At 30.9% G+C, this 60,948-nt stretch overlaps 4 protein-coding genes and 1 long non-coding RNA gene across 7 annotated transcripts in view; 1 reads left to right on the top strand and 4 right to left on the bottom strand.

The window, feature by feature from the left end:
- Positions 1 to 213: 213 nt before the first annotated feature.
- Positions 214 to 2,143, bottom strand: LOC136998534 (uncharacterized). The gene is made up of 3 exons (XR_010889110.1): positions 1,848 to 2,143; positions 1,100 to 1,538; positions 214 to 939 (listed from the first exon to the last, which is right to left on the bottom strand). It is a non-coding gene; the product is annotated as an uncharacterized lncRNA (long non-coding RNA).
- A 10-nt stretch (positions 2,144 to 2,153) lies between these two features.
- On the bottom strand, positions 2,154 to 6,020 carry LOC105679435 (leucine-rich repeat protein 1-like). The gene is made up of 4 exons (XM_012379467.2): positions 5,685 to 6,020; positions 5,319 to 5,546; positions 4,916 to 5,193; positions 2,154 to 4,801 (listed from the first exon to the last, which is right to left on the bottom strand). Exons 1-4 carry the CDS (start codon positions 6,018 to 6,020, stop codon positions 4,570 to 4,572), a joined length of 1,074 nt encoding a protein of 357 aa, XP_012234890.1. The 3' UTR covers positions 2,154 to 4,569.
- Positions 6,021 to 6,759: 739 nt separating this feature from the next.
- On the top strand, positions 6,760 to 10,539 carry LOC136998533 (uncharacterized). Of its 2 annotated transcripts, XM_067351289.1 has the most exons (7): positions 6,760 to 6,912; positions 7,056 to 7,290; positions 7,353 to 7,550; positions 7,623 to 7,811; positions 8,005 to 8,277; positions 8,361 to 8,538; positions 8,625 to 10,539. In XM_067351289.1, exons 2-6 carry the CDS (start codon positions 7,278 to 7,280, stop codon positions 8,372 to 8,374), a joined length of 687 nt encoding a protein of 228 aa, XP_067207390.1. In that variant the 5' UTR covers positions 6,760 to 6,912; positions 7,056 to 7,277; the 3' UTR covers positions 8,375 to 8,538; positions 8,625 to 10,539. The 2 variants fall into 2 exon arrangements, with proteins under 2 accessions (XP_067207390.1, XP_067207389.1); XM_067351288.1 differs by having other exon boundaries at positions 6,760 to 7,290.
- An 8,331-nt stretch (positions 10,540 to 18,870) lies between these two features.
- On the bottom strand, positions 18,871 to 23,950 carry LOC136998548 (leucine-rich repeat-containing protein 18-like). 2 transcript variants are annotated; one of them, XM_067351342.1, is made up of 6 exons: positions 21,386 to 23,950; positions 20,655 to 21,067; positions 20,293 to 20,514; positions 19,897 to 20,124; positions 19,477 to 19,772; positions 18,871 to 19,386 (listed from the first exon to the last, which is right to left on the bottom strand). In XM_067351342.1, the coding sequence occupies exons 3-6, from the start codon at positions 20,344 to 20,346 to the stop codon at positions 19,107 to 19,109; spliced, it is 858 nt and encodes a 285-aa protein (XP_067207443.1). In that variant the 5' UTR covers positions 20,347 to 20,514; positions 20,655 to 21,067; positions 21,386 to 23,950; the 3' UTR covers positions 18,871 to 19,106. The 2 variants fall into 2 exon arrangements, with proteins under 2 accessions (XP_067207443.1, XP_067207442.1); XM_067351341.1 differs by having other exon boundaries at positions 20,655 to 23,950.
- Positions 23,951 to 58,471: 34,521 nt separating this feature from the next.
- LOC136998703 (uncharacterized) overlaps positions 58,472 to 60,948 on the bottom strand; it is a 5,229-nt gene continuing 2,752 nt past the window's right edge. The window contains exon 1 of the mRNA XM_067351784.1: positions 58,472 to 60,948. This exon is cut by the window's right edge and continues 2,752 nt beyond it. Within this exon, the coding sequence (XP_067207885.1) occupies positions 58,472 to 60,948 (2,477 nt within the window).

The raw sequence follows: 60,948 nt of genomic DNA, 5'->3' as shown, positions 1-60,948 counted from the left end.
TGTGAAAACATTGTTTGTCACATATAGAATTTATAGCAGTAATGTTCTAGCAATAGCTTCTGAAAAATTTAGGTACCATTGCTAAATGTTATTCATTGCATGATCTAACACGTGATTGATCTTATATAGATAGGCGCTTTAGAGAAACTTTCTTTTTAAAGTTCACAAACAATACAGATATATATTCTGTTTCTGTCATCTAAACTGATTAAGTAATTACATATGCAATATCACAACAGTTGCTAATCATTTATCTGTTTTAGTTAATTTTTTACACCTAGAAAATTTTAGCTATTATTGCAAGATCATTTTTTTGAGTGTAAGTTTTCCATACAATTAATTTGTAATGGTAATGCAGTGATCTACACGGAGAAAATTTTATATCAAAAATTACTATATACGGTAGTAGCCGCGGACCATGAAGGAATTATAAAAATTTTTACTATGTTTTTCACATGTGAAACATAGCAAAAATTTTCGGTCTGCGGCTTTATGGTCCGCGGTTACTGTCGTACATAGTAATTTTTGATATAAAATTTTCTGCGTGTATAAGTAAGGTTAATTTATTAATATAATGGATGACTTTTTATATGCATTGTCAATAAAAAGTAATTGTAATTTAAATGTCTCATTTTTAAGAAAATTTTTTAAGAAATAATTTTATTTTTGTTAGTTAATATCATGATATTTTAGTAATTCGATATTACAACTTACATAATTATGACTTATGTCAAGTTTTTTTAAAGTTTATCTAATGGGAGTTTGCATTAACCATTCCCACGCAGATTCTTTAGAGCTTTCAAGATTATTATACGATAGATCCAGATCAGAAAGAAGCAAATTGCCAAACTCTTTTGGTAAAGAACTGATTCTGTTCCCTCTCATGTTTAATGTTGTGAGACGATTCAAACATGTGATTTGCAAAGGTAATTTAGGTAGCTATAAATAGCAATGATTCATAAATATAACGGTAAATGGTAAAAACGTAAAGTAACTTTTTATTTTTTAAACAAAAATTTTATTCTTTTAAATAGTAGTTAATATCACAATTAATTTATATTACATTATAATATCTGTGTAAGTAGATAATGGATCTTACGTCATTATAATTTATTTTCAATGATTGTAAATTCCTTCTAACAGGAGCTTGCTCTAACCATTCCCACGCAGATTGAGTAGTATACATGATATAATTTTTGGATAATGTAATCTTTTGAAGATGATGTAATGTACCAAACTCTTTTGGCAAGAAATTAAACTTACATTCTTGTAAAGTTACATTTCCTAGATCCCGAAAAGGTGTATGCATTGTCAAAGAATGGTACAAAGAATAGTACAAAGATTCTTTTCCAATTCTCGATTTTATTATCTTCTTCAAAACTTTTTGAAACTTCAATTTTCTTGATCTTTTCTGAACAATACCTTTATTTTGCAGCATTGTAAAAATCTATGCAATTTAATGCAATTCAAGATTGAAATGGGTAGGATATTGTATGCATTTTAAAATATCCAAGTTGTGTAATACTAGAACAATCCTTCTGAAAAGCGTAGTTATAAATTTTATTCGATCGAACAAAGTTATGTACTTTGAATTTTTCTTAAAGAAATTCTATTATTCTTGACAAATAAATAATATATGTACATTTCTACCTTGTCTATTCATAATTTCAAAAGAATTATAAAGCAAATGTTACTTTAATATGTTTTTTCAAGATAAAAAGATCTTCAAAGTATAAATGTTGTTATGATATAGAAAATGTTACAAAATGTTGAAATTAATTTAACTCATAAATTTGGTATTTTATTCGATAAAAATAATTTTGAGTTAAACGTATGGTGAATATTACCTCGTTTCTTCTCCTACGGAGAAAGCGGCTTGTGAACGATAAAAATGCGAATTGTAAAACGTGGTTATCTGTGTTATATGACAACTGCTAAACGTATTGCTCTGTACATACGTCCAAACTGCTATGCATAAAGTCATTGATGTTTATTATTTCTTGTCGATGTGGGGAAAATCATACGTGCTTTTGCCGAATGTTATATAAAATTGTGATCCATCACAGTAAACAATTTTTATATTGCAGGATTGATATATAATTAGTGAATTAAAAAGAATTATTATTTAATTAAAAAAAATTATTTTATGATAGCGAATAAAAGAGTTTACCTTGTTATGCGTTGTGACGTGTTTCTATTTTGATATTTCAACAGAAAAATCTATAAGAGTATCAAGCTGGTAATATAGAAATCATGTATCAAGGAAGTCATTTTCGTATATTATAATAATACTCTATCTATGTTGCACAAATCGTAACAGTCTTGTATAGCTTAATTGTATGTCATAACGTTGATCATTCAATGCGTGATTCGAAATCATATTACAATAATTTGACTTTTTCACATAAATGGTATTTAATAATTGACGAAATAAGTTATTTACTTAAATTAATAAATAATTATTAAAAATGAAGTACGTTGAATTGAATTGAATCTAAATAGAATAAAAGTTAATTTGCCAAATATTTCACATAATTTATGAATTATAATATTCCAGTACATTTTTCTGCTGACAAAATGGTGATTTACAAGAATCACGCTGATGAAACGTTTTATTCTTTCAGATAATAATGTTATTATACTTAGTAAATATTACAATTTTTTAATATTGCATTGTTTAACTTACAAAATTGTGATTCATGTTTAAGCATAATAAATTATTTCCAATAGAAGATAGTTTAAGCCATTTCTATGTAGATCGAGTGGATTTTGCACGACAATTGTGCAAAAATAAAAGATACGGAAGGAGAGATAACGTACTCAGCTCCTTTGACCAAAAAAGAAATGTTATTTCTCTCCGATGTTAATATTATTAAATTTTGATAAAGTGCAACGATTGTGTAGCAATCGTAAATAGATTTTCTTACAGTTAGCATTCTTATTTCTTTTTTTAAAAACTGACTAAATTTTTTATTTTTAATATTTTTATAATCATACCTTTATCTCGTATCATTGTGCTGCTAATTTCAAAAAAAGTTATAAAATCTGTTTGTGTTCAATATATGTTTAATACCTTTCTTCCTACAAAAAAAAAATATTAATTTTTGCGAAGATAACAGAAAATATTAAAGATTGTTGATATTAATGTACTTTGTATAAAAATAATGTCTTATTTAATTGCTAATGTATTAAAGAAAAATCTTATTTTACGTTATTTTAAATATATGTGCGTATCACCTCGTTTCTTCTGTTATATTTATAAAAAAATGTAGAGCTTTATTGGCAATAAACTACTATCGAACTAATACAAAACACATTCATGTGTTGAAAAGAAGTTTCAAAAATTTTAAAAGTACTCTTCCATTGTCAACGTTAAAGCTACAGTATAATGTTAATTATATGTTTATTTGTTTCGCATGATATTATTGACACACGAATATACGATTTGATGAAAAGCAACTTTAAAAATTTTATCAAAGTAATAACGATATTATGAAAAATATTTTTCTTCTTATAAAAATATATTAGAGTAAGAATAGATTGCAAAAAAAGAAGAGAGAAGAGAGAGAGAGAGAGAGAGAGAGAGAGAGAGAGAGAGAAAGAGAGAGAGAGAAAGAGAAAGAGATTGAAAAAACTGTAAATATAAATCTTATGTAATTAAAGAACATATTTGTATTTATAAAAGAAAAAAAGTTAATTAACTTTTTCCATTAGCACACTTGACTTTGTTGAAATGCAAAAATTAAAATAACAAAATTATTATTCAGTTTTCTAAGAAATATATTCTTAATGTCACAAAACGTTGCATATCATATGTATTTTAACTTCATAAAAACATTGTAGTTAATATTAAGCTTTAGAGATATGTCGATTAAACGTATTAACATTTTATTTTTACTAATAATAAATGTTATAAAAAAATGATACATAAACTTAGTGATAAAGTATAAAAATCATGCAAAAATATCTTGAATTAAAAGCTTGAGTTAAGGAAATCAAAAAATTTCAATACATTTTGTAAGACTGTTATGATAGAAAAATCTTGAGAATCTTAAAATTTTGCAAGTCAAAGAATTAAATGCCTTCAATAATATAAATGTGTGAACTATTATACATAATTTAACACATATACATATACACAGGCACATGTATGTATACAATATACATATGCATACAATATACAAGTATATACACAAACATATATATATATATATACACACGTATATATATATACAAATTCAAGACTTTAAAACTTTTAAGATTTGCCCAAATTCTCTATTAAAACAGTCTGCAAGATGTTTAATGATTATTGATTTTCAGTTAATCTTGATTTGTTTAAAAATTTGCATGTAAGAATCTATTTGTCGAATCTTATCACTAAATATATATGTAATTTTGAGTTTTAAAATATATACAAAAATAATAATATCGACGAATATCGATAAATTATATGTATACTCGTCAAAGAATATATGAAATTCAAAAGTCTTAAAATTGGTCATATCAGATATTTTTATACAAATTACATTCTGTTGTAAATTTTAAGTCTAATAAATTAATTATGTCTTCTTAAAACAATAATATGTTAGCACACTCTGATGAACAAGCATAACATTCAAAACTTGCATTCATAATATTTGGTGATCCACGGAATTGAACATACAGTCTTTCATAATACTGAGTGAAATTTACGAAGCGCTTTTCATAATAACGAAAACATGGAGTTCCACAGAAGTTGCAATATTTTTCATTATCCAAATATCTGATCAATGATCCTGGTAATTTGTTCTTGTATTTCATCCTATAATATCGGTAAAATTAATACAAATATTAAAACAATTTTGATTTATACATATAATATTTTTCAAAATTCAAGTTCAATATAATTAAAAACATCAAAATAATAGCGACAAACCGAGATTTCTCGATAACATCAGCTGAACAATTGAAAAGACTTGGCACTTCATAGTCTTCATTGTCATTCCAATTAAATGGATTCTCATCAACATCTATATACACCGATAAATGTGCCATATTTCCTGGCAAATATAACAAATCATTATTATACACATCAAGCTCTTTTAAATTTTTTAGAAATGCCAAACTTTGTGGTAAACATGTTAACTTATTTGTGTCAAGCTTTAAAATAGTTAAAGCATTCAGCTTTCCAATTTGTGGTGATAATTCTGTTAACTAGAAATAATTAATAACTTTATCATTTATTAGTGGATAACAAATAGAAATAAATCTTTTAATTTTTTTATAATAATTTCAGTTCTATTTATGATGTTTTGATAAATAAATAGTGCAAGTCTTACCTGATTGTTTGACAAATGTAATTGTGTCATTTTATTTCTAACCGCAGCTTGCTCTAGCCATTCCCATGTATTGCAACGAGATCTCCCAAGATGATTAGAAGAGAGATTAAGAAATACAAGGTGAGACAAGGTACCTAACTCCTTTGGTAAGAATTCAATTTTGTTGTCACTTATGTCTAACAACTGTAGATTTTTCAAACATGTGATTTGTAAAGGTAATTCAGGTAGCTGTAAATAACAAAATAATTCAATAATATAACGATAAATGGTGAAAATGTTAAGCAACTTTTTTATTTTTTAAAAACTTTATTCTGTTAATTAGTTGTTAATATCATAATATCTGAGTAAGTAGATAGTGCAACTTACGCCATAATGCATTATTTTCAAAGATTTTAAGTTATTTCTCATAGAAGCTTGCTCTAACCATTCCCATGCAAATTGAGTAGTATTCACGTCATAAGGTGTGGATAATGTAATCTCTTGAAGATGATGTAATGTACCGAACTCTTTTGGCAAAAGAATATACTTATATTCTTTTAAAATTACATTTACTAGATTCCGAAAAAGTGTATGCATTGTCAAAGAATAGTACAAAAAGCAGTACAAAGATTCGTCTTCAATCTTCGATCTTATCTCATTCAAATCTTCATGAAGTTCTATATTACTTAATGCTTTCTGAACGATACCTTTATTTTGCATCATTGTAAAAATCTAACGCAATTCAAAATTGGTAGGATATTATATGAATTTTACAATATCAAGTGTTATGTGATATCAGAACAATCCTTCTGGAAAGTGAAATTATAGATATTATTCAATCAAAGTTGTGTACTTTGAATTTTACTTAAACAAATTCTATTATTCTTGACAAATAAATAATTTCTATACATTTCTACTGTTTCTATTCATAATCTCAAAGAATTATAAAGAAAATGTTACCTTAATATGTCTTTTCAATATGAAAAAGATCTGCAAAGTATAAATGTGATATAGAATGATAGCTATGATAGCTATGATATAGAAGCTGTAATAAAATGTATGTTGAAATTCATTTAAATCATATAAATTTTTGAAAATAAACAACATAATATTTGATGCAATAAAGATGATGCTGAATTAAATGTAAGGTGAATATTACCTTGTTTCTTCTCCTATGTTAAAAGCGTCTTGTAAACGATAAGAATGTGAATTGTAAACCGTGGCTATCTGTTTTATATGACAACTGCTACACGTACTGCTCTGTAACATATGTCAAAACTGCTATACATAAAGTCATTGATGTTTATTATTTTGTGTCGATGTGGGGGAAATCATACGTGCTTTTGCCAAACGTTATAAGAAATTGTAATCCATCGAAGTACACGATTTTTATATTGCAGGATTGACATATAATTAGTGAATTAGAAAAAATTATTATTTATTTAAAGAAAAATTCTCTTATGATAGCAAATAAAGAATTCATAACTGTATATTTTTCTTGTATATTTTAATTTACGTGACAAAAAGTGAAACTATATTTTAGTCCAGTGTATTACTAAGGCTAGTGCAGTGCAGTGCTATAATTCGCATCAACCATGAATGATTTTTCATATTTGTGAGTACACGTATTTTTTCAATTTATTGGTAATTATGTTATTGTTAATTTTCAAAATAAAATACGTAATATTATTGACTTAAAAGTTTTTTTTACCAATAAAGAAAAATAATCGTAATTTATTATTCGTGTAATTTATATAGAACTGAACTAAGTGATAATGTTACGCACGTAGTCGTCTGCTTTACTAGTATTCGGCGTCAAGATAAAAAATTATGTATAGATCTTGTACCAAAAGAATGGTTATTAAAACTTAAACGCACATGGTTTTGCAAATATCCGCCAAAATTAGAGTACGATAAAGTGAATGGAGTAAAGAAAATAAAACTCCAGAATTAACATAGAAGAAATATCCTGTTAAATTAATGAAAAATGCTAGTAAGTACAAGTTAAAAAAAGTAAAATAAAAAATGCATTGAATTATTTACGTTATATTATAGATAATTTCGATCAGGGACTACGTCGTATGACACGCATTTCAGAAGACACTGTTGTACTTTCAAGTGAAGTATCTGATATAGATGCTGAAGAATTGTTAGATACAGCATCAGATAAATCAAGTAAAATCAGTGATTTTGAATTTCAATCATTTTCAAGTCAAAAAATTGTAAAAGAAAAAATTACGGAAATAGAAGAAGGTATTTATTGTTTGTAAACATGTTTGAAATTCGTAAATTTATACATTTATAATTGATATTTTTATTTCGTAGATAATGACGTTCCAAGCAGTTCATCAGAATCCGTTACTTTTAAAAATAACAAAAGTTTATTTGCAATGCAAGATTTGACAACCAAAAAAAGTAACAAGCGTAAAGCGACTCTCTCTCTCTTTGACAAAGCCGAAAATTTAAATCCATTGCAAAGAACAAAATTACACAATAATTGTATAGAAAATAATGGTGTAGTATTATTTAACAATTAAGATTACTTAAAAAACTTTTACAATAATATAACTTAGATTTTCTTATAATAAATAACTAAATAAATAAATAATAAATAAATAAATAAATAAATAAATAAATAAATAAGTTAATAAATAAATAAATTAATAAATTAAGAATTAATAAATACTTATTTGTTTTCCTATTTTAGAATGCACTCAAGTCATTGCTAATGCTTGCTATGAACAAGTAAAAGTACTTATACAAAAAAAGATGGATAACATAAAAAAAAGTATTTTATACGATATACGGAAAGGATTTGAAGAATTACAAAACAATTTATTATTAAATTTATCACACAAAGATGAAATGAATCCAGTTTCTGCTTTAAAACAAATTATTGGTTTTACATTACCGATATCTATATTAGATGATTTTGATACTTTGGATGCCTCAATGGACGTTAACGAAAAAAAATGCCTTGGTAATTAATTTTTTTAGATTATTTTAATATTTTATTTAATATATATATAAATAAAATATTTTATAGGTTTATATTTTTTACAGCGTACGTTATTTGAGAAATATGTTGATGTAGCTTCAACATACAGAAAAGCTATACATAATGCTTTATCAGCTGTAATGACTAAAGATGTCCAGATATTATTTACTGCTTTTGGTCGACAAAAAAATGAAACAAAAAAATTAAACTTCAGCAAAACGAAAATTTATAGTTTACTTATGGGTATGCGTTATTTCAGCTTCTATTAAATTAATATTAATTATCAATTGATATATTTTATAATGTAAGAATAAAAAATTATTTGATAGATATTCTCGTAAGTAAATTTGGAACTAAGGAAGAAAGAGAAATAAATTCTTCCATGAGTCGATGGTTTTCGGGAGCAGTAGATCGGTGCGGAGGTCGCAAAGAAAGAGAAAATGTTGGAAAAAAATGTGAATTAATTAATTAATTATGTTATAACTATAATTATTCATATATTTAATTAATGTCAATTAATTGATTTTATATGTGTATAATAAATAATTCTAATAATAATACTGTAATTTAATTTGTGAATATCGCGCACAAAATTGATAATAATTATTGGAAATTGATACTGATCTTAAATATTGTTACAGTATTAAGAATCAGTATTGATTTTTGATACTATAATAGTATTTGAAATCGGTACAGATATTTAATACTGTTACTGTATTGGGGATTGGTACTGATTTTTAGTACTGTTATGTTGAGAATCGGTACTGATTTAATACCGTAACAATAATGGAAATTGGTACCGTAACAATAATGGAAATCGGTACTGCAGCAATACTGGAATTCTGTACCAAAGTAGTACTGTAATTCGAGTCTTGACCCAATTCTATCATCCCAGTATTTCTCCAGTATCACATCAGTACTGGCATCTAGTAACGCGCCAATACTCAGTACCAGAAATCGATACTGGGCCATTATCTCGCCGGTAGTCATTTCCCACATGGGATATTTCAACAGAAAAATTTATAAGATTATCAAGCTGGCAATATAGAAATCATGTATCAAAGAAATCATTTTCGTATATTATAATAATACTCTATCTATGTTGCACAAATCGTAAACTGTCTTGTATAGCTTTTGTATGTCATAACGTTGATCATTCAATGCGTGATTCGAAATCATATTACAATAATTTGACTTTTTCACATAAATGGTATTTAATAATTGACGAAATAAGTTATTTACTTAAATTAATAAATAATTATTAAAAATGAAGTACGTTGAATTGAATTGAATCTAAATAGAATAAAAGTTAATTTGCCAAATATCCCACATAATTTATGAATTATAATATTCCAGTACATTTTTCTGCTGACAAAACGATGATTTATAAGAATCACGCTGACGAAATGTTTTATTCTTTCAGATAATAATGTTATTATACTTAGTAAATATCACATTTTTTTAATATTGCATTGTTTAACTTACAAAATTGTGATTCATGTTTAAGCATAATAAATTATTTCCAATAGAAGATAGCTTAAACCATTTCTATGTAGATCGAATGGATTTTGCACGACAATTGTGCAAAAATAAAAGATACGGAAAGAGAGATAACGTACTTAGCTCCTTTGACCAAAAAAAAATGTTATTTCTCTCCGATGTTAAATTTATTAAATTTTGATAAAGTGCAACGATTGTGTAGCAATCGTAAATAGATGTTCTTACAGTTAAAACATTCTTATTTCTTTTTTTAGTTATAACTAAATTTTTTATTTTTAATATTCTTATAATCATATTTTTATCTCGTACCTGTGCTGCTAATTTCAAGAAAAGTTATAAAATCTGTTTGTTCAATATATGTTTGATATCTTTCTTCCTACAATAAAAAAATATTAATTTTTGCGAAGATAACAGAAAATATTAAAGATTGTTGGTATTAATGTACTTTGTATAAAAATAATGTCTTATTTAATTGCTAATGTATTAAAGAAAAATCTTATTTTACGTTATTTTAAATATATGTGCGTATCACCTCGTTTCTTCTGTTATATTTATAAAAAAATGTAGAGCTTTATTGCCAATAAACTACTATCGAACTAACACAAAACACATTCATGTGTTGAAAAGAAGTTTCAAAAATTTTAAAAGTACTCTTCCATTGTCAACGTCAAAGCTACAGTATAATGTTAATTATATGTTTATTTGTTTCGCATATTATTGACACAAGAATATACGAGTGTATGAAAAGCAACTTTAAAAATTTTATCAAAGTAATAACGATATTATGAAAAATATTTTTCTTCTTATAAAAATATATTAGAGTAAGAATAGATTGCAAAAAAAGAAGAGAGAGGGGAGAGAGAGAGAGAGAGAGAGAGAGAGAGAAAGAGAAAGAGAAAGAGATTGAAAAAACTGTAAATATAAATCTTATGTAATTAAAGAACATATTTGTATTTATAAAAGAAAAAAAGTTAATTAACTTTTCCCATTAGCACACTTGACTTTGTTGAAATGCAAAAATTAAAATAACAAAATTATTATTCAGTTTTCTAAGAAATATATTCTTAATGTCACAAAACGTTGCATATCATATGTATTTTAACTTCATGAAAAACATTGTAGTTAATATTAAGCTTTAGAGATATGTCGATTAAACGTATTAACATTTTATTTTTACTAATAATAAATGTTATAAAAAAATGATACATAAACTTAGTGATAAAGTATAAAAATTATGCAAAAATATCTTGAATTAAAAGCTTGAGTTAAGGAAATCAAAAAATTTCAATACATTTTGTAAGACTGTTATGATAGAAAAATCTTGAGAATCTTAAAATTTTGCAAGTCTTAAAGTGTATTAAATGCCTTCAATGATATAAATGTGTGAACTATTATACATAATTTAACACATATACATATACACAGGCACATGTATGTATACAATATACATATATGTATATACAATATACAAGTATATACACAAACATATATATATATATATACACACGTATATATATATACAAATTCAAGACTTTAAAACTTTTAAGATTTGCCAAAATTCTCTATTAAAACAGTCTGCAAGATGTTTAATGATTATTGATTTTCAGTTAATCTTGATTTGTTTAAAAATTTGCATGTAAGAATTTATTTGTCGAATCTTATCACTAAATATATATGTAATTTTGAGTTTTAAAATATATATAAAAATAAAAATATCGACGAATATCGATAAATTATATGTATACTCGTCAAAGAATATATGAAATTCAAAAGTCTTAAAATTGGTCATATCAGATATTTTTATACAAGTTACATTCTGTTGTAAATTTTATGTCTAATAAATTAATTATGTCTTCTTAAAACAATAATATGTTAGCACACTCTGATGAACAAGCATAACATTCAAAACTTGCATTCATAATATTTGGTGATCCACGGAATTGAACATACAGTCTTTCATGATACTGAGTGAAATTTACGAAGCGCTTTTCATAATAACGAAAACATGGAGTTCCACAGAAGTTGCAATATCTTTTATTCCAAATATCTGATCAATGGTCCTGGTAATTTGATAAATGGTGAAAATGTTAAGTAACTTTTTTATTTTTTAAAAACTTTATTCTGTTAATTAGTTGTTAATATCATAATATCTGATTAAGTAGATAGTGCAACTTACGCCATAATGCATTATTTTCAAAGATTTTAAGTTATTTCTCATAGAAGCTTGCTCTAACCATTTCCATGCAAATTGAGTAGTATTCACGTCATAAGGTGTGGATAATGTAATCTCTTGAAGATGATGTAATGTACCGAACTCTTTTGGCAATAGAATATACTTATATTCTTTTAAAGTTACATTTACTTGATTCTGAAAAAGTGTATGCATTGTCAAAGAATAGTACAAAAAGCAGTACAAAGATTCTTCTTCAATCTTCGATCTTACTATCTCCTTAAAAACTTCATGAAATTTTATTTTACTTGATGCTTTCTGAACGATACCGTTAGTTTGCATCATTGTAAACATCTAATGCAATTCAAAATTGGTAGGATATTATATGGATTTTACAATATCAAGTGTTATGTGATACTAAAACAATCCTTCTGGAAAGTAAAATTATAGATATTATTCGATCTAAGTTGTGTACTTTGAATTTTACTTAAAGAAATTTTACTATTTTTGACAAATAAATAATTTCTATACATTTTTACTGTTTCTATTCATAATTTCAAAAGAATTATAAAAAAAATGTTACCTTGATATGTCTTTTCAATATGAAAAAGATCTGCAAAGTATAAATGTGATATAGTAGTATAAGTATAAGTGTTGCTATGATATAAAAGATATTATAAAATGTATGTTGAAATTAATTTAACTCATATAAATTTATAATTTTAAGCAATAAAGATAATTCTAAATGAAACGTAAGGTGAATATTACTTCGTTTTTTTTCCTATGTTAAAAGCGTCTTGTAAACAATAAGAATGTGAATTGTAAAACGTGGTTATCTGTGTTATATGACAACTGCTAAACGTACTGCTCTGTACATACGTCCAAACTGCTATGCATAAAGTCATTGATGTTTATTATTTCTTGTCGATGTGGGGAAAATCATACGTGTTTTTGCCGAATGTTATATAAAATTGTGATCCATCGAAGTAAACGATTTTTATATTGCAGGATTGACATAATATTACTGAATTATGATAAATTATAATTTAATTAAAAAAAATTATTTTATGATAGCGAATAAAAGAGTTTATCTTGTTATGCATTGCGACGTGTTTCTATTTTGATATTTCAACAGAAAAATTTATAAGAGTATCAAGCTGGCAATATAGAAATCATGTATCAAGGAAGTCATTTTCGTATATTATAATAACTTTATCTATGTTGCACAAATCGTAAACAGTCTTGTATAACTTAATTGTATGTCATAACGTTGATCATTCAATGCATGGTTCAAAAACATATTACAATAATTTGACTTCTTAACGTAAATAATATTTAATAATTGACAAAATGTGTCAAATTTTTAAATCAATAAATAACTAATAACAAATAAAGTATGTTGGTATGTATAGAATCCAAACAGAATAAAAGTTAATTTGCCAAATATCCTACATAATTTAAGGATTATAATATTCTAGTGCACTTTTCTGATGTGAAAAGAATGATTTACAACTATCACGCTGACGAAATGTTTTATTTTCTCAGATAATAATATTATTATGCTTAGTAAATATCGCAATTTTTTAATATTGCATTGTTTAACTTATAAAATTGTTATTTATGTTTAAGCATAATAAACTATTTCTAATAGAAGAAAGCTTGAGCTATTTCCATGTAGATTAAGTGGATTTTCCACGAAAATTGTGCAAAAATACAAGATACGGAAAGTGAGATAATGTTTCGTCCCGATCAGACTCCACGATTCTTTTTTTTTTTGAATAAGATATATCTTTAAATACCAGACCTTATAAACGCGGGACCAACAAAAATTTTTAAAGAATATTATAACGCCAGAGCTGCTTTTCTCACGAGACACCACAAGCTCGAACACAGAGAAAAATAGTAGGTGGCATCAATATTCCAAACAACCTTTGCCGCTCAGTGTGCCTATCGGCGCCAGAAAAATCGTAAAAGTCAAAACTTTGCTGTAGGAGTTTTCAGCCAACTTCAGACGTTTAGACTAAGAGATAAAAAAAAACTGGCACCAGCTAGCCCATATTCTTGGATTCCACCTACAAGAACCCTAGCTAATAGATAGGGTTTTACCGAGTAATGGTCGGACAATGATCGCAGTCGCACGTCTAGAAGGCGAGACACTTGCCACGGCGCACGTGTTCAGTAGGTCTGAAAAACCGAGATGCATTAGTCGTACTCTCCATGCGACTCCAAAGGCACGCGACAGTCATAAACTATCAAATTTATTAGATCATTGAACCAAGCCCCTGCGAACTTATACACCGATTCTCAACCCTCCAATCCGAAAGTCTGGAATTGGGACAAAAACCTCTATAGACCACCTATCATTCTATCGTATGGTCTAAAGACTACGCCCACTCAGATCTTAAGGCACCGAGATGCACCCCACCTATGTTAATTAACACCAACCGGATTACGCCACCTCAAAAACCCATCCCCATCGTATATGGACCCGAAACGACGCTACTCCTTATTCGTTAGGGCCCCTTTATTTCTACCCCCATTTCAAGTAACCTGATTATCTAAACCTAATCCTATTAGCTAGAAATGACGCCATCCTCTCCCGCATTAAAAATCTTCTTGTAAGATTAATTTTTATTCGATCCTCGCCTCAAAAACCTATGATTTTCCAAATGGATCCATCCCAAGAAAAGGATATAAAAACCCGTGTTCTGGTGGCCCCAATCATTATCATAGACTCACAGTCATTTTTATAACAGTTTCGTCTTTGTTTCCCAATTTTTCGAGTAGTTCGGGCCGCGAATCAGAAAGTAAAACAAGTCGCGAGTAGTGTCGTTAAGTAATACTTTACCGTAACCGAGTGGTGCATCTCAAAAAGAGGGTCAGTCTCTTCCACAACACCATCCCTCAGCAGGGCGTCCACTTGAACGATCCGAAACTACTCTGCAACAAGTAAGTTGGTTCATTTTTTTTTTCTTTTTTTTCTCTGATTCTTCTCTCTTTTGCCGGTATTTTCGTTATTATTATCGAATGGAATAAAAAAGTTTCACAGGTGCAGCCTAGTGTCATTATAACTTTGATAAAATATTTAAATTAAAGTTGCTTTTCATACAATCGTATATTCTTGTTTCAATAATCACTCGAAACAAATAAACATATAATTGTGATTATAATGTAGCTTTAACGTCGACAACGCAATAGTACATTTAGAACTTTTAAAACTTTTTTTAAACAGATCAATGTGTTTTGTGTTAGTTTCATAGAAGTTTATTGCCAATAAAGCTCTACGTTTTTTTATAAATACAACAGAAAAAACAGGGTAATATGTATATTTAAAATAACGTGAAATAAGATTTTTGTTGAATGCACTGGCAATTAAATAAGACATTAATTTTATACAAAGTACATTAATATTAATAATTTTTAATATTTTCTGTTATTTTTGCAAAGCTTGACACTTTCTTTATTCTAGGAAGAAAGATATTAAACATTGTACGAACAGATTTTATAACTTTTTCTTCTGATTAGTAGCACAGTGGTATGAGCTAAAGGTATGATTATAACAATATTAGAAATAAAAAATTTAGTCAGTTTTTAAGAAACGAAATAAGAATGCAAACTGTAAGAAAATCTATTTACAATTGCTACACAATTGTTGCAACTTTTCAAAATTTATTAAATTTAACATCAGAGAGAAATAATATTACTTTTTCGCCAAAGTAGTTAGGTACTTTATTGTTACGTCATGATAGAAGATTTTTTTTGGACTCGGCGATCAATGTAAGCGGGCCTGATCGCACGAGCCGAGCGGTACGTTTAGGACTAGCGACGGGTCAGCGACTGAAAGAGTCGTTTTACTCTGTCAACAAGTCAACCGCTCGTAGATTCCCTTTTGGATTAAAGAATTGAATGCCTTTTACCCGTGACGGAACCTTCGTGCACAATTTGAGAGAGAAGGGTGAGGGGTGACGAACGAGAAGGGTGTAATTAAATGAATAAGAACGAAAATTTAAATTGATAATCTCAATTATATGTTTATTTGTTTCGAGTAATTATTGACACAGGAATATACGATTGTATGAAAAGCAACTTTAATTTAAATATTTTATCAAAGTTATAATGACACTAGACTGCACCTGTAAGACTTTTTTACTCCATTCGATAATAATAATGGTACGGCCGTTAAGCATATTTAATTAATCCGTCTGTTGTTTCATCGGATATTGGCCAGATACATCGAATGTTATCAACGACAATATTTATTAATTTCTTCAATAACAATATAAAAAATTACAAAAAATATTTTTTTTCCTATAAAAATATATTACAATAAGAAAAAACAAAAGAAGAGAAAAAGAGAGGGGGGGGGGGAGACGAAAAAGAGAGAGAAAGGGGAGAGAAGGAGAGACATAATAAAAAACTTGTAAACATAAATAAATGTTATGTAAACACATTTATATGTAAAAAAAATTTATTAAATTTTTCCATTAGCACACCTGACTTAGTTAAAATGCAAACTTAGTTAAAATAACAAAACCATTACCCAGTTTTCTAAGAAATATATTCTTAATGTCACAAATCGTTGCATAACATGTATTTTAATTTTATGGAAAATATCTCTGGTAGAAATTTAATGCAGTTTTCAATTGGTTATTGGGCAGTTATATTGCTTTCTTCTTAGTAATTGAAAAATATAGTAATTGTAAAACTGTTAGGGTGCCAATTAAAACGTAACGCTATTCGTGCAGTTACTACATAGAAAAATGTACAAAATCTGAATTCAGTTAGTTAGCAGTAAGAGGGCAATAAATAGATGATTGATAATTGTCACTTTTAACCTCTGTTTAAATTTTTATGACAGAATTATGTGAGTTATGTATTTTAAGCTGTTTTAATACTGTAGGTTTTTCTTTCTTTGCCTTATATTTTTGCACGCGTCTACACATTTTTATTAATTTTGCACTTGATTATTTTACAAACTTATTAAACATAAACTTTACTTGTTATTAAATTTACTATTAAATTTATTATCTTTTTATTTTAAAAACTGATCAGAAACCTTTTAATATCAATGATATATTCTGTTAAAATATATTTTGGCAAAATTAGTTAAAGCAAATTTATTATACAATAAAATATAATAAAGTATATAATAGTATTATATAATAAAATTTCTTTAACTAATTTTGCCTAGTTGTGTGCCATGCAGTATTTTTGTATATAAAAAAAAAACAAGTAATATTTAATAGTAACTGGCCGGGTGTTTAGTCAAACTGCACAGATTTCTACCAAGAATTACACTTGATATTAAGCCTTAAAAATATGTCAATCAAACGTATTAATATTTTGTTTCTATTTAACATGCATGTTATAAAAAAAATACATAAATTTAGTGGTAAAGTATAAAAATCGTGCAACAATATCTTGAGTTCCCTGGTGAAAAATATTCTCAGAATTTTTCATAAAAATTTTCAGATTTTTTACAAAAATTTTATAACTTTTTCAGAAAATTTTAAGATTTTTTGTATGAATTGGCACACTTTTCAGAAAAGTTCAGAAAAGAAATAAAAATATATAAAAATATATGAATAAATTCATTATTTCTCATATTTTCCAGATCTGTATATATTAAAGCCCGTGTCCACGATGCAAGAAATTGGTTCGAGTTCTTGGCCCAAAATGGTTGGATTGCTTCAAGAAATGTGTAACCAATCAACTTGCTGTTTTTCCATAAAAACTTCAATTTAATTGGCTATACATTTCTCGGACCAAGAACTTGGACCAATTTCTTGCATTGTGGACACAGGCCTTTAGAAATATCAAATATTTTTACAAGTTGAAAAATATACGATTTATCAATTTGTATTTTTCTACCTTATTTTTGAATGCATTTCATTTAGCAATGTAAAAACGTGTCATTCTATATTTATTTTCTAGTAGATATCGAACATAGAATGTCACGTTAACATACATGTTAATACATGTTTTATTCTGTGTTTGACATCCAATGAAAAAGATAGAATAGAAATATATACTTGCGTTAATTTGTACCGTTAAATGAAATGTACTCAAAGGCATAGCAAAATATGGAAGCTGATAAATCGTAAATTTTTTTTAGAAATATTCCGTTAAATAGAATACAGAAAAATGTACCTTATTACAACACATACTCGCATACATATACATTTAAAAATTCTATAAAAAATATATAGTAATTACAAATATTGAATTTATTACATTTCATACATAATAAATATAAAAACCGCTTATGAAATATAAATTGTAATTATAACATATTATTGGCAAAAATAATTTTTATAATAATTATTATTATAACGCTTGCAGCTATACAGCTATCGAACATTATTACATCAGATTCCGTAATCTTAAAAATCCCGGCTAATAATTTTTTTTTTTTTTTTTTTAAATAATTTTTTAAAAAATGTTTTAAAAATATGAATAAATAAGAAATTTTTTTTCAGAATTTTTCATAAAATAAAATTATGAAAAATTCTTAAAATTTTCTAGGAAATTATGAGATGTTTTTTCACCAGGGTTGAGGAAATCAAAAATTTCAATACATTTTGTAAAGCTGATATAAAAGAAAAATCTTGAAAATCTTAAAAATTTTGCAAGTTTTAATGCCTTGAATGTCTTGAATGGTGTAAATGTGTAAAATATTTTACATAATTTCACACATATACATATACACAAGCACATGTATGTATAAAATGTACATATATGTACAATATATATATATATATATATATATATATATATATATATACAATTTACATGTATATTTACACAACCATATGTATATATACAAATTCAAGACTTTAAAGCTTTTAAGATTTGACAAATTCTTCAATTAAAACAGTCTGCAAGATGTTTTAAGATTTTTTATCTTTAGTCAATCTTGGTTTGTATAAAAATTTACAAGAAAGAATCTATTTGTGGAATCCTATCACTAAATATATATATAATTTTGTGTTTCAAGTATATGCAAAAATAATAATATCGACGAATATCGATAAATTATATGTATACTCGTCAAACAATATACAAAATTCAAAAGTTTTGATATCAGTCATATCAGATATTTTTATATAGATTACATTTTGTAAATTTTAAGTCTAATATACTAATCAAACCTTAATCTTTTAGCACATTCTGATGAACAAGCATAACATTCAATCTTTACATTCTTAACATTGGGTGATATATACGAGTGATATATACGAGATGTAAGTTCAAGATCCAGTACTTCATCATACACAGAATAATTTATGAAACGCTTTCCATAATAACGAAAACATGGAGTTTCACAAAAGAAGCAATATTTTTCTTCATTCAAATATTTGACCAATTCTGGTGATAATCCCTCTCTGTTTTTTAATCTACTTATATAATCGTCAAGATTCCTAAAAATATTGAAATAATTTTGACTTACACAATATTATTCAAGAGTGAAATTAAATATAATTAAAAACATCAAAATAATGGCAACAAACCCAGTTTTCAGAATAAATTCAGCTGAACAATCCAAAAGACTTGGCACTTTCAAATTTGTAATCAAATCATCATCATTATCGTTATTTAAATTAAATGGATTCCCTTCAACAATTATACACGCCGACAAATGTCCCACACTTCCTGGTAAATATAACAAATCATTGTTGAACAAATCAAGTTGTTTTAATTTTTTTAGATTTCCGAGGCTATGTGGTAAACATTTTAGCTTATTGTAAGCAAGTCTTAAAAGAGTTAAAGCATTTAGGTTTCCAATTTGTGGCGGTAATTCCGTTAACTAAAAATAATTAATAATTTTATAATTTATTAGTAGATCATAAATATAAACTAACCTTTTTATTTTCTTTTAATAATTTTGGTTCTTTTTATGTATTTTGATAAATAAATTGTGCAAGTCTTACCAGATTGCTCGACAGATCTAATTCACCCAATTTATATCTGACTGTAGCTTGCTCTAACCATTTCCACGTATTGTGATTAGATTTTCCAAGGTGATTAGAAGAAAAATTAAGACGTGTAAGATGAGGCAAAGTACCTAACTTTTTTGGTAAGAAGTCAATTTCGTTACTGTTTATGTCTAAGATCCGTAGATTTTCCAAATATGTAATTTCTGATGGAAATTCAGTCAACTATGTATAATAGAACATTGATAGTATATCAATAAATGACCCTATTAGAACTATACTCTTTATTTTTAAATAATATTTTAAAACAGTTAAAATAATGAAATGTCAGCAACTAAATAACGCAACTTACATTTGTAAGTGATATCTTAGTAATCTGATATTACAACTTACTAAATTAAAACTTATGTCAAGTTTTTTTAAATTATTTCTAATGGGAGCTTGCATTAACCATTTCCATGCAGATTGTTCAGAACTGAGAAAATTACACGATAGATCAAGATCCAAAAGAGGCAAATTACCAAACTACTTTGGTAAAGAAATGATTCTGTTATTTGTCATGTTTAATGTTGTAAGATTTTTCAAACATGTGATTTGTAAAGGTAATTTAGATAGCTATAAATGACAAAATAATTTAATAATATAAGATAAATGGTGGAAACGTTAAGTAATTTTTTTTTTTTTGAATAAAAACTTTATTCTGTTAATTCGTAATTAATATCATAATATCTGAGTATGTAGATAGTGCGACTTACGTGATAATTCATTATTTTCAATGATTTTAAATTACTTCTTATAGGAGTTTGCTCTAACCATTTCCATGCAGCCTGAGTAGTATTCGCGACTAACTTTGTGCATAATGTAATCTCTTGAAGATGATGTAATGTACCGAATTCTTTTGGTAAAAGAATATACTTATATTCTCCTAAATTTACATTTACTAGATTCCGAAAAGATGTATGCATTGTCAAAGAACAGTACAAAGATTTTTCTTCAATCTTTGATCTTACTATCTCCTTCAAAACTTCATGAAGTTTTATTTTACTTGATGCTTGCTGAATGATACATTTATTTTGCATTATTGTAAACATCTAACGCAATTCAAAATTTGTAGAATATTATGTGGATTTTACAATATCAAGTGTTATGTGATACTAGAACAATCCTTCTGGAAAGTTATAAATTATAAATAATATTTGATCTAACAAAGTTGTGTACTTTAAATTTTACTTAAAGAAATTCTATTATTCTTGATAAATAAATAATTTCTATACATTTCTACTGTTTCTATTCATAATCTCAAAAGAATTATAAAGAAAATGTTACTTTAATATGTCTTTTCAATATGAAAAAGATCTGCAAAGTATAAATGTCGCTATGATATAGAAGATGTTATAAAATGTATGTTGAAATTAATTTAACTCATATAAATTTATAATTTTAAGCAATAAAGATAATTATGCATTAAATGTAAAGTGAATAATACCTCGTTTCTTCTCCTATGTTAAAAGCGTCTTGTAAACGATAAGAATGTGAATTGTAAAACGTGGTTATCTGTGTTATATAATAACTGCTAAATGTACTGCTCTGTAACATACGTCCAAACTGCTATACATAAAGTCATTGATGTTTATTATTTTGTGTCAATGTGGGGAAAATCATACGTGCTTTTGCCGAACGTTATATAAAATTGTAATTCATCAAAGTGAACGATTTTTATATTGCAGGATTGACATATAATTAGTGAATTAAAATAAATTATAATTTAATTTAAAAAAATTATTTTATGATAGCGAATAAAAAAGTTTATCTTGTTATGCGTTGCGACGCGTTCCTGTTTTGATATTTCAACAGAAAAATTTATAAGAGTATCAAGCTGGCAATGTAGAAATTATGTATCAAGGAAGTCATTTTTGTATATTATAATAATACTCTATCTATGTTGCACAAATCGTAAACAGTCTTGTATAGCTTAATTGTATGTCATAACGTTGATCATTCAATGCATGGTTCGAAAACATATTACAATAATTTGATTTTTTCACATAAATAATATTCAATAATTGACAAAATGTGTTATTTACTTAAATTAAAAAATAATTAATAAAAATAAAGTACGTTGGCATGTATAGAATCTAAATAGAATAAAAGTTAATTTATACCAAATATCCCACATAATTTATGAATTATAATATTTCAGTACACTTTTCTGCTGACAAAACGGTGATTTACAAGAATCACGCTGACGAAATGTTTTATTTTCTCAGATAATAATGTTATTATACTTAGTAAATATCATAATTTTTTAATATTGCATTGTTTAACTTACAAAATTGTGATTCATGTTTAAGCATAATAAATTATTTCCAATAGAAGATAGCTTGAGCCATTTCTGTGTAAATCGAGTAGATTTTGCACGATAATTGTGCAAAAATATAAGATACGGAAGGTGAGATAACGTACTCAGCTCCTTTGATCAAAAAAGAAATGTTATTTCTCTCCAATGTTAAATTTATTAAATTTTGAAAAAGTGCAACGATTGTGTAGCAATCGTAAATAGATGTTCTTACAGTTAGCATTCTTATTTTTTTTTAAACTGACTAAATTTTTTATTTCTAATATTCTTATTATCATACCTTTATCTTGTACCATTGTGCTACTAATTTGAAAAAAGTTATAAAATTCGTTTGTGTTACGTCCTGATAAAACTCCACGATTCTTTTCTTTCTCGCTAGTTTATATTTCGTTAAAAACGAAACCGTATCTGGCAAACTCGGAAAGCAATAAATTTTGAATTGTTTAAATGATACCGATACCGCTAAACAAGTTCTCAGAACTAGCCCCTTTCACACTGGCTCTGACAAAAAATCATAAACTGCCATTTAACTTACAGGCACGGTATTTGAACCTTTTTAAAGCATTGACAGAACTGACATCATAAACTAAAGGCTTAATCACCACAGCTTCAAATTTTCTGTTGCTCTGAGTTTCAAAACCAAACAAAGATATTCCTTTTTTTTCTCTCACGCAAGTATGAACGCTTTCAGTCAAAAACAGATGACACCAGTCAAGAGGTTGCCAGATCGGTTTACTCGGGGTGCGCTTTCTATATTGTCTAAACATCTTGAAACGGGCGGGTAGTCATAAATTTGTCAACAAAATTATACTGCATAAAGACAAAAATCACCCCACCAGGCTCTTGAACCACCATTCAAGGTATAAATTTTTCTAAATGCTAGCATTTTTACGACCCACTTGGACCAAAAGGACCAATCGACTTTTCCGTAGAGAGGGGCAACACTTATAAAAACTTGCGTTAGCCCTACGACTCATCAGTAGTACACTTTTTTCGCACAGACGTCTTCTGCAGTTAATTCAGTCTAGCATTTCGAAAAATCTTAGTTGTCTTGATCAGCCAGTTCACTTCAGTTCAGTCAGTTGTCAAAACCAATCGTTAAAGTGCTCAGGTGCTTAGTGCTATACATTGCGAATTATCTGAATTTTCCGTGAGTGGGTAACAGCAATTTTATAGACATTGAGTGTCCAGTTACGAACAATTCATTATCAACAACAGGGAACGAGGTCCCCTCTTCTATTTGTTCTCCTTCTGCCAAGAACATAAATCAGTAAGTTTTTGCCTTTTTCTTGCTTGTTCAACAATATCACCTTCCGCGTTCGTAAACCAACCACTCAGTTTTCCTTCTCTTCTTTTAGTAAATTCTAATGTTATCTCATTCCCTCGACCCGCCCGCCCCCTAGACGCCCGAATCGATCTCTAATTTTAAAAAATATTTTAAACACAATAGGATTAACGTCGTTCGCGTCGCCTTATTTAAGATTTAGAATAAGCCACACTGTAATTGCACCATCCACCCATAGACTTCACGACATACGGTCCCCTGCTTCCCCCTCACCTGACCCTTTTCCTGAACCAAGGATCCCAGATTCATCCTTCCCCGATTACATTGATCAAATAATTAATCAACTTCCCGATGAACCCCCCCCCCCCCCCTCCCCGATTTTCTTGAGAGGCTCACTCGCCATAATTTTCCCATAAGGTACTCCTCTCCTCCGCCATCTTTCTCTCTCTCTCTCCGCTTCCTCCCGAATATCACAACCACGTAAATTTTTTCTGTCCTCGCGAAGAATAACACTCACACACACACATATATACCCACACATTCTTAATCACCAATAAAAGAAAATAATAATAATAATAACAATAATGTCACAACCAAAATATCTTTCATTAGAATTGTTTAACCGTTTTAAATAAAAACCTGTATTCTTATTATAATTTAAGATCTAAAATTTATGTTTTTGTTTGTAATGATTTCTTTTATGTATTAATTTTTAGGTTCTATTAAAAATGATTATCGTTAATTTAAAAAACACCTCGCTTTAAATTTGTTTCAATAGCCACCCCTTTCACCGTTTCCTTCCTGGTTTGCACTGGTTCCATCCCTGGTAATTAAGATTACTATCTCAGGCCAAAAAGGGAATCATCCGAACGGCAAAGCTGGAACACGGAGTAAGAGGGACCTTCAGTCGTTTTTCCGGTTCCCGTAAACGAACCGTTCGGGTTACTGGGTCAGGCTCTTCAAATCTGACCAGTGATACGCGGCATTTTCCCCTGACTTCACCGAGTTTGGACGTAACAGTTTGTTCAATACATATTCGATATCCTTCTTCCTAGAATAAAAAAAATATAAAGCTTTGCGAAGATAAAAAAAATATTAAAAATTGTTGATTTAAAATTTATAACAAAATTCAAGTCCTCCATGGGCGCGTGGCAAAATTATCAAATTCAATTGGATCATTATTTTTTTTCTGAGTCTAGTTAAAAAAGTTTCATAAAATCAGATCGTGAAATCCATTTTGTACACATTCGAGAGAGTTTCTCTACCGCGATATTATCGCCATTCATTACAACATTTTAACGTTAAAAAACGTTTCATTGTGATTCCGTAAATTTCTAAACGCTTTAATATTTGGATTTGTATATCCGACTCCCATGGTTCTAAGCTTTTTTGTGCTTTGAGCGTTTCTCTGAGGTTTTCTTCGAACAGTTCTTTTCAGAGCTACTTTTAACCGTTCTTTTAGGACTGCTCTCAGAACAATACTACAGAAAATTCTATTATCTGTACTATTTTTGATCGTGAATCTTAGAATTTGATTTTGAATATGTCCAGTATACACGGTGATAGATGTTGCAATCCCTACAATGTGGAAGATCACAGAGGGAAAGATCTTCGACGCATTTCGAGTGTTATCAAACGATTATTCCCAAAATTTCCAGATAATGCTAAAATTTGTGCAGCATGTAGGAAAATGAAATATCCTCGCATGAATGAAGATACCCACGTCTCATCGAGTCTTGATAAAACGTTTGATAATTGTACTCATGATACTGAACAGAATATTTCTGTATCTTCCGGTGCATCTTCATTATCTTTTAGTGGAATTGAATGCAACATAAAATTACAAAGAGAGATTGAGTTGGAAGATATGTTGAGTGGATTAAAAGAAAAATTTTCCACTCTTGAAAATTAATGATCCTTTGAGATTGACGATTTTGATTGTAGTACTAGATGCATGGAGTCTAAGTCAAATTTCTCGGGAATTCAACTGTTCTAGGTATTTTGCAAAAAAAGCTAGAGAATTGAAAGCATCTAAGGGCGTTTTAGCAGAAACAACTGCTAAGAATGGTAAACCATTGCCGGAAAGTACTGTTACACGAATTAAAGATTTTTACAATAGTGACGAAAATAGCAGAATCATGCCAGGTATGAAAGATATGGTTTCAGTAAAAAATGACGAGGGCAGAGATTTGATTCAGAAACGTCTTCTCCTTTCAGACTTAAGAGGTCTTTATGATATTTATAGTAAATGCCATCCTGACTGTCATGTTAGTTTTAGTAAATTTGCCCAACTCCGACCAAAACATTGTATACTTGCTGGTGCGAATGGTACGCATTCGGTCTGTGTCTGTACAATATATCAAAATTGCAAATTGATGATTGACTTTGTCAATTTAAATAATCTTACTAAAGATTCCAATGTGATTTTACATGATTATAAAGACTGCTTACGCCAAATCGTGTGCAAAAATCCTGATGAAAATTGTTATATTGGTGAATGCAGTAAATGTCCTGGTATTATTGAACTAAAAAAACATTTAAAAGAACTCATAGATGAGAAAGGTATTCACCACATACAGTTCAGTGTCTGGACAACAACTGACAGATCAACTCTTCAGACGCAAATTCTTCCGTCGTCGGAATTTGTCGATGAATTTTGTGACAAATTTATCATTCTAAAACCTCATTCTTTCATTGCAAAAGAACAATCTCGATTCTATCAGGAAAGAAAAGAGAATTTAAAAAAAGGTGAAGTTCTTGCAGTATTAGATTTTTCTGAGAATTACAAGTATGTTGTGCAAGATGCATCGCAGGCGTTCCATTTTAATAATTCACAATGTACTGTCTTTCCTGTCGTGTGTTACTATAAAAAAGAGTTAGAACTTGAACACAAAAGTTTTATTTTTTTGTCGGATAGTACACTTCATGACACAGCTGCTGTATATACTGTACAAAAGATGCTGATTCCTGAATTGAAAATAATAATTCCTGAGCTAAGAAGAGTAATCTACTTTAGCGATGGGGCAAAACAGCATTTTAAAAATAAATATCAGATGATGAATCTAATGCATCACGAAGAGGATTTTAGTGTTGCAGCGGAATAGAACTATCATGCCACTGCACATGGTAAAGGTGCTTCAGACGGTGTAGGTGCTGTGTTCAAAAGGGAAGCTATGCGAGTTAGCCTCCTTAGTAAACCGAATGATGTCATTCTTTCATTCGAGAAACTTGTTGACTGAGCTCAAAAAAATTCTAAAAGTATTAGTATACTGTCATATAATGACAAAGAGCACCAAAAGACAAAAAAGATTTTTGAAAAAACGATTTGATGTAGCTCCACCAGTTCCAGAGATTCTGAGAAATCACTGTTTCGTCCCAATCAACAAAGAAATGGTGATTAAGAGATATTCCAATGCTGGTAATAGTTCGACTTTTTCATATCAAGATTTCAAAAAGTAGGGGGTAAGAGCTCATGCGACATCAGAATCAGAGGTATCTCTAGTATCAAGTTTTATAAAAATCTGTTAATTTCCTAAATTTTCAATATTTTTGGTCTTTATATTAGATCCGACATTTTCAGTTTTCGAAATCCGACTTAAGATTTGTATTTAGCTGACCGTAAAACTCTCTGTTCAAATTTTATAAAACTCCCTTACTTTTAAAAATTTTTCAAATTTTTAGTTGCCATATTAGATCCGCCATTTTGAATTTTTGAAATGCGACTTCAGATTCGTTATTAGCAACCCGAAAAAGTCCCTGATACCAAGTATTATAAAAATTCGTTAATTTCTAAAAATTTTCAAAATGTTTTGGTGGCCATATTGAATCCGCCATTTTGTATTTTCGAAAGATAACTTTAAACTCGTATACAGTAACCCGAAAAACCCCTTTATACCAAGTTTTATAAAAATCAGTTAATTTCTTAAATTTTTTAAATTTTTAGCGGCCATATTGGATCCGTCATTTTAGTTTAGACTCATGTGACAGTGCACAGATAAACAGAGTACTCGAAAGTGTTAATTGGAAGAGAAAAACGTCGAATGAATAATTGCTTGAATAATTACCGTTTTTATTATTTTTTTTTCGGTTTTCTGAAATTTTAAGTATGATCCAATTGAATTTGATAATTTTGCCACGCGCCATTGGAAAGCTTACATTTTTCTGTAAATTTTAAGATTTTTTCAAAAATTTTTAGATCAAATAGAAAATGGGCAGCATGGGTGTAAAGTTGAGAAAGAATGCCCCATATATATAATAACAATAATAATAATTGTAACAAATGGATAGATACAAAAATAAAATAAAGAAATAACGAATACAATAAATAAATAAGTTAGCGAATAAGGAAATAAGTAATAATAATAATAATAAGTTTTGACAATTAAAGGCGCGCTATATTAATATACCTTAAATTGTGCTAAATTTCAGATGGATCCCCGAAGATTTTTAATAATCGCCGTGCTAAATTTTTGGTTATACCGCGCTGAAGGCATAACAGGGTATGACTGCGGATCTGCATCGACAAATATTACTACTCTGTCATTACTGGGGATAGAGGAATGTGATATACCACAGCCAGAAGTAGCAGCTCAAAAAATTTATATACAATTGCTGCAAATTAAGGAATTCACCTCCGTGAGAGTTATACAATGCAAAATAGAAATAGACAGATTAATCAGGAGATGCGGAATGTTTTCTCACTCCATGGACTTGTACAACGGGAAGCACGCGTATATAGAAGAAGTATCGAGAGACGCTTGTCAACGAATGCATATGTATGGCATTTGCGAAATCGGGAACACTCGAATAACAGGATTGAAATTTAATCAAACTGCAACACGACCGGTAACACTGGCCGGACACGTGAACAATGATGGCACCTGTTCCGGAACAACATATAGCGATCCATTTGGCACGTGGGAAAAGGCCGTGGTACTTACAACCGTAAAAATTACACTACAGAATTGTATAGCTGACGTGAAGATAAACACGAACCGAGTCCAACTGAGGTCTGGAGTGACATGTGCGCTGAATGCAACACATTGCACCGCCATCGAGGATGGAGATACCTATTGGGCATCCATGGCCACAGACACATGCAGGTTTGGCACTTATGGAGTATTATATAAAGGATATGCACACAGAATAATAGATGTCGTCAACAAACAACAGCAAATTGTTTATTCCATGACTACAAAAAACACAGTTTTTGCATTGGCAAACAGAGACTCCTATTCGACTTGTGGATACACTCTTTTCCACACGGAGCATACAAAATTAGTAATTTTCGAAACTTTGCCAGGCGTAATTTTTAAAAAGGAATCACGCATAGCTAATTTAGACATTTTCACTTATATGAATTCTAAATTCGTATATGTAGAGAAACATGCGCGGACTCAATTTAGTGAACTGTACAGAAATATTTTACTGCAACAATGCCAGCTCGAACAGAAAATATTACACAATTTATTAGCCATAGCTACGCAGTCGCCAGATGTCTTTGCTTATCATTTTATGAAGGGACCAGGATACATGGCCTTACAGGCTGGCGAAGTAATACATATGGTAAAATGTGTGTCTGTCAAAGTAAGAGTAGCACACATTGAAGAATGCTACGATCAATTGCCGTGACGCGAAACTGTGACGCGAGAAAACAGAACACAATTTTTAACACCGCAAATCCATATACTGTTGCGACAAGGAACGCAGATTACGTGCAATTTATTCGCACCCATGTATCTTCTGGGAGATGCAAGGTATAGACTCACTCCTAAACCAATACATACAGTATCACCAATGATCATGAAACTGATGACAAAACCTAGCTGGAAATACATTAGCCCCGGATCACTCGCTACCAGCGGCATATATACTGAAAGAGATTTAAGCGATCTCAGGGACCATATTATGTTTCCTGCAGAGAGACCAGCAATGTTAAACACTTTGGCCAGAGGAATGATGGGCCACCCTACGATTATGCACGGCGGAGGATCTTTTGCAAATTTTCTAGATGAGGCATCAGTTGAAAAAATAGTTATCTCAGCATGGCAGAAATTTTGGGATCAATTCCTAATTTTCGGCAATATAAGCGCCGGATTTTTAGGAATTTACTTGGCAGTAAGAGCAATAAAACTAATATTGGATACCATTGTGCACGGCTATGCTCTACACACAGTATACGGATGATCCATATACCTACTTGGAGTCATCTGGGACTCGTTAACTCAGCTCTTATTACACTTAAAACTGAAAAAACCAAGCAAAGAAAACAAGAAATTGCTACGCAATTGTCCGCAGAAAGAAACCTGAAAGAAGAATCTTCACAGAGGGGAACCTACCCCCCACTACCTGCAAAGGACGCATCCACTTATACATTCGCACTGAAGGACTGACCGCTTGATTTCTCCTTCCCTTGAAAAAAGAAAAAAAAGGGAAAAGAAAAAAGGAAAGAAAAAAATAAAGATAAAAAAAAAAAAAAATACATAAACAACAACTTTCCTATCAACTTCACATAAGCGCCAACTTTATTTTTTATTTTTCTTATTTACGCATTCTACTGTTTTACTTAATTTTTATCCTGTTTTGCTTCATATCATGAGGTCTCGCAGTTGCGATTTGAAATTAGGTCCTAACCCCGACAACACCTTTTTGTTTATAGAAATATGGAGATCGAAACTCAAAAATTGAGCAGTACACCGTTTGCTATTAAAATAGTAAGAGTGTTCTCGCCCACACTAATTTGGATCCACCTGGAAAATAGTGAAGAACCCTTCCAAAAAATGATGGAAGACCTCAACCAGCGGATGAACAGACGCCGATTTGTCCATTCAAATACAAAATTAGGTGACGTTGTTGCCCTCGAAACGAAAAGAGGATGGCAACGCGGAATCGTTGTGAAAATGAACGGGAACGGGACAGCGCAGACAGCCCTCCGAGATTGGGACGTGTATTTCCGCCATGCGATTGCTGATTTCTACCATCTCGAGGAAAGGTTTAGAGAACATCACTGAAAAGCCGTGCCATGTGGCCTGGTTTACACAGCTCCTGCCACCTCAGGACCCACATGATCCCGCAGGGCCATAAATGTCAATAGGAGCATTGCAGAGCAGCAAACTGGAATTATGCAGATAATTAAACCAATCCACGATGAAGGTGCGCTCATTAAATTGAAAATAAAAAACGAGATTAGCAACGTCTACCATAATCTCAGAGACTTGTTGATAGAATAAGGAGTTACGCAAAAGATAGCAAATATAACCACACACACCGTACCATCCGTATTAATTTAAACATCACACCCCTTATATCACTACGCATAAGAATGTACATATAACTAATTATATATTCATAGATAATAACTGATAAAAATAACAATATATATATTGTGTTTGCCATTTGACAAAAAAAGGGAAAAGAAAAAAAATTAATAAAAAAAGGGAGGGGAAATATAGAAAAAAATATATACAGGGTGTTTTATAATGTTCGTGCCAACGCTCGTGTACGGATAGAGTGCGGTAAACTGAATAGAAAAGTCCTTTACCGTTTTGCAATTTTCGCAATAGTAATTGAGATATTAATTAAAAGGGATTGATGAATAATCGCGCGTTGATCGCGGCTAGATCGTAGGCTGTACGCTCTAGGCGTGACAGCAATGAGAATCGCATGGCAACGAAAAATAACAACGCATATCACTCCTGCTCTCGCTACGTGTTATTTTTCGTTGCCATGCGATCCTCGTTGTTGTCACGTTTAGAGTGTACAGTCCACGATCTAGCTACACGCAACGCGCGATTATTCGTCAATCCCTTTTAATTAATATCTCAATTACTATTGCAAAAATTGCAAAACGGTGAAGGACTTTTCTATTCGGTTTACCGCACTCTATTCGCACACGAGCGTTGGCACGGACATTATGAAACACTCTGTATATTTTGTACATTTCGCATAATTTATTCTTTTAATATTTAAAAAAAAATTTATTTCAATAAATTTTGATAAATAAAATTTATATGCAAGGTATCAATGAATAATATATATAGCACAAAAATTCATAAATGATAAGGTATGGCCAAGTTCCAAAAAAGACACTCCAATATGTTTATATTTTAATAATTATCTAAATTTTTAATACATTACCAACATGAAACAACATGAAATTACAACATGAAAAGTAACTGATATGTTATTCAAGGTGCCAATTTAAAAAAAACATACATAAAATATTCATAAAATGTATAAATAAAACTGATCAAAATTTGATTGAAAAAAATTAAATTAAAATAACAAAATATTTATTAAAAAATACAAAAAAACTTGGTGTTGCCACACCGAACAACATGTTAACTTACATAATGTCAATTAATTACATGATGTCAATTAATCATTCCATATATTACATTATTACTCATTTTCATTGTTTCATAATACTTTGAGGTGTAAAGAGAGGCGGAGGGGCGGAGAGGCCCCTCGACGGGGGTGAAGGGGAGATGGCGCGAAGGGCTGCGCTGGGGGGGGAGGGCGATTAAAAGGGAGGGACAAAGCCCGTTAGCAGCGCCAAGTTTTTTTGTATTTTTTAATAAATATTTTGTTATTTTAATTGAATTTTTTTCAATCAAATTTTGATCAGTTTTATTTATACATTTTATGAATATTTTATGTATGTTTTTTTAAATTTACACCTTGAATAACATATCAGTTACTTTTCATGTTGGTAATGTATTAAAAATTTAGATAATTATCAAAATATAAACATATTGGAGTGTCTTTTTTGGGACTTGGCCAGACCTTATCATTTATGAATTTTTGTGCTATATCACCTACTTTTTTATAAATGTACAAAATTAATGATGACAGAATTGAAATTATTTTTCAATTATTTTTGCACATTTTGAATGTAACATTTATATTAAGTCAGTTATATATTAACTAAATTATTTTACATTTTAACACAAGTATTTTGTATCACACTTACATTCTGTGAAACAAATGTTTTATTTCGAATATTCAAACTAAACTATTTTTTGTTGTAACATGTCTTCGGTTTGACTGCCCCATTGATATAAAGCCATGGATAGCTGATATAAAATATTTTTGGTTTGATATCACAGTTTTGTTAAAATTTTTACAAAATATACGAAATAAAATTATAATATCAAATCAAAGACATGTTAAACATAAAATAATTTAGTTAAAACATTCGAAATGACACTTATTATGTTTCATCTAGCGTAATTGTGATATCAAACGCAATACTTATGTTATTATTAGTTATTTTGTAATATTACCAATAAAACATCTGTTTCACAGAACATAAGTGTGATATAAACAAAATACTTGTGTTAGAATGTGAAATATGTTAGTTAATATGTAATTAAGTTGATATAAATGTACAAAATTAATTATGTAACAGAATTGAAATTATTTTTTAATTATTGTTATACATTTCGATATAACACTTATATAAACTATGATATAAACTATGATATCAAATCAGCGACATATAAAACATAAAATAATTAAGTTAGAACATTCAAAAGGACACTTATTATGTTTCACATAACGTAACTGTGATATCAAACGCAAGACTTATGTAATTAGTTATTTTCTAATATTACTAATAAAACATCTGTTTCACATGACATAAATGCTATATAAAACACAAGACGTGTTATAATGTAAAATAGTTTAGTTAATATGTAATTAAGTTAATATAAAAATGTACAGAAATGTACAAAATTAATTATGTGACAAAATTTAAATTATTTTTAAATTATTTTTCTACATTTTGAATGTAACATTTATATTAACTTAATAACATATTAACTAAATAAAAAGGATCCAAATAAAAAGGATACAAATTATCAAGGATAATTTATATCGATCCAATTATAATAAAGGAAAGCAATTATGTATATGTAAATGAAAGCAATATGTATATGTAGTAAATAAAAATTATAAAATAGATGTAAAAAAGTTTATTATATTTACAAATAGAAACGAAATGCACATGTGTGGTAATATTCTTGTAATGAATAGACGAATTATTTGCGTAAGTTTGATGACAACAAATGGTCTTTGCATTACAATCTATAAAGTGATAATTTTCTTATTTCAAATAATTAAATCAACATTTCTTTTTAAGGTATATCCCAGTAAGCAAGAAACATTAAATCAACGTTCTGAAATATTAATTTTATGTAAATTTTTATAATGTTTAGATATAATGTTGTATACATATTTTAAATATATTATTTTATAATATAGTTTTCTTAAATATCAGAGAAATATTTTTTAAAAATTATTTGAAACTTTGTTTTCAATGTTATTTTAACACTTCTATTTGCTGCAAGTTCAACATAGTTACAATAGTTTTAATTTGATGAAATCTTACGTTTAAAATAACGTTATAATGATAAAGATTTTGTGTTGTTTTAATGTTTTTTTTATATTATTTTAATATTAAATTTATAAGAAAGAAATATTATAAAACTATTTTATAGAATTATATAAAGTAAAAATAATCGATATTAATATTTATGTAACTAACATTAAGTTTGCAGATAAGTAATGTCAAAATTCTTTGCAAAAGAAAGCCCTATTATATATAGCTATCTCTATCCTCAATGTAAGCGTCAACTCGTATAAACAACGTGCAACGCGCAACGTGCAGTATTGTCAATACTGAAAATCTATAAGATATGTGACATGTGATATGAACTATAAATTTCCAGCACTGACAGCAGTGAATTTCGGAACGCAGCGTATGTGTAATCCTTCTCGGCAGCTTCGTGATGTGTGTGCAAGCACGTGCATTTATAATCCCATATATCTTTGATTTTTACAAGTGATTGCAGGAAGAACTTTATTGAGTGGAAAATTATAACATTGATGTTATGTTACTTTGTATTTACTAAGAATATAAAATAAATAATAAAATATTAATATTGTTTGAATGTTGATATAATGATGAATTAGGTTAAAAGTAAGTTTAAATCTAATCATTTATTTAATGTTATATGAAAAACATTATATTAAAATTATAAAAAACATTTGCACAACATTATTCGTAATATTAAGACACTCCCATTTCAACGTTATTGAAACCTTAAAATCAGTGTCAAAGTTTGTTTATAATGACGTCGATTAGAACGTTAAAACCTACATATTTAACAATGTTACATATTACTAAATATCGTTAAAATAACGTTATATCAATGATTTCTTGCTTATTGGGTAGTAAGTAAAAATGACAAGACACATTTAAAAGCGTTTATTACATTTACAAAGAGAAACGATACCCATACAGCACACAAAGATTGCATACACATTGCATCAATCTTTCATCGCAATGTTACAATATTGCAAATTCACTGCAAAATGTTGTTGCATCATTGCTGTGGGATTGCAGCAATGTTAAAATGTCCGCCTTTAGGAAGATTATAACGAAATATTACAGTAATATTGCAATGTAATGAATTTGCAATAATGCATTATTATTGCAATTTTAGAATAATGTTGCATATATTTTTATTTATTCGGACATTTATCTGTCCGATTTCTAAACCATCAGTTCAATATCTGAATTCCCTGTGTTAGGGTCGTATCAGAAAAATTTAACTGATAAAAATAGTTACTATGTCTTTAATCTTACTAGTCACTCTTTGAAAGTTTTATATCATCATGACTAAACTTAAATACGGGATAGATTTTGCAACGCGTGTCGCATAGCGGTAAACGAACGAACTACCCAGGGAGAAATACAGGTCGAAGAAACGTCTATTAGATATTTATTAGACGTTTTTTCGACCTGTATTTCTCCCTGGGTAGCGATTATCGAATATTGCTCTTGTAATGTTTTTGCAATGTTGCTGTCACATTCTCATGAAATATTACAATTCAATGTTCCAATAATCTCTCAACAATATTACATTGCAACTTGCAAGATTGTAACATTGCTGCAATGTAAATGCAATGTTTTGTGCTATATGGATATGCGCATGTGTAGTAAATAAAATTATCAGACATGTACTTGGTACACACGGAGAAAATTTTATATCAAAAATTACTATGTACGACAGTAATCGCGGACCATGAAACCGCGGACTGAAAATTTTTACTATGTTTCACATGAGAAAAACATAGTAAAAATTTTTATAATTCCTTCATGGTCCGCGGCTACTACCGTACATAGTAATGTTTTATATAAAATTTTCTCCGTGCAGATGTTTGTGATATAATAACATGCAATAAAAATAAATAATGCAATAAATGCAACAAAATAGCAATACGTTTTTAATACGTTTTTTTTTCCTTTAGAAAATATTCTTATAATGAATAGATGAGACATTTTCGTAGGTTTGATGATAACAAATTGTCTTTGCATTACATTCTACATTCTATAATGTGACAATTCATCTATTTCAAATAATAGATAAATCAATATTTTTTTAGATTATACAATAGGCCCAAATTTATTAATAGAATTAATAAAACTGTCGTTTTTTTACAATGCTAAACTAATTTTATGTACTATCTACACATATGTGCATTATAGATTCTCTATTTGTTTTTTTTAACTAGCTTTTAATATTTTTAATACAACATGTTTAACGATTTTTTTCAGCTATTTACAGTTAACAATATTTTTATAAAGTTTTAACCTAGCAAACACAGAACATTGCAGTAACATTGCGGCAATATTGCAACATTGTAGCAACATTGCAGCAATATTACAACATTGCCACAATGTTGCTGCAATGTTCTGTGTTTGCTGGAAATGTATTCTCGTGTATATTAGAAGTGTTAGCTTTTCTTGAAAAGCTTTCGATTATGCTTGTTGTTAAGAAATGCATTGTTCTGCTCAAAGTGCGATTGGACGTAAATTTGCAAGCTGTAACAAAATGCAAAGTATTATCAAATTGACAAAAAATTGACTATGTGTCCTTTTATTCATTTAATTATAAAAGTCATATAACAAAGATAGGAAAAGAATTTTTGATTAATGTAATATAAATATGCACACTGTCAAAAAATTCGGTAAATTTCCACAAAGGTGTGAAAATTGCATAATAAATAATGAAAATATATAAAATAAATAGTATAAGATTTATGAAATTATGTACATTTGCAATATATACCCAATAAACACAAGCTAAGAGTAACATAATGTCTATGTTATAATTTCCCATTCTACAATGTAGCTGCAATATAACATATCTTGTACGTAACAATTATATTGTTGAGTGGAAATTATAACATTAATGTTGTGTTACATTAATGTTGTGTTACTGTTACTTTTTGTTTACTGGGTATGTATTCAGTACATTGATATTTATCATGTAATTTTTACATGTAGTTTTGTAAATTTATCGATTTTTTTATCCAGTATGAAACGCCGCGTTTAATTATAATATTACCTTATTATGACTGCATAATGCGGTATTAATCATACTCTTGCTTATAATTGTCCATCTTCATGATATTTCTGTTCTTTCTTATTTTTTTACATTTCGTAAACATGCGTATTAGTTCTCTACGAAAAGTTTGTCCTGTTACGCAGTAGAGAAGAAAATTTATACTGTAATGTGCTATGTTCAATAAGTCGAATATTGTGCTCATAACTATCACATTGACATATTCAGGTACCTGGAAAAATTATTATCGTTAATTTTGTTGTATATAATTAATAATGATAACGCATTAATAATGTCGCATTTTACCGCATCCATTTTATTACGCGGATATCTAATATAAAAAAATTATTATATAATTTCATTCATAATATAAAAGGTGAACATTATAAATTATTTTTAAAAATTCAAATTTCTAGAAAAAAATTAATTAATGTTTTTTTGTCTAATACAAAATGCATTTTTAGAATAAATAATCTATATATTACGGTCGATATTATTTCAAAATGAATAATTGATATGTACGTAATTAATAATGTAATTAATATAATATCCAGGTAATTTCAAGATTAGAAATATGCTCGAAACAAGAATAAGCATTTTTGTGATTTTATGCTGAAGCATTTTATCACTAGAAATCTGAGTTCTGTCATTAGAAGAATCGGACGCTGTAATCAAGGTTTTACAAAAATGATTTTGCTGGTAAATGTGGTAACCTATCAGAGTATTGCAGATTACTATCACGAGAGCAGGTAGAATAAATATTATAATAGAATCTATAATCATTCCTGTCCACATATCTCCTTTTTTAAAGTTACGTTTTATATGTTTGTATAACCCTGATGGAAATATTTTTCTGAAAATTTAACAAAATTTTGCTGAAATGTATTTGAAAATTTCTCTTAATTGATCCCATTAATTAATTTCATAAATATTTCAGCAATTTTTCATTAAAAAGTAACAGTTTTCAGTTTAATTCAGTAAATTTCATAATGATAATTATTTCAAAACTCCTCTCTATTACTTTTCAGCAGTATATTTTAACTTTCCTTATATTTCATAGTATTACATTAAATTTTTATACGGAAAATTATGATTTATTTTGAAATATATTCAAATAATTTTAGTAAAATTTCAAGTAATTTTTCAAAAACTTTTATTTTACTTTTTATTGATTTCATAGCTACTTTAGCAAAATATTTCCATCAGGGCGCTACTAAGAAAAAAATAAAAAATTAATTAAATTAAATATTACAATTTTTGGCTCGAATAATTAAAATAAATTATTAAAGACAAGCTACAGAGCTATAGAGCTAGTTGGACATGCTTAGTTTATTAAATTTTATAACATTAGATAAAGTCTATACGTTTCGACCATTCGGATGTGGTCATCTTCAGTACAATTATTCGTTAAAATTATTAGTACATTTAATACATAAAACAATTGTTAAACAAAGTCATCTCGGAACATATTACATTAAAATTCATCATACAAATTCGTTACTTTTGAAAACGTCTAACCCATAGCTGGAAAACATTTCATCAATATCATGTCCAATTCAATAACAGCAACCTCCAAATTATTAAAAGGAAAAAGATGTCATATTTAACATTTCTATTATACCCGATATTCTATCAAGAATTAAGCCTTTACGGTTGATTACCATTATTCTCAATGCATAACAATGAATTATCATGTTGTGTCACTCAGTTTGCGTGTACTTAACTTTATTTTTTTTTTAAATTAAACAAAAATTATGTATCAAGTCAGTTTGCCTTCAGAGATATTTGGGAGTCCATACTGTCTGAGAGGACATGGCAAACTTCAGAAAATTAATTGTATTGTCATTTACAATAAACATAGTTAAAATTTCTAGTCTACCGTTGCATTAAAATTTAAACAAATAAATAATCGAATGCTAGTCGAACAAACAAATAATTAATGTCAATCTATTATGCGCGCCTTCTCTTAAGAAATTATGATATACATACATATATTGACTAAAATAGTGAACTTGCAAAAAGAAAACGTAAATTCAAGTTTTTTATGTGCACTCACCCCTTCCCATACAGCACACAAAGATTGCATACACATTGCATCAATCTTTCATCGCAATGTTGCAATATTGCAAATTCACTGCAAAATGTTGTTGCGTCATTGCTGTGGGATTGCAGCAACGTTAAAATGTCCGCTTTTAGGAAGATTGTAACGAAATATTACAATAATATTGCAATGTAATGAATTTGCAATAATGTATTGTTATTGCAATCTTAGAATAACGTTGCATATATTTTTATTTATTCGGACATTTATCTGTTCGATTTTTGAACAATCAGTTTAATATCTAAATTCCCTGTGTTGAGGTCGTATCAGAAAAATTAAACTGATAAAAATAATTACTATGTCTTTAATCTTACTAGCCATTCTTTGCAAGTTTCATATAATCATCATGACTAAAACTTAAATACGAGATAGATTTTGCAACGCGCGTCGCATAGCGGTAAACAAACGAACTAGCGATTATCGAATATTGCTATTGCAATGTTATTGGAATGTTGCTGTCACATTCTCATGAAATATTACAATTACAGGTTGCAATAATGTCTCAACAATATTACATTGCAACTTGCAAGATTGTAACATTGCTGCAATGTAATTGCAATGTTCTGTGCTGTATGGGTTCTTTAACTTTGCGGATTAGTTTTACAAATTCTGGGATAAAAGAACTTTGTGATTATTGCCTCCTCTCAAAATTAAAGAAGTTTAGATACGTTTCGCTCCGTATGCGTCTTTCTCATCCGTGTTAAGATGAGCGTCCCATCAAAAACTGACCGTTAATGAATAAAGAATACATCTCGAGCAATGTTCTTACAAAGGATATTTCTCACGCATGCGCGGTGTAGCACCAATGAATCCAGTGGTGTATATGAGTACATGTAGGGGGTAGTGTGTTGGGCGCTGTTGAGCACGAAAACAGCTGCCTTCTGATATTCATTATCAGTACTGAAATTTGTAATTTACGTTACCTACTTGTACAATTTTAATACTGGTAGTGAATATCAAGATACAGTCAAGCTTAGAGGGTTACAACGGAAAATTAAAAAAAAATATTTAAACAAAAGGCCTGAGAGTACCTTTTTCTCCTGAATTATTATTTTATTGCCAATTCATGACCAATTTTCAGACACATGCGAAAAAAAACATCTAACTTTCTTTCACATGTTTACAATGAAATTGTGATAACAGTATAGTCCTAATCGTTATCTGAAATAAACCGTTTCCAAAAATAAGTAATTCAAAAGAAGAATTATTATTGTCTTTAAATACTGTAAAAAATGTAAATATTCTGTACATTCTATTAATACCCAAATGATATAAATTTGGGGAGTTTTAACATTTATACAATGACTTGAAGAAGTATCCATAAAAATTTTTTGAATATATGCGGATGACGATGGAAACTTTTGATTATATTTTATCCATGATTTTTTATACAAGAAACAAAATTTAAAAAACATGATACAATTGTCATGCTAGACTAATTCCATGTTTTCTATAGTTGATGACAGCGTAGAAATACAAATTTATCTTTCTCGATACTCTTTTCTAATATACCATTTTGCAGCATTTGAAGATAATAGTAATTCTTCTTCTGATCATTAATTTTTAGTAACGGTTTATCTCAGTTAAACGATTAGGACTATACTATCATCACAGCTCCGTTATAAACACATAAAAAAAAAAAAAATGATTAACTTATTTTCACCGCTCTTATCGTTTTTATAGGTTATATCACTGCACTAGCATAAACATTATGTTGAAATCTAAAGACTTTAATTAAGTCATTTAGTCCAGATAACACACAATATTGTATAAATATTCTATATTGCATCAAATATACTTTTATAAGAATATTTTCGAAGAAATCATTAATGCATGTCTGAAGAATATCCTATAAAGAATATTCTATAAACCTGCCCAGAATATGTTAAAATCAGCAGTAAAAATATATGACATAACTGTTTACATCAGCGCTCGGAATTAATTGCACATTTCGGGCCAATTCCCGTGTCGATACCTCCTGTTCCCCCAATATATCGCCCTGCCGCTAGTGGCCGAGCCGCCGATAGCTCTGGCTCAAGAGCGTTTTATATAAGAAATAGGCTGGGTTGATATTATGTATTAATGTCAATAAACATTATTTATGTAGCGAAGAGAATGTTACGATTTCCTGAGAGATGCCTCAACAACCCAGCCTATTTCTTATATAAAACGTTCCTGAGCCAGAGTTATCGGCGGCTCGGCCGCCAGCGGTAGTGGGGGAACAGGATGTAACGTCTCAGGAATCGGTCTGACAAGGGGAGACTACGACGTGATACCAATCGATTTTGTCGAAACTCCGTGTATCGATAGAATATCATGTCAAGTGTTTTAGTACATATATATATAAGTACATATATATATAAGTACATATATATATATATATGTATGTATGTATGTGTGTGTGTGTGTGTGTGTGCGCGTGTGTGTGTGTCACATAAAAACGCCTATAGGTGTGTGTGTGTGTGTGTGTGTGTATTACTTCATTGGCGGCCGATATTAAAAATTGTTTACAATATTAGAAAAAGTTAATTTGCGAAACTCTGCACAAAAATGACTTTCAGAATGAAGCGCTCGCGTAAAACAATCGGGACGTATTGGAAAAATTCGTAATTTTCAGCTAATTAATGTAGTTTAGAATAAAAAAAGGTCATGCTATATTCGCGAAATTAGCACGCCAGTTGATATATCTGAATATATATATATTGGACTTCAAGAGTCAAGCATAATAATTTTATTTTAAGACCCAATTGAACCCTCCCATCTTTTAATATTAGTTATTTAATTTTAAAAGATTTAAATTTAAATTTTATTTGTCAAATAATTGCACTTACCATCCATAAAAGATGTCGGGTCAAAATTAACAATTGGTAGTTCACCATCATATAACATAGTTGTTTTCACGCTATTATTGTACGGATTCGTTTGTGAACTCTTCAAATCAATTTTTTTTCCGGGAATCCAGGTGCTAGATGGAAGTTTCTTATATATTTTTTTTCTGAAAAATATTTCTCTGCAATAAATTTTTCTACAATAGATAAAGATTAATAATAAAATAAATATAAATATAAGGAATTAATTTAATATAACTATCATAAAATTGACATGTTTACTTTTATTTATACTTATTGTTTCTTCTTTCCGTCCAGAGATTCCTTCACAATGAAAAACATTTAAATTAATAAAATATGTATTACATAAATATTCAAATTTAATGTTACTGAAAAGTTAAAAAAAATATATAATTTACCTAAATCTTTATAACCAGATGCCAATTTTAATCTTTTACTGCTGTTTTTAGAAGTAGTACTATTATCAGAATTTAAAGAAACATCTGATACTAAAAATAGAAACATCAGAATATAATTTTACTATGCAGCTTAACAAATATGATATCAATAATTATAAAATAGTATAATACATTTATCATCACTGTGGCATTCTTCCAATGCAGGAACTTCCCAGAGCCTTTTGCTCTTATCTTTTTTTTGGGACTCTTGCATTTTATATTCTTTTTTTAGAGCGTTAGCTTTAGTCTTTGCCGTTGTTTCATTATCAGTAAAGAAAGCATATTTTTGTCTTTTTAAAATTTCCACTTTTCTTAAAGCATCTTCGTTTGTTTCTATATAATCAAGTTTATTCATAATAAAAAAGAGTCTAAAGTCTTGTTTTATCGACTTTTATTTCTCATAAATTTCTTTTTTTTTCGCTGTGTAGAATATAAAATCTTTTTTCTCAAATTAAAGTAAAACATATTCTCAAATTAAAGTTAAAACATATGCTAATAATATATGCTATGATCAATTTAAAAGAATATTTTATTCCACATAGCCAAAAAAAGAATTTTTAGAAAAATAAAAGATAAAGCAAATCGATATCTTTAAATACATTATTCTTTTTATTGGATTTATAGAATTATAATCTTAATATATCTTTAATAAATTTATCCTGTAATATATATTAAATCCATAATATAAATAATATCTATAATAATCTACAAAAATATCTATATGATAAATACATAAAAATAAGATATGAATAACAAACAGGATCAAACAGCAATGTCATACCGAAACGTTTATGATTTAATAAAAAAATAATCACAGAAGTTTTCAAACGTATTGACACATCTATGTGAACTCATTATTCTCATTTAATACTTAAAAAAAATAGTGTATTAAAAAATACTTGCAAAACCCACTGCAGGATTCTTTTTAATTATATATGGTGAATATTAAAATATTGAAACAACAGTTAATAAAAGCATTGAACGACTTACTTGTTTCACCTCGTACGTCAACAGTATAATTTGGCCAACTTTCTGGTGCGAGTGTTTTTAGTTGCATAAGAGAATGCAAATAGACTAAATTCTCCTCATTGTACGGCTGTGGCATAAATTTTGTCATCAGACCTGTTTTGCCATCATAAAATATCCAACTTGATAAGACAACATCGATATTTTTTATTCCATCTTTTATTTCATCGGCAAATTCAATAAGCTTATATGGTGCTTCATCCATCTGCGATGACATAATATACAGGGTGTCCCAAAAATTTTGACACAGCGGCCGTATGCCGGTAGAGCAGACCAAACTGAACCGAAAAGTCCTCTACCATTTTACAATTAGCCTTATTATTTAGCCTTATTAGCCTTATTAGCCTTATTATTAGCACTTACAGTTAGCCTTATTTTATGCGTTTACTTTGGTATCTAAAATACACATCAAAATATAAAATTTATTTCTATTACAGTAGAAAAGAAATATGTTATAATATATGTTATTATATATAATGTTCAATTTTAACAGTTTTTATTGAACTGTACTTTAGATAATATTATATTTTGTCATTTCTCTCTGTTATAAAACACAATGTTTCTTCTCTACTGTAACAGAAATATATTTTCAATTTTAATATGTATTTTAAATGCCAAGTTAAACACATAAAATAAAGCTAATTTTAAGTATTTAAAAGAAGCATATATCAAAACAGATTATTGCAAGTCGCAAAATTAATATTGTTTCTTTTATCAAGATTTTTTTACAAATGATAGACACAAGAAATTAAAAATATCTTTATATTTTATGCTTTAAAAATAAAAAATGTGGCATATCAAGAGACACGGTAGTGTCTCGCGCCAAGTTCACGCGCAGCGCATATCATATACATTTCTTGTAAAAACAGTATACAAAATGGTATTAATTTTTTATATAGATATTTTGATATGAATATAGATAATATGGAGTACATAATATACAAAATATATATATAAAGCACATGACGTAATAAAAGTATTTTACAATAAAGGATAAGACAAGCCAAAGGCGATCTAACGTGTGCTGGTGATGTAGAAATAGAAAAGCCAGAGGCGATCTAACGTATCCTGGCGACGTAGAATTAAAAAAGCCACAGGCGGTCTCTCGTGAGCTGGCGATGTAGAAATAGAATAGCCAGAGGCGGTCTATCGTGTGCTGGCGTTGTAGAAGTTACTACAACAAATGCGTACACACGGACCTACGCGGCGTATATGTCGCCGATAATGTAATTTTTACTTTTAGTATCACCGCAATGATGACGCTTTCACGTCGGAATCCGGCTTTCACTCCAGCATCCTCTTAATGCTACTTAAATTTATAGGTGGACCAAAATTATTGCATCCTAAAACATGTTTTTATTCTCCAAGGCAGTGCTTGGAATTAATTGCTCATTTCGAGTCGATTCCCGAGACGACTTTTTATTCCCTCGCTACCGCTCGATGTCCTAGAAAATGCTGTTTCTCCGATTGCAGGATTTATTATACCGGTTTATTATACCAGTTTATTTCGACGGTATAAATCATTATAATTTATAATTATACTTTTCGTAATTGCGTGAGGTTTAGATACTCCCCTCTTTATGTAAATCGAGATGTCCATTCAAGCATATAAAAGGAAGCAAATCCTTGCAGGAGCAAGTCTTGCGTGCATTTGCGATCTGACAATATTTACACAGTTAAGACAACTGTCGCATGACTGTTTGCGAGACGTCTCGTCGTCATCATGGAAACTTGAATATTATTGTCTATCTTAGCTGGCACCATCGCTATATACCACTGTTTCTTTAAGGGTATAAACTTTTTCAAGAAACATGAAATTCTTTACATACCACCGTGGCTTGTTTTGGGTAACATGGGACCAGTTTTTCTCCGCCAATTGTCAATGGTCGTACTAGTTAGAAAAATTTATAATATAAATCAAGACGCCAAATATGTTGGTTTCTTCGACAGCACGAATCTAGTAGTGAACATAACTTTCATTTTACTAGATGTAAAAGCTGGACTCAATAATGTTCTCACGTTTCGCCATTTTTCACTGTGAAGTAAAAAAAGAGTTTTGGCAATTAGAGGTTCACTATCTTCAGCTATAAAGTTGCGATGATCGGGAAACATCTCAAAATTTTTCACGCTGATGAACTTGATGATATCTAGATCGCAAATCACTACTAGATTCGTGCTGTCGAAGAAACCAACATATTTGGCGTCTTGATTTATATTATAGATTTTTCTAACGAGTTCGACCATTGACAATTGGCGGAGAAAAACTGGTCCCACGTTACCCAAAACAGGCCACGGTGGTATGTGAAGAATTCCATGTTTCTTGAAAAAGTTTAAACCCTTAAAGAAACAGTGGTATATAGCGATGGTGCCAGCTAAGATAGACAATAATATCCAAGTTTCCATGATGACGACGAGACGTCTCGCAAACAGTCATGCGACAGTTGTCTTAACTAAATATTGTCAGATCGCGAATGCACGCGAGACTTGCAAGATTTGCCAGGTGTACACCTGGTCACAGAACAAACCTTAACACATGAACTTGCACGGGTGTCAAGGCATATCGAGTCGGTGTGTTCCGACTCTACATATTTTTACATCATGACTGGTTATGAACATAGCGGCAATGCTGTTTTGGCTGTTTTAAAGCAACCGGAGCAATTGGCAAGTAAAGGTTAATATTTATAATATTTATATTTATATGAATATTTATTATTGGTGAAAAACGAGCAATATATATACTAAATGATAAAGAAAAGTGTAATTATTTATCAAAATAATAGGAACTTATATAAAGCAATTAACAGATTTGAAAGTATAGCATGTGATTGTGGTGTAGTCAAAGAATTTGCTGAAACTTTAGAAACTTCTCATGTAAGTAAAAATATTCGTTTAAATAAATCACAGATAATATTATTAAATCAAAATATTACTTACTTTTTTCTTATTATCATGCTAATACTTTCAAATCTGTTAATTGCTTTATATAAGTTTCTCTTATTTTGATAAATAATTACTCTTTTCTTCATCATTTAGTATATATATTAACTTGTTTTCCACCATCAATAAATATTGATATAAATATAAATATTATAAACATTTACCTTTATTTGTCAATTGCTCCAGTTGTATTGAAATAGTCAAAACAGCTTTGCCGCTGTGTTCATAATCACAGTCATGATGTAAAAATATGTAGAATCGGAACACGCCGACTCGATATGCCTTGATACCCGTGCAAGTTTGTGTTAAGGCATTAGTGTGACCAGGTGTATGACATACATCATACAGCCACACAATAGAATTTTAATTGCGAAAAAAAAGGTTAAATGGCCTTATACCATATTCGATAAAACATAAACAAACCACACAATACAATAAGTATATAAGTATAACAATAAAATTTTTATAAGTATCTACACTCACCCGAAAAAAAAGCGGTACACTGAAAATGTGGGAAAAATTCATCAAATTTCAACTGACGATAACTTCGTAAATAATAAAGATAGAAAGTTCTATAAAATATGGAAATGAAGCTAAAAATCTCTACTTTAAGAATCAATTTATTTCAATGTTGCAAAATAAATTTATTGAAAATGGCGGATGACAAAGCGCGAGCATGCAAAATTGAAAAATAATGGTTCGAGTTTGCGACGGTGCACAGTATAAACAAAAAATTGTAGCTTATTGGGATCAAAAGCGTACGAAAGTACAGAGTCTCCTCTTTAAAATGCTTTTTTATGCATCTTGATACGATGATTTTTCGCCGAGAGATTCGCATTTGAAGAAAAAGGCAGATTCTTACTTCAAATGCGAATCTCTCGGCGAAAAATCATCGTATCAAGATGCATAAAAAAGCATTTTAAAGAGGAGACTCTGTACTTTCGTGCGCTTTTGATCCCAATAAGCTACACATTTTTTGTTTATACCGTGCACCGTCTCAAAACTCGAGCAGATTATTTTTCAGTTTCGCATGCTTTTGCTTTGTCATCCGCCATTTTGGAGAAAGTTATCACACATTATTGCGTTATGAATTTTCGAACACTAGACATCCAAACTTTTAAAATGGTTTTTAAAAAATCCTGCTAGCTGTATTACGTGCCGAGATATTCAATTTTGAACCAGACCGAATTGCAAGAATAAGAATTCTGTGGTTATCAGCTCCGCGGTATTTTAAAATTCCAAACTCTCCTTACAGTTATAAGTGTCAATTCTGCTCTTGGCGTTACCCAGGATCAACGGCGTGGACGTGACAGAAATCTGATCCCGTGTGCACATGTTGGCACGTGTGTATGTGTGTGTGTGTGTGTGTGTGCGTGCGTGTGTCCGTGCGTCCGTGTGTGTGTATGTGTGTGTGCGTGCGCGTGCGTGCGTGCCTGCGTGCGCGTGCATGCGTGTGTGTGCGCGTGCACCACTGGGATAAGGACCTCATGGCTCGTTAGATCCACGATATTTTACGACTCCAAACCCTCCCGGTGGTGCGTGTACAATTGTGTGTCGCGCGCGTAAATTAATAATGGGTATGACCTCCTCGTGCGCGTATTACCTCATTCATGCGACGAGGCATACTTCTTATTAGTGTTCTAATTTCAGTCTGCGTAATGTCATTCCACTCTATTTCAAGAACTCTTCGAAGTTCTGGCAATGACTGAGGAGCAGGTATATGATTTCGTACTTTTCTGTTAATATTGTCCCATAGGTGTTCAATGGGATTTAAATCTGGACTCATTGCTGGCCATTCGTGTCGATTTATGCCAACTTCATCGCAGAAATCAAGCACTTTTCTCGCAACGTGCGGTCGAGCATTGTCTTGCATAAACAAAAAGTCCTCTCCGATGAAGTGCGCATACGGAACAACGTACTGTATGAGTACGTCTTCCACGTATACATCTGCGTTCATGTTTGCGTCAAAAAAGTGGAGATCTGTGTGAGCATTTGCAGAAATTCCTGCCCAAACCATTACAGAGCCACCATTATAGCTAGACCTCTCACTTACAGTACAGTCTGCAAATCGTTCTCCAACGCGACGGTATACTCGTTCTCGTCCGTCTGAAGAATACAGACAAAAACGAGATTCGTCGCTAAAAAGAACGGTACTCCATTCTGCATATGTCCAGCCTGCATGCTCGACAGCAAAATTGAGTCGAGTTACGCGATGGCGACGCATAAGCGAAGGTACATTTGCTGGCCTGCGCGGAAAAAGACCGTGTTCCGCTAATCTGTTTCGAATAGTGTCAACGGATACATTACATTCGCGGACATCTCTTAAATTGTTTCGAATTTGAACAGCCGTTCGATGTCTGTCTCTTAATGAATTTAAAACAATAAATCGGTCATCGTTTTCATTCGTACAACGAGGACGTCCCGAACCAGGTCTTCTTTGGACAGAATTAGTCTCCAAGTACCTAGCATAAGCACGTTGCACGGTTGACACTGATAAATCAAGTGCCTCAGCAACGTACCTTCGACTTCTCCCATCTTCAATTAACGCTACAACTTGAGCAGCTTTTTCAGGACTTATCGTCGCCATAATTGACCAATAATTTCAATGCGAAAAGATTAATTATTGTTTACTTTGACGAAGTCGTACGAATAAGTAACGCGTCTCGAAAGAAAAAGATCAAGAGAAATCAAGCACTCTTCTCGCAATGTGCGGTCGAGCATAAACAAAAAGTCAGGGCGGAGAAATCACAAAAGATCTGCAGACATCTCCTTCGGATGCAAAACAATTGATTGAAAAATAATGGTTCGAGTTTGCGACGGTGCACGGTATAAACAAAAAATTGTAGCTTATTGGGATCAAAAGCGTACGAAAGTACAGAGTCTCCTCTTTAAAATGCTTTTTTATGCATCTCGATACGATGATTTTTCGCTGAGAGATTCGCATTTGAAGTAAGAATCTGCCTTTTTCTTCAAATGCGAATCTCTCGGCGAAAAATCATCGTATCAAGATGCATAAAAAAGCATTTTAAAGAGGAGACTCTGTACTTTCGTACGCTTTTGATCCCAATAAGCTACAATTTTTTGTTTATACCGTGCACCGTCGCAAACTCGAACCATTATTTTTCAATTTTGCATGCTCGCGCTTTGTCATCCGCCATTTTCAATAAATTTATTTTGCAACATTGAAATAAATTGATTCTTAAAGTAGAGATTTTTAGCTTCATTTCCATATTTTATAGAACTTTCTATCTTTATTATTTACGAAGTTATCGTCAGTTGAAATTTGATGAATTTTTCCCACATTTTCAGTGTACCGCTTTTTTTTCGGGTGAGTGTATAATAATAAAAATACATATATGTTGTATTAATCTGTTAATATAAAGAAATTTATTTGCGTTAAATTAATTAATAATTTTTTTTAATAATTTTAATAATAATTTTATAAAAGAGACGGATAAAAATTCATACAATTTATGTATTATTAACTGTGAAACACAATATTTATTAAACGATTATAAAAATTGATAATAAACAGAAACTAAAGAACCAACTATCAATTAAGTATTATCAATTCAATTATATATATCAAGTAGATTAAGTATAATACTAAACATTTGTAATATATTTATAATATTTATATGTATTACGAACAAAAACAAGGTGAATTATTTTTAGCGTTTTTATAATTTTGCTTAATCATCATCCGGGAAATTTATTCTCTCTTCTTCCTCAATTCTTCGACGAATTCCTCGATTTGTTCCCAGACGAGCATTTCTAGAAGTTTGTTTATAAGATCGTAGAACCTTAGTTATATCTCTGACAAATTCTTGTCTTGTAAATTTCTTTACATGAGGAATATTCTTGGCAGCATCTACAATTTTAATAAATATATAAATAAAAAACATTAAGATTACACACACATAAGGTTTGTTCGCGTCGCATGCTTCAACTCGCTCCAATACGCTTCAAATTATAGTATTCGTAACGTAATACTTATAGATTGGAGCATATTAGAGTGAGTAGGAACATGCTGGGACATGTGACACAAATAAACCCATACTGTAATATTACACATATTTTAATATATATAATTACATAATATTAAAATTCTATACACAAAATATTATCCATAATGATAAAATAAAAATAATTATTATAAAAATTTTTACTGTAGAAAATAGTCATTAATTTAGTTTTGCATAAAGCTGATTTTGCAATGCCATTTGCACTTTTTTTTCCAGTTCATGAAAAATTTTCAGCTAAAATATTTGTCATTGCTGCTCGGATAAATTTATTCAACGCCTCTCTTAAATTCTGTCCTCCGATAAATTCCAAATGTTGTTGCTGTTATGTTAAAGAAATTAAGTATTACATTTCTACATGTTAAATTTTATTTATATATATATATATATATATATATATATATATATATATATTTATTTATTATATAATACATTTGTATATATAAATATATATATATATATATAATTTATTATTTTACTTACAAAAATGTTATGATTTAAGTCATCTGTAAGGAAATCAACCCACTTCATTACGTATTACCGACCAAACGTTTTCTAGTTATATTATATCACGCTAACGGCGCATGTAAAAACGTCGCGTATTAGAACTTCTTTTATTTTTCAGTGTGTGTTATGGTCTCGTGCAATAAAGGTGAAAGCATAGTTAGTGTGATCTTTCCTTTCCCGTCGAATAAAACCCAACATCATCATTTTCGAAAGCTTCGAAATTTTCCATGTTATCAAGTGAAAAACCTATTGGAGATTCAAAAATGCTTTCTTGTCTGAAATTGTTTGCATCCATTTTGTTTTCAAGACTATCGAGTCGTTTTAAAATATCTGCATTTAAATCTCTAAAAAAATTAATATTAACAAATTATTATATTTTATTTATGTAATGCAAAAAATATAATTAAACTCACCGTAACAATTTTAATTCTTCAAGTACTTTTGTTTCAAAGTTTAAACATGTAGCAGAAGTTGTATTATTAATATTCTGAAGTTCAGTGTAAGATGTTATATTTTGATTACTTTGTTGAGAAATATTTGAGTAATTAAATAAATTAGATGTTGATTGTTCTGTTGACGGGGAAACAGAAAATGCAGGACTTGCAGATAAATTTGTGGATAAATTTGGTATTGTAGCATTGTTCATATTTATGTGGCAATTTTCAAATGGTTCATTGAAAGATAAACAAGTATTTCTGTAAAAAGATTATATATTACCATTATTTTATGGGAATTAAAAGTACAGATTTTTATTCGTCAATTGTATTTATTTTTATAAATTTTATATATAATTATATTTGTTATTATATATTTGTACCTTATCATATTTCTTTCAGTAATATTTAATAATAAAATTTTATAAATAATCCTATAAAATCTTAAATATGTTACGAATAAAAATTCTAGCTCTCAAAATCTGAAATAAAAATATCAATGTTAAAATTTTTGTGTCTGCACAATATATTATATTATACATATACATATATGTGCGTGAAAATTTTTTTAATGTTATTTCACCATTTTTTTAAAACGGAATTTAAAACGGTTTGTAAAACGGAATTTTAATAATTTGATAATAAGGCCGCTGCAATGTATATCCCGTCTTGTAATTCTCCATTATTCCAATATGGCATTTTATAACACTTTGCAAAAATATCTTGCAAATTTACAATCGCCATTTCAGATGATAAATTCCAACAAAAGATGACAAAATTCCGTAAGGAATTATATTATAGTATATTATAGAAATCAGTAACAGTTAAAAATTTGTTTACAATAAGTAAAAAATTATTAGTTGAAATGTTAATGATGTTCAATACTTCACAAATTTCTCCTGTCTTCAATTATAAGCAATTGTCTCGATTTTTACTTATTAATCGAAAATGTTCAAATTGCAATCCTTTATATTGTATCACTAATTTACAATTAAATAATTCCATTAATGGTCCATCAGTATGTCTGTACAGTGGTTTAATTTGTGATTCGTTAAATTCTTTTGTTGAACAATTATGTTGTTCTGATAACCGACGATGTAATTGTTGGAGGAGAAGTTGCGGTTTCCGTAAATATTTTCGAAAAAATCTCATGTTATCTTCAAAAGGAAATGCTGAATATGAATGTAAATTGTCGAAAATTTTGACGTCTTGAGTAACATGCAGCAAACCGTGTACATTGTATGTTACAAAAGCTTCTCCATAGATTTCAGCGCTAATTTCTACATATGTTTTTAAAACAATTTCCGCATAATCGATATTCGTTTGACTAGGACATGATACTGAAAGAGCTCAACATGCTGAATGAATCAGTAAAAAATGTAAATAAGTATCTTCTTCTAAAATCTCATAAAAAACAATTGGTCCAGTATACAAAAGTAATTGTCGAAATTCAGTCGCTTTAAAATGTACATAATCTTTAAGACACCGTGGACGACGAGCGAATTCAGTTGGACAATATGATTGCATTAATAATAATCTAGTAGATATTGTTTGTATATCTGATTTAGACAAATTTTTAAAAGCGTATTTCTGATCTATAATAGCACTAACAAATTTTTTTATCACACTAAGGCAGATGAGATGCATATACTCAAATGGTACACGAGTCACCATATGAAATCCTAAAGATTTTAAAGCGGATTCATCATTAGGAAGGTGATGGGTTTTATCAATAGCATTTAGATAATCAATATCGGTACGAAGCTCATTGTTATAAGTCATCCTTCTTTTAAATGATTTTCCTGTAACTCTTTACATTTAGAACAAGGATTTGTAGAATTATGACCGCGATGATTTAAAATAAAGGCTCGAGTTGGAGCGTCAGCAATAAATCCTCGTATATAAATAGAAATATATTTTCCATTAAACTCTATCCCATTAGATTTAATAAGAATTTGATATTCTTCTACAAAATGCTTGAAAAATTCAATAGCATTAGAAGGCTTCTTTTCTCCCATATATACTCCTATTATTGCTGGTTTATCATTTAATAAATTTACAATACGAAATTGTATTGGTCATAATTGTATTCGATTACTGTTATGAATGGACATTCCATCTGTATGAATATCAATTTCTAAATAATTTGGTATATATGAAAACGGAAGTACTTGAAGTTTTTTAATAATTTGTTTCTGAAAACCAATATGATAATATTCGCCTTGTCCCATTTTAATTATTTGTACAATTTGACGAGGTGTTTGTAACAAAGTTTTTGTTAAACGAGGTAATTGTTGAAAACAGAAATGAGTGCGTAAAACTGCAAGTATTTTATCGCCTTGAGAATGATTAATATTCGCACTTAAAAACATTGAAGCGAGTTCATTACGAAATTGAGTGAGATTATGTTTTTCTACAATTTCATTTTCACTTTCATTATCGTTACTAGATGCACTATAGCAATGAAGATTAAATTCATCATTGCTATTGTTCTCAGAATCGTCATTTGCAAAACTTATTTGTTCACAGTTTGTATTAATTTTGATTAAACTTATATTGTTATTTATATTGTTTTCTGTAATTGGTAAAGAGACAGATGATGTAGTTTCCAAATTCGTTGCAGGAGACACAAGCTTTTTCATCAAACTTTTTTTCGTCCATTGATTTCTTAAATATTCACGACGTTTTACTATCGGAGATCGGCTACATTGTTTTTTCCCATGGTATCTTAACATGGATATAAATGTAATTATTAAAATTATTGTTACGTCCTGATAGATGTAGAATTTTTTTCATTGGGCTCGGCGATCGGCGTAAACGGGTCTGACCGCACGAACCGAGCGGCGCGTTTAGGACTTGCGACGGGTCAGCGACTGGAAGAGTCGTCTTTACTCCGTCAACAAGTCAACCGCTCGTGGTTCTCTTTTTGGGTCAAGGAATTGAATCCCTATTACCCGGGGCGGAACCTTTGTGCGCAATTTGAGAGGGAAGGTGGAGAGGGGGTGACAAACGAGGAGGGTGTGGTTAAATAAAAATAAGAACAAAGTTTAATTTACTAAAGACAACATTTTAATTCAATTAAATTTATAATTACGATACAAAACTCAACTCTTATTCACACGTGTTTTATATTTCTATTAGTGTATTTTTCACAAGTGTGTGTGTGTGTGTGTGTGTTATTCCTCAGGGGAGAGGACTAAGTTTAGGAAATCAAACCCTGTGAATTCAGGGTTAGGAAGATGGGGAGGAACCGCGACGTATTCGATGGTAGTGGCTTCGGAGTTGACGGATATGTTGTCGAACTCCGGATCGTTTCGTGGGAATTCCTCCAGTTGAGCCTCTACTGGAGGAGGATAGAAGCGGACAGGCGAAGGGGGTCTGTACTCCAGGAACTCTTCAAGAGACGGAGAGATAGACCTAGGAGAAGGAAGTAGAGGAAAGTCGAACACGGGAAAGGGTTGAGGAGGTGGTTGAGGAAATTCCTGAGGAATCGGTGGTAATGGAGGAGGTTGGTCTGTTTGCGTGTGAGTGCTTGTACGGGCGTTATTAAATGGGGTGTGTCGCCTAATTCTAATGGGTCTTACGGTGACCCTCGCAGCGTATCTAACGTATGGCGGGAGGAATATAGCTAAACAGAGAGCAAATGCCGAGAGATCCGAGCGGTTCCGACGATTGTTGGGTCGCGGCGAATGTTTAGTTCTCACTGACAAATAACACAAAAAAGATTTTTAACCGAAATAGGGACGGATTACATAAAAAGAAATAAGAGAATACTAAAGAGAGGAGAAAAAAAAACAAATGAACTAACTTACTCGTTGTAGGATAGTTTCAAGTCGGGTTGACTATGTTCGGTGGTTCTGAGCAGGCGCCCCGTTGAGGGAAGGCGTTATATGAGCGTCGGACCCCTTTTTTTGTAAACGCGTGGGCACCCTGCTGCGGGATGGTGTCGTCAGGGTGATGGGCCTTCTACTTGAGATGCACCACGAGACGATCGCGACAAGGTATCAACTGACTTTACTCTTTGATTCGCGCCCCCGAACTACTCGAAAAACTGTTTGAGCTAAACGGAATAACTGCGCAAAACTGCTTGAAAAACTGTGTGTGATTGTGTCCGGAGCCACCAGAACACGGGTTTTTATACTTTTTCTTTGGGGTAGATCCCTTTGGAAAATCTTAGGTTTTTGGAGCGGGGATCGAATAGGAATTAGTCTTGCGAGAAAATTTTTAATGTGGGGGAGGATGGCATCATTTTTAGCTAATAGGATTGGGTTTAGATGATTAGGTTACTTGAAATGAGATAGGAAGAAAGAGGCCCTAACGAATAAGGAATAGCGTCGTTTCGGGTCCATATATGATGGGGGTAGGTTTTTGAGGTGGCGTAACCCGGTTGGTGTTAATTAGTATAGGTGGGGTGCATCTCAGTGTCTTAAGATCTGGGTGGGCGTAGTCTTTAGACCATACGATGGAATGATGGGTGGTCTATAGAAGTGCTTGCCCCGATTCTCGGCTTTCGGATTGGGTGGTTAAGAATCGGTATATAAGTTCGCAAAGCCTTGGGTCACTGATCTAATAAATTTGACAGTTTACGACTGTCGCGTGCCCTTGGTGTCGCGTGGAGAGTGCGACTAATGCATCTCGGTTTCCCAGACCTACTAAACACGTGCGCCGTATCAGGTGTCGCGCCTTCTCGGCATGCGACTGCGGTCATTCCCCGATCGTTACTCGGTAAAACCCTATCTACTAGCTAGAGTTCCCGTAGGTGGAATCCAAAAATATGACTAGTTGGTGCCAGTTTTTCTTTTTATCTCTTACTCTAACCGTCTGGAGTCGGTTAAGGACTCCAGCTACCGCGAAGTTTTGACTTTTACGGTTTTTCTGGCGACGATAGGCACGCTGAGCGGCCAAGGTATTTTGAAATATCCATGCTATTTTTCTCTGTGAGAAGATTCGAGCTCCTGGTGTCTCATGAGAAAAACAGCTCTGGCGTTATAATATTTCTTAAGAGTTTTTGTTGGTTCCGCGTTTACTAGGTCTGGTATTTAATGAAAAGAAAAGAATCGTGTAGTCTGATCAGGACGTAACAGTAGCAATGAAGAACATTTTGGCTAAAATATACAAATGTTAAGCTTTATATCTATATATGTACACATATTATATTAGAGATAAAATGCTAAATACTTTAACTTTATATATTCAACATACCTTTTATTATATATTTCACCCGTGCATTAATTTATCATGCACTTGAATCAAACACAACGCAATAATCGACTTCAACAATTCACTGCTATACTGCTTTCGACAATTCAGTTATTCTCTTGCTTTGCTGTCCACGCGCGTTGTCCACCATATTACTATAAAAAATGAATGTCGTAGGCCGCGACTCGCAGCCTCACCGAAAAGAAGATCGAGCTAGGACTGTGTGATCAGCGCTACACTGACTGATTCCTCTTCCTAGACAGCACAACATATTCAAAAGACGTCTAGAGAATCTTTTTGGGATTACAAGACGTCCTCTAGATATCCTTTGGATGTATTTTGATGTATACATGTGTGCTGTCTGGGTTAGGGATTATCCAGACACTTTTGTCTGAAGGTCTAAAGGATTACATTTTACATACGTATTTATAAAATAAATGCGATTAAATAATTTTCTTTATGCATATGATTATGCGGCTATGGAAGTTTGTGTAGATATAGGCTCTTACGTGAATTTTCCGAGCAAATTTTTCAGACAAAATTAGTACATTGAAATCAACATTTATTTACCTAAACTTTACAATAAATTTATTTTACTTATTTACCTAAACCTTACAATAAATTTATTTTACTTTATGCGGCATAAAATAAAGAAACAATTTGTATAAAAAACTTGAGCTAGTGCGCTTAATGACCATTAGAAAAAAGGGTGAGAAATCCAGAATGGAATTATACCGAATGATCTGATAACTCGTCGAAGCAAAAGAAAACCATTCATATACTATAATCAAGATAATTATTATTTTAAGATTGAGTTGACAAAATTACAAATGCACAGATTAGCATATATCATAAATTACAATGCAAAACATAAAAAAGATAACGCATGGTATTAAACAATCAAAGACAATGAAAATCTTGTTATTGTTTTAAAGAGATTATAAAATTATAGATACTTTATGGCGTCATGGCAAAACTAGCATTTGAATGCGTAACAATTGTAATATAACTAAGTAGGAGAACGAAAGCGCCTGCAATCGGCTATTATTTTATCAGTTATGTATCAAAATTAAGAAATTAACGGAAATAATAAAGTTTCGAGCGGCTCACCAATGTCGTACACCAAAAATATTTGATAAAATTAATACTTCCAATTTATTCGTTTCTTCTTCTTTAGATTTCACCTGTCGGAATATTACGTTAGGTTATGAGTATTCCTCTGTGTTTTATGACCTGAAAGGAAAAGAAACAAAACATGGCCTTTCGGCAGAATGATTAAACAAAAGCCGCTTTGTGTCGTAAGCGTGATGAAATCGCACAATGCCACGTTGGCCTTGACCGATAATACAATGCCACTTTGGCTGGACGTTAATACAATGCCACTTTGGCTTGACGATAGTTCAATGCCACTTTGACCTTGACCGATAATACAATGCCACTTTGGCTGGACGATAATACAATGCCACTTTGGCTTGACGATAGTTCAATGCCACTTTGACCTTGACCGATAATACAATGCCACTTTGGCTGGACGATGGTCTAATGCCACTTTGGCCTTAACCAATAATACAATGCCACTTTGGCTGGACGATAGTCTAATGCCACTTTGACCATGACCACGCGGTGACTCGAAATATGTCTCGGACCGTCCCGATGTTTGTTGAGAAACAACGGGATGGAATCTGGGCTCAAGTCCGAGAAATAGGTTCCCACGCCATTAAGGACTTTCTGTCGAGATCACCTTGATAATTTTGCCCGTTTTTCGTACCGAGGACACGTTGCCCTTTTGCGCAGAGATCTCAGACGCACGCACACAAAATAAAAGAATGAACAACTGCCTTTTTTTTTTTTCTAAGCGAGACATCGGACGCTCGCTCACGCCGGTCCCACTCGCTGTCGCACACACCGCCGCAGTACCGAGCGCCGCTCGCTCGAGCGCCGCCTACATCCTTTTTTATTTCTAACATTCCGCCCGCCTTCGTAAACCTGGTTGACGAACGAAGAAGGCTAATCCTTATCAGTTGGAAGTAGGCAGAGTTTCGTAATTGGTCTCTTCATCTCGGAGGTTTGTGTCTTGACTGTAACTACTCTCACTAATCCGTCCGAGCCAGGGTGAATCTTGACGACCCGTCCCATAGGCCACTTTGCAGGTGGGTATCTCTCATCTACGACCAGCACCATTGACCCTTCAGTGATGGAGCGAGTAGCCTGATTCCACTTATAAATGGAGTGATAACGTTGGAGGTACTCAGTGGACCATCGTGTCCATAATGAGTCAAGCATCTTTCTAAGGAGTTGCCATCTTGATAGGCGAGAGGTTTTTTCGTTGTCAAGAGATGGTTCAGGGATCACGGTAGGTGCGCAACCCATCAAAAAATGGCCAGGTGTCAGGACTGTTAGATCGTCCGGATCGTCTGTCAACGCACTCAATGGCCTGGAGTTTAGGATCGCTTCAACTTGTATTAAAAGGGTATTCATTTCCTCATACGTGAGTAGGGTGTTTCCAACTACCCTTTTTAGATGGTACTTCATAGATTTGACTCCCGCTTCCCATTTGCCTCCAAAATGAGGAGCTGATGGAGGGTTAAATTTCCAGTGTGTTCCGTCCTTTGATAATAACGTTGCCAAATTTTGTGCTTCCTTGGACGCTGAGGAAAATAGTCGTTGAAGTTCTGCGCTTGCTCCCTTGAGATTGGTGCCGCAATCACTGGTAAGAGTGGCGCAGACTCCCCTTCTACTTGTGAAGCGCTTGTACGCCGCTATGAAAGCGTCAGCTGTATAGTCAGTGACTAACTCCAAATGCACCGCCGAGGTAGAGAAGCATACGAAAAGAGCTACGTAGGCCTTGTATGTACGAGCGTTCTTTGCCCTCCATGTCTTAATGATGACGGGGCCTGCATAGTCCACTCCCGAGTGTAGAAACGGTCGTGATGGTGTGACTCGCTCAGGAGGCAATTGCCCCATCAGCTGTTGCGCCCTTTTTTGTCTGAATCTGGCACAGATGACGCATTTGATGATGTGACGTCTTACTGAGGCTCGACCTCCGATAATCCAGAATTCCTCTCTAATAAAGGACGTTGTAAGCTGAGTTCCTCCGTGAAATGATCGAAGGTGGGATTCGGCTATCACAAGAGATGAGAGCCTTGAGTTCCGTGGTAGTATTGCAGGATGCTTGGCATTATCAGACAAGTTTGATGAGCGAAGACGTCCTCCGACCCGAAGTATTCCAACGGCATCAATATAAGGTGTGAGCCGAATTAGAGAGTTGGATTTGGGTAGCACCTTACCTTCAGACAGTAACTTCAATTCACGTTGGAATGTGGCACGCTGTACTTCTCTGATCCAAAACTGTTTAGCTAAATGGAGTTCCGTTGGGGATATCGGAGTATGAATCGGCTTGTTAGGTAGTAGTTTAAACCTTGCTACCGCTCTCTGGCATATGACAGTAATACGCAACAGTCTGCTTAGGTCGGAATACCGATCTAAAAGGTCCCATGGCTGGGGTGATGCTACATGAGCATTATTGACCCTAATGGGTCGCTCTTCAAGCTGTTCTCCGGTAAAATTTCTCTCTGGAGCTGAAGGCCAAAAAGGTGATGACTGAGAGAGCCATGTCGGACCATGCCACCACATGGTCATGTGTGCAAGTTGAATGGGTGTCATTCCTCTAGTGGCAAGGTCGGCTGGATTCTCGTTGCCGGGAACAAAACTCCATTTTGCCTGAGGCAATGTATCCTGTATGAAGTATGTTCGATTTTGTATAAACTCCTTCCAACGTGATGGACAACCTTTAATCCAAGTGAGCGTTATGGACGAATCTGTCCATAAATAGACCTTAATTTCTTTCCTGTTGAGCACTCGTAGTACTTGAGAGACCAGTTTTACCAACAGGACAGCTCCTGAGAGTTCTAAGCGAGGTATGGTTAGCTTTTTCAAAGGAGCTACTTTGGTTTTAGAACACACGAATTGAATTGCGACTTGTCCTTCTGAAGAGGTGGATCTGCTATAGACCACGGCGGCCATAGCGTCAGATGATGCGTCACAAAACCCATGAATTTCTAACAGAGAAGACGCATCGGTACCAATCCATCTTGGAAACCTGAGTTTGTTTATATCTTGACAACTAGTGATGAATTTAGTCCACTTGCTATTTGCGATAGGTGGTAAAGGATCATCCCAGTCAATTTTCATTGACCACGTTTCTTGAATTAATATTTTCGCGGTTATGATGACGGGTGAGAGAAATCCGAGTGGATCAAATATTCTTGCAGTTGTTGAGAGCATGATTCGTTTTGTGATGGTGTCCGTGGGGACCAGATCTAAATGAAAATAAAAGATATCCTTGCTTGGATCCCACATTGAACCAAGGGAATATATCATGAGATTGTCGTCAGTCTTAATTTTGTGAGAATCAAGGTGATTCTCAGGTGAAATTTCCTCCAAAATGTTAGGATTATTACTAATCCACTTTCGTAATGGGAAAC

Source organism: Linepithema humile, chromosome 3 (assembly GCF_040581485.1).
Source record: "Linepithema humile isolate Giens D197 chromosome 3, Lhum_UNIL_v1.0, whole genome shotgun sequence".
In the NCBI taxonomy this organism is placed as follows: domain Eukaryota; kingdom Metazoa; phylum Arthropoda; class Insecta; order Hymenoptera; family Formicidae; genus Linepithema; species Linepithema humile.
This window is presented reverse-complemented; position numbering and strand designations above follow the sequence as displayed.

Bases quoted from the DNA above. Each gene is read 5' to 3' on its own strand.
- LOC136998548 (XM_067351341.1), bottom strand. From the start codon at position 20,346: ATGCAAGCTCCCATTAGAAATAATTTAAAAAAACTTGACATAAGTTTT. The intron at 20,125-20,292 runs GTAAGTTGTAAT...TATTATACATAG, and splicing joins TTGACATAAGTTTTAATTTA to TTGACTGAATTTCCATCAGA. The intron at 19,387-19,476 runs GTTTGTTGCCAT...CAATATTTTTAG, and splicing joins GAATTTATTCTGAAAACTGG to GAATCTTGACGATTATATAA.
- LOC136998533 (XM_067351289.1), top strand. The intron at 7,551-7,622 runs GTATTTATTGTT...TTTATTTCGTAG, and splicing joins AATTACGGAAATAGAAGAAG to ATAATGACGTTCCAAGCAGT. The intron at 7,812-8,004 runs GTGTAGTATTAT...TTCCTATTTTAG, and splicing joins TAATTGTATAGAAAATAATG to AATGCACTCAAGTCATTGCT.
- LOC105679435 (XM_012379467.2), bottom strand. From the start codon at position 6,020: ATGATGCAAAATAAAGGTATCGTTCAGAAAGCATTAAGTAATATAGAA. The intron at 5,194-5,318 runs GTAAGACTTGCA...AATTATTTCTAG, and splicing joins TACATTTGTCAAACAATCAG to TTAACAGAATTATCACCACA. The intron at 4,802-4,915 runs GTTTGTCGCTAT...CCGATATTATAG, and splicing joins GATGTTATCGAGAAATCTCG to GATGAAATACAAGAACAAAT.